At 41.2% G+C, this 72,089-nt stretch overlaps 3 protein-coding genes across 3 annotated transcripts in view; 2 read left to right on the top strand and 1 right to left on the bottom strand.

Annotated features, from left to right (window-relative positions):
• Positions 1 to 33,847: 33,847 nt before the first annotated feature.
• Positions 33,848 to 62,005, top strand: Gclc (glutamate--cysteine ligase). Its single transcript, XM_080274786.1, has 11 exons — positions 33,848 to 34,021; positions 50,683 to 50,792; positions 52,922 to 53,107; positions 54,329 to 54,501; positions 55,644 to 55,861; positions 56,929 to 57,125; positions 57,611 to 57,782; positions 58,987 to 59,184; positions 59,502 to 59,645; positions 59,983 to 60,164; positions 60,842 to 62,005. The coding sequence occupies exons 1-11, from the start codon at positions 33,872 to 33,874 to the stop codon at positions 61,029 to 61,031; spliced, it is 1,920 nt and encodes a 639-aa protein (XP_080130912.1). The 5' UTR covers positions 33,848 to 33,871; the 3' UTR covers positions 61,032 to 62,005.
• Positions 62,006 to 67,424: 5,419 nt separating this feature from the next.
• RpL21 (ribosomal protein L21) lies at positions 67,425 to 71,282 on the bottom strand. The gene is made up of 4 exons (XM_080274785.1): positions 71,259 to 71,282; positions 70,497 to 70,635; positions 69,621 to 69,754; positions 67,425 to 67,670 (listed from the first exon to the last, which is right to left on the bottom strand). Exons 2-4 carry the CDS (start codon positions 70,623 to 70,625, stop codon positions 67,451 to 67,453), a joined length of 483 nt encoding a protein of 160 aa, XP_080130911.1. The 5' UTR covers positions 70,626 to 70,635; positions 71,259 to 71,282; the 3' UTR covers positions 67,425 to 67,450.
• Positions 71,283 to 71,731: 449 nt separating this feature from the next.
• Positions 71,732 to 72,089, top strand: part of Usp12-46 (Ubiquitin-specific protease 12/46) — an 11,481-nt gene continuing 11,123 nt past the window's right edge. Inside the window, exon 1 of the mRNA XM_080274725.1 lies at positions 71,732 to 71,852. Within this exon, the coding sequence (XP_080130851.1) occupies positions 71,850 to 71,852 (3 nt within the window). The 5' untranslated portion in view covers positions 71,732 to 71,849. The remainder of the gene's footprint in view (positions 71,853 to 72,089) is intronic.

The following is a 72,089-nucleotide window of genomic DNA, read 5'->3' as shown; positions in this document are numbered from 1 at the left end:
AAAGATAAACACTTCTTCGTGACTAGCAAACCATCAAATTGCAGTGTTGATATCTTGCTACAGCTCAAGATGAGACGTCAATTTTACGCCTAGTGAAGGGGAACAGCATGAAGCTCAGGCGTTTGTATTAATCTTTCATTTTTCTTTATTTTATTCATTCATTTATTTATTTATTCATTCATTCATTTATCCACGCCTAGTTCAGGTAAACACAACAAAGTCAAGGCGTTTGCATTAGTATTTCTTCTTGATTTTATTCATTATTTATTTATTTACTGGTTTATTTACTGACTGGGGCATGTGGTTTACTTATACGGTGATGCTCAGCTGCTGTCGCCATGTTTGTGTACTGTTAAAAATGTGTATATTTTAAAACATAAATGGTATTTCTCTGGGTAATACCAAAACCATATATTTTTTAAACATAAGTGGTATTTTTATGGGTAATATTAAGACTCTAATATTCAAACATAATGGTATTTCTCTGGGTAATATTAACACTATTTAAACAAAAGTAGTATTTCTCAGGGTAATATTAAGGCTATATTTGTAAACATAATTGTATTTTTCTGGGTAATGTTATGCCTACTTGTAAACATAATGATATTCTCTGGGTAGTATTAAGAATATATTTATTTTTTAAACATGAATGGTATTTCTCTGGGTAATATTAAGAATCTATATATTTTGAAAACATTAGTGGTATTTTTCCATATCGTGCCATAGTGTGAGCACAAAAATGTTAATTCTCTTATTTAAACATTGTATAAATAAACTTTCCAAAATATATAAGCTATTGTTTTAGTTCTGATTTCCTCATGATTCAAGATGGAGAATGACCCTACTACAGCTCTACATCCTCCCAGCAGCACTTCTTCGTGACTAGCATCGTGCTCTAGTGAAGATACACCTTTACCTGTGTTCCTAGTCTCATTAACACCTTTACCTGTTTCTTAATAAATTTACACAGTTGATTTATTCCACAGGTAAAATAAATTCCTCTATCAGGTGGCCTGCATTGTCTAGTAATTTATTTATCTGGAATGGTTTTGCAATTCCATTCTCACTCGTTTTCTTTCTTATTGTGTGTGTGTGTGTGTTATCGCAAGTGACACCTAACGGGGGGGGGGGTATAAACAGGTAGATGAGCCTCCTGGTTATATCAGTGCCACCACGTGAAGTGAAGGCGTCCCTCTCTATCACCATAACACTTGATTATAACAACAACAACAATAATAATAATAATAATAACAATAATAATAACAACATCACTCAGATATCGTAAAAAATCAGGTGAGATCAATTAAATCTCTCTCTCTCTCACACTCTCTCTCTCTCTCTCTCTCTCTCTCTCTCTCTCTCTCTCTCTCTCTCTCTCAGCAGCATCCAGTGAAAGCAGGCGTCAGCAGGAAGTGGTCAGCAGATGAGTTATGTAGGTTAACCCTTTGACTCCCACACCCATATTTATAAAGCATTTGTAAAGCGAACTTCTAGATAAAGGTAGTCATAGAGCAAAGTATGGCGATATTGGAAGGATTTATTTAGCAGAATAGGACAGTAAGGTGCAATACGCCAAATAAATCACTTAGGAAAAGGTGTTACGGAGTTTAATAAACGAAATAAATCTCTTAGGAAAAGGTGTTATGGAGTACAGTAAGCAAAATAAATCGCTTAGGATAAGGTGTTATGGAGTTTAATAAGCAAAGTAAATCGCTTAGGAATAGGTGTTATGGAGTGTACTAAGCAAAATAAATCCCATAGGAAAAGGTCATGGAGTGCAACAAGCGAAATAAATCATTTAGGAAAAGGTGTTATGGAGCTTCCTTAACCGACGAGAATGCAGGGGCTATTGGAAGGATTTAGGATTTATATACCACAGAACAGGACAGTAAGGTGTAAAAGCAAAATAAATAGCTTAGGAAAATGTGTTACGGAGCTTTCTTAACCGACGGGAATACAAGTCCTTAACGATGACGTATTCCAGGCCAAATAAATCGCTTAGGAAAAGGTGTTATGGAGATTTACAGAGTAAGAGAGTAAGGTGTAACAGGCTAAGCAAGATAAATCGCTTAGGAAAAGGTGTTATGGAGCTTTCTTAACCGACGGGAATACGGGTCCTAAACGATGACGTATTCCAAGCCTAATGGCGGCATGAATCACGGCTGGAATCTCAGGACTATGGTTAAGGACGGAGGCATTGTGGGTAAATTAGTGGCGACCGCAACGCCATATGTTGTCTTCCCGCCCAGCACCGTGACGTCACAACCAGCGTTCAAATCCGCTCACGAAATCAACATAAATAACCAACAACAACATCAAAACATCACCCCAGCACCCCATACAGAAAAATAGGTATTATTATTAACTCTATTTTCAAAAGTTCAGGCTCCAAAAACGATAGGTATCACTGAAATTTTTAAAAACAAAGATCCGCTCAGAAAAGGAGGCCAATGCTGTGACGCGGAATCGGACGCGGGAGGCAGTCTATGGCACTCGTATGGCCATGCAAAGTCCAGTGAATGGCCAGACATTATGAGGTGAGGATGTGGGATCTTTTGTGGTGCTAGCAAAGAGAGAAAAAATAAAGGGAAAAGTACCTGAAAAAAAAAGTGGGGGGGCGGAAGTCGATTTAATGTTGCGTTTTGAAAAGTTACTGAGACGATCGAGTTATATTTCATGTTGTGTTGGGAAAAGGTAATATGATGATTTAAATTTTTGTTGCATCAGAAAAAGAAAAAAAAATATGGATTTCATGCTGTCAGCGCGAAGTATATGCGAATCAGAAACAAAAAAAAATAGTGGTGCGAGCTGCGAAGGAAAATTAATTAGAGGTACACAGGCCATAAATAAATAAATAAATAAAATAAAATAAAACTGCTAGACTATCCCCTACCATGAGGGAGTAATGATCATGAGCCGAAAAACACCAATCACTGTACATATAAAGTGCAGACTGGAGAAAAGGATTACTGCGCTATAAGTGATGGAAAAACGCATGTGTGGTTGTTTTATGAGTGTGGTGGAATGTATATAAGTATGGTGGAGGGCGTATAAGTGTGGTGGAGGGTGTACAAGTGTGGTGGAGGGTGTACAAGTGTGGTGGAGGGTGTACAAGTGTGGTGGAGGGTGTACAAGTGTGGTAGAGGGTGTACAAGTGTGGTGGAGGGTGTACAAGTGTGGTGGAGGGTGTACAAGTGTGGTGGAGGGTGTACAAGTGTGGTAGAGGGTGTATAAGTGTGGTGGAGGGTGTACAAGTGTGGTAGAGGGTGTATAAGTGTGGTGGAGGGTGTACAAGTGTGGTGGAGGGTGTATAAGTGAGGAGGAGCGTGTATAAGTGTGGAAAAAGTGTGGTGGAGTGCACAAGTATGGTACAGCGTGCGTACGGTAAGTGTGGTGGAGAGTATATGAGTGTGGTGGAGTGTGCATAAGTACGGTGGAGTGTGCTTATGTGTGGTTTGTATGAAGAAGTGTTGTGCGATTGTTGTGTAAAAAGAATTCCCAAGTGTGGTGGGGTGTGCAGGAGTGTGGTAAAAGTGTGATGCAGGATGTATAAGTGTGGTAAAGTGTGAAGGAAGGTGTATAAGTGGGGTGGAGAATGTATAACTTATTTTTTTTTTTTTTATGCAAGAAAGAAAGAACCAAAGGCCAGAAGCTGTGGTGGAAGCAGTGTCTGGTACGGAAGTGTGGTTGAGATAATAAGTGGCATGACTGTGGTGAAGCGGGCGTTAAGTGTGGTGCGGAAGTGAGAGAGAACAATAACATATGCTTCCCACGCGTACAGAACGATGGGACAGTACACACACACACACACACACACACACACAAGGAATCACCGTAACTTACTTATTACAGTGTTTAATGTGTCAGTACTTACGGGGGCTAAGGTAGTCGAGTGTGTTGACAGGAAGATGGGTGGATGATGCTGATGCAGTCGATGTCCTCACTAAAAAACAAAACAACAACATTACTTACTATATAGGCATCGATAAAAATAAGCAACGGAAAACAGATTCAGTCTATAAATAACGTAATAACTATATCAAATAAATCACAGCATTTCTATACTAAAATTACCGTATTTTTAAAACATAAGATAATCCATTTTTATACGTTATACATAAATCACTACATATCCATACGTCAATTACTGCATGTGGAAATAATGGGCGTAAATACAAGTAGTGAAAATGGATATATCTAAGTGAACCTGAAGGTGAGAGGACAGGTAGGCCATGAAGGTGAATAAATATGGAAAATGAGTGTATGACAATGGGAGGTAGAGGACTGAACGAGGCTAGGGAACTGACAAGAGATCGAGCTGGCTGGATGGATTTTGTACAGAGTGTATGACCAGAGACAGGCTCCCTTTTTTTACCTGACTGAATATAAAGCTAGGTAAGGAATACATTTTGGTCTATTACGTGAAGCCAGGAATCCGTGGGCTTGGATGGTGAGTGAATGGAAGTGTGGCTCATTCGACTGGGTAAACTTTGGTTAGTATCTCAATTCTATCAAGTTGTTTCAGGCTCTCCGGATCCTATCTCACCCTACCCGAGCGCGGAAGATGATGATGATGATGATGATGATGATGATGATGATGATGGTGATGATAACGATGATGATGATGATGATGATGATGGTGGTGGTGGTGATTATGATAGTGGTGATGGTGGTCATTATTATTATTATTATTATTACTGTTATTGTTGTTATTATTATTATTATTATTATTATTATTATTATACTGCATCTAACCTCCTCCCAACAGACAGACAAAGGAGGTGACAAAGATGCCACAGACAAAGAGGTCAGGGCTGAGAGATGGAGGGGTCAAATGCCTAATCTATATCATCCTAATCGGTTCACCTCCACTAGTTACCTGCAGACCAATCACAGGTGAGCAAATTAACGTTACCTTTACCTGTAGTCCTTATTAACCCCTTCAATACGATGACATGCAGAGTGGTACACACATAACGCTTCCCTTTTACTCTGCCAAGCGATTTTCTTTTCTATTCCTACTCCCACTGACACACCCACGCCCACACCGGCAGACTGAGCCGACTCCAAAGCACGTAAGATACTTTTAACTTTATTTTCTTTACTTATCTTTACCCTGGCCACACTCCTTTATTATTCTTATGACTATTCCTACTCCCTCTGACACACACCCACGCCCACACCCGCAGACTGAGCCGTACCCACAACACGTCACTTTTAATCAACTTTATTTTATATTATTTTTTCCAAGGTCATGCTCCTTTATTACTCCTATGGCTTTATTTCTGCGTCTTTTTCTTCTTCATTCTTGCTGTTGTTTTTTTTTTCCTTTATATTCTTGACAAGCCTTTCTTTATTGTTTTATTTTATTAATTTTTTCCACGTGTAATATATTTCGTTTCTGCAGATTTTTTGTTACTCTTAGTTTTTCATCTTGAGAGAGAGAGAGAGAGAGAGAGAGAGAGAGAGAGAGAGCTATCAGTGGTCAGTATAATGAGTGGCCTTAATTACCTCACACCTGGAGTATTGTACACACACACACACACACACACACACACACACACACACACACACACAAAACCACAACATTCTTAAGTGTCTTGGAAGATTTAATTGTGGAGAAAACTGCTGTGTGTGTGTGTGTGTGTGTGTGTGTGTGTGTGTGTGTGTGTGTGTGTGTGTGTGTGTGTGTGTGTGTGTGTGTGTGTGTGTGTGTGTTGCGATGGAAGCTGTGATTGGATAAGGACAGGTGTGCAGGTGAGGTTATTGATGAACGAGAGGAAGAACACAGGTGAAAAAACACAAGCTTAAAGAACATCAGAATTTTTAGGTGGAGAAGAACAGCTCTGTACTCAGCCTTTGTTTTCTTCTTTTTTTAAGCACTAATCATCATAGGGATGGGATGGTGTAAGTTTGGGGGGAGGGCAGCGAAATGGTAGGGGACAGGGGGACATGGAGGCGATATGTATGTGGCGACCCCTTACGGGATTAAGGCGTCTGGGTATAGATAGATAGACAGACAGATAGATAGATAGATAGACAGACAGACAGATTGATAGACAGATACAGTAGATGGGCAGACAGACAGACAGATAAATAGATATAGACAGATAGCACCATTAATGACACGTCTATCACCTTTTCTCTTTACCTACTAAATTACCCTCACCACAAAAACCTCCCATATGGTGTAATTAAGCTCACAAGAGGGTCATTAGGGCGCCTTGTGGTGGTATACAGTCTTGATTGTAGCCCCATTAGCACATTGACATCCACTCTCTAATATCTGTCTATCTATCTGTCTGTCTGTCTATCTATCTATCTATCTATCAGTCTGTCTGTCTCTCTCATCATTATTATTATTATCATCATCATCATTATCATCATCATCAGCCATTGCACGTCCACTGCTGAACAAAGGCCTCCATAACCTATCTAACTATGTCTATCTATCTATCTATCCATCCACACGTCTATCTATCGACCTAAACGTTAATTTTCTCCATTATCCCGACTTCAGGTGAGACCGACAGAGACTTACCGACACCGACAAATCTCCTGGGCTCCCCGACTTCCCTCCACTCCATCCCTACATCTTACCCACCTCCCCGACAGCTCCCGACCGCCCCCGACAAGCCGACATCAGCCCAACCCAACCGACACACGACGACCTTCATCTCAACAGAATCAAGACCTGTGACGAGTGACAGCCGACCAATCCCGACAAACACCGACAAACCGACTCTGACACGACTATACCGACACCCAACCACACCCGACGCAACCACCACCATCTCCCCACGACCAACCCGACAACCAACCACTCCCAATACAACCACCACCATCTCCCCACGACCAACCCGACAACCAACCACTCTCAATACAACCACCACCATCTCTGCACTACCAAACCAACACTCTACCACACCCGACACCATCTCCCCGCTACCACAACCACACCCAACCACACCTTACATGAGAACCAATACACACAGGCTCCACAAACGCTCATTTTACTCACACCAACGTCACCTTCCACGCACCTCACCCAAAACACACAACAACCCACCTGAAGGGAGGATTGACGCATCTTTTTCAACGCTTTTCTCAACATCACATTCATCTACAGACCCACAAACATCACAACCCTTCACCACATCCCACATCTTACCCTCTACCACAAGCACAGAATCCAAAAACATCCACACTACACACACTCATCTACCCCAACAAGAAACTGATTTTCAAGATGGCTTCCTTGATACACAGTCACTATCCACTCTCTTCAAAGCCTCCAGCAGTTACTTGATGGAATTTAGGGATATTATCAATGACCTCCGAGAAAGAGAAGGATTTAAAGAAGACGTGAAGATGGAAATTGACCCCGGGGGCTTTGAGAGGAACAGCGTTTTGGTGAGGAAGCTGTACGCATTTACAAGGAAGGTGTCTCAAGCTTCACTAACAGAGGGGGATTTATTACACCTACTTACGGTAGTCAAAGAAGCCCTAAACCAAGACGATTCTCAGTCATTATACCCATTAAATAATAATTCCGATACACTAGGGAAGAGCCAGAGTGAAAATATCAGTGGTGGTGATTTTGAAATGGGAAAATTCGGTGAAAATACAAGTGGCGGTGAATTTGAAAAGGGGAACTTCGGTGAAAATATCAGTGGCGGTGAACTTGAAAAGCAGAAATTCGGTGAAAATATTAGTGGAGGTGAATTTGAAAAAGAGAAATTCGGTGAACATACCAGTGGCGGTGAATTTGAAAAGGGAAAGTTCGGTGAAACTATCAGTGGCGGTGAATATGAAAGGGAAAAATTTACACATTCTCCTGACACACATTCAATCAGAAACAAATTAATGTTTTTTGAGAACAGGAATTTACACCACAGTACATCAACCCTGAATTCTGAAACTCCTCTCACTAAAGATACAGATAATACCAAGACTCCCAGCTCAGGTAAACCATCCTTTATTACTACCAGACACACTACCAAGAGACCCGTGATAACCAGCGGTCCTTTTAAGTACAGAAATGGTACAGTCGTGTTCTATAATGGCGTTCCTGACTTTGGGATCCGTACCGCCTTGCAGAAACTCCACGACGTACTCATGGAAAAGCTGGACAAACTCAGACGGAAAACCACAACACCTGAACCCACATCGACAGCCACACAGCACCCTACACTTCAAGCCCCCTCCACATCACCCATGACTTTGGTGTTAGGAGCTTCACTGAACGTTTCCAGTGAAGACACAATACTAGACTATAAAAATCACACAAATATACAGGGAAACGAGTCCATTCTCAGAGACGACTTGAATATATCTTCCGTGAACACAAATTCATTCCCGTACAATCCACTACTGCTTCCATTTCCTGCTAGTTTTGATCCCTACCAAACAGGTACATCTATGAACATCACACCTGCAGCCCCAATCGGCACGTATAATTCCTTTCAATTTAACTTAGAGTCAGATTCAAACAACACAACCTTACCCTCACTACATACAGTTTTGCCTCCACCTTCAACTCCACACAACATACCTCTGAACACCCACCACACAACTCTAGAGAACCACACACTAAGGCCCTCAAACCACACAATTTTAAACCAACCTTACACGCCTTCATCTCTAAATCAGATAACTCCACACCTGCTCCTCACACCCTTACCTTTCAATCAAGCAGCCTCATACCAGGATCACACTTTACTTCCATACCAGGCAGATTCACACCAACATCACACACCCACACTTCTGAACCAGACAACTCCACACCAACTTCACACACCCTCGCCTATGAATCGGACAGTCTTATACCAACATCACACATCCTCACCTCCAAACCAAACAACTTCACACCATCACACACCCTCATTTTTTAATCATACAGCTTCATATCAATACCACACATCCTCACCTTCAAACCACACAACCTCTTCATATCAATACCACACATCCTCACCTTCAAACCACACAACCTCTTCATATCAATACCACACATCCTCACCTTCAAATCACACAACCTCACACTATCACACATCCCCATCTTTGCACCAGACAACCTCTCACCATCACCAGATACCATCCTCTTTGTATACCAGCTCGAGTAAGACGGTGACCACTCCTGCCACCCCGGTCATGACGTCTCCAGTGTTACCTACATTCTGGCAGGTGGCACTGGCAGACTTGCACCTGACACAGTACCAGCTATCCTCCATTCTGAAGTACCTCAATAGGCATTTCTCCGAGGAGGTTGATGGTGGCCAGCTGTCGACACTGGCTCCTACAGATGACACTCAAACACCATCAGTTCCTAACCTCCATTATAATCCAAGTCTACTGGTTTTACCCTACCAAACAAGAGCAGATGAAGAAAACACAGGGAATGATACAGACCAACTGGAAAGTAATATCAACGCTGACATAAATGCAGATGAAAGAAATACAAGCGGTGATACTGAAGCACAGGTGGAAAGTAGAATCACCAATTCCACACTCAGCCCAGTACAGGAATCCACCGACCACTCGCCTTTCCCCGATGATTCTGCGTCTGATCGTGAAGCGGCTGACCCCAACGTTTCCATTATGGTCTCCCAAACGCAAAACCAGAATCAGAACCAAGGCCTCGTTCCCTGGCTTCCCATCAGACCAGGAGAAGCAGGTTCTTTTGTCCAAGCGTCTGTTGGGGGTCTGCTACAGTCGCTTTTATCTCTGAACCCACCAAGACCAACAAGTGTGGGTTTAGTGGGTGGACAGTTGGGTTCTGGAATAAGTTTTGGACCACATTATCCATTCTTGGTACCGGTTATTCCAGGTTCTGCTGGAATGATAAATAATGGACAAAGCACACCTAATGGCATCAGTTACGGTGGATATCACTTCCTCGTTGTGCCAAATACAGGGGATACTGGGAGTGGTTTAAGCGGGTATCCTTTCTCGATCATTGGGTACCAGGGAAGTGCCAGCTCAAACGGATACCCTTTCGCCGTCATACCCAATCCAAACGCAGCAAGTATACACCCATTCACAGTCTTACCAAACCCAGATAACTTGGAAGCGGGAACTAGTGGCTTTCCTTTCACCGTAATTCAGAATCCAACTGGTATTATTCACGGTTCTGGATGGTACCCTTTCCTGATTGCAAGCTCTGGTGTCATTTCTTCAGGTTCAGGTTTATATCCTTATTATGTGGTGCCCAATCCAGCAGGAGGGGCCTCTCAATCAGGTGGTCTTCCCTTCTCTCTTGTTCCAAATGTTGACAGTTCGGGATCGGGTGAATGTAAATACCCGTACCAAATAGTTCCGAACCCAGGCAGCTCATCCACATCTTCAGGGATCTATTCGTTCAAAGTGATTCCAGACTCGAGTGGTTCGAAGCACTGCATGGCCAATTATCCCTTCTTTGTGGAGCAGAATAATGCAAAGAGGACAGGACCTAACAGTGTAAAGTATCCATTTTATGTTGTGCCTAATCCTGACGGTTCTGTGACAAGTTCAGGAGGATTTCAGTTTCAGGTTCAACCCAATCCGGATGAATCGACGGGCCATCCCTTCTCGATTGCGCCAAATGAGGGTGCTTCAGGATCCGGATCTGTTCATTACCCATTCACAATAATCCCCGATCCTAATCACGTCGGATCAAATTCCACTGGTTTTTCCTACCTGATCATCCCCACCACTTCAACTGAAAACACCAACACTGATGCTTCGGGTAGTTCAAACACAGACTCAAACACAAGCGGGTCAACCAGCAGCACCAATCCAAACACCCAATACCCATTCCTAGTGGTCCCCAGTGAATCCGGAAGTGCCAGCAGCGGAACCGTCATCTCCAGCAATCCGAGCGGGTCATCATTGGGTCAGTCCTCATCTTTCCTGGCCATCGACAAGAATCCTCCGACGTCAGGCACACGGCCCCCTATCCTGGTGTACCCGAACAGGCCCGGTGAAGGGAATGCAACCGAACCGTCCCATATCTTCATCCCAGACCCCACAGCCCCGGCCACGAGCACTGGTCTGGTCCCTGGCATACTGATAGCACTACCACAACTTAAAGTCAACTCAACTACTGCAACTACACCCACCACAACTACTGCAACTGCATCTACTACAACTGCAACTACATTTACTACAACTACTGCAGCTACGTCGACTACAGCCACATTGACACATACACCTAGTACAGCTGCACCTACAACACCAGCACCTGCGACTATGACAACAACTTCATCAACAACACAATCAACAGCTACATCTGAATCTACAACCGCAACACCTGAAATTATAACAACTCTCCCACCTACAAACAAAGATGAACCTACAACTACCCTTGAACCTACAACTACACCTGAACCTACAATTACCCCTGAACCTACAACTACAGCTGAACCTACAACTACCCTTGAACCTACAACTAAAGCTGAACCTACAACTACCCTTGATCCTACAACTACACCTGAACCTACAACTACACCTGAACCTACAACTACACCTGAACCTACAACTACACCTGAACCTACAACTACACCTGAACCTACAACTACTGCTGAACCTACAACTACACCTGAACCTACAACTACCCTTGAACTTACAACTACACCTGAACCTACAACTACTCTTGAACCTACAACTACACCTGAACCTACAACTACACCTGAACCTACAACTACACCTGAACCTACAACTACTCTTGAACCTACAACTACACCTGAACCTACAACTACAACAGAACCAAAAACTACCCTTGAAACTACAACTACAGCTGAACCTACAACTACACCTGAACCTACAACTACACCTGAACCTACAACTACAACAGAACCAAAAACTACCCTTGAACCTACTACTACACCTGAACCTACAACTACACCTGAACCTACAACTACACCTGAACCTACAACTACACCTGAACCTACAACTACCCTTGAACCTACAACTACACCTGAACCTACAACTACACCTGAACCTACAACTACCCTTGAACCTACAACTACACCTGAACCTATAACTACACCTGAACCTACAACTACAACAGAACCTACAACTACACCTGAACCTACAACTACAACAGAACCTACAAGTACACCTGAACCTACAACTACAGCTGAACCTACAACTACAGCTGAACCTACAACTACACCTGAACCTACAACTACTGCTGAAGCTACAACTACACCTGAAGCTACAACTACACCTGAACCTACAACTACTCTTGAACCTACAACTACACCTGAACCTATAACTACCATTGAACCTACAACTACACCTGAACCTACAACTACCCTTGAACCTACAACTAACCTTGAACCTACAATTACACCTGAACCTACAACTACACCTGAACCTACAACTACACCTGAACCTACAACTACCCTTGAACCTACAACTACCCTTGAACCTACAACTACCCTTGAACCTACAACTACACCTGAACCTACAACTACTGCTGAACCTACAACTACACCTGAACCTACAACTACCCTTGAACCTACAACTACCCTTGAACCTACAATTACACCTGAACCTACAACTACACCTGAACCTACAACTACACCTGAACCTACAACTACACCTGAACCTACAACTACTGCTGAACCTACAACTACACCTGAACCTACAACTACTGCTGAACCTACAACTACACCTGAACCTACAACTACTGCTGAACCTACAACTACACCTGAACCTACAACTACTGCTGAACCTACAACTACACCTGAACCTACAACTACTGCTGAACCTACAACTACACCTGAACCTACAACTACTGCTGAACCTACAACTACACCTGAACCTACAACTACTGCTGAACCTACAACTACACCTGAACTTACAACTACTGCTGAACCTACAACGACACCTGAACCTACAACTACTGCTGAACCTACAACTACAGCTGAACCTACAACTACATCTGAACCTACAACTACTGCTGAACCTACAACGACACCTGAACCTACAACTACTGCTGAACCTACAACTACACCTGAACCTACAACTACTGCTGAACCTACAACTACACCTGAACCTACAACTACTGCTGAACCTACAACTACACCTGAACCTACAACTACACCTGAACCTACAACTACACCTGAACCTACAACTACTGCTGAACCTACAACGACACCTGAACCTACAACTACATCTGAACCTACAACTACCATTGAACCTACAACTACCCTTGAACCTACAATTACACCTGAACCTATAACTACACCTGAACCTACAACTACACCTGAACCTACAACTACTGCTGAACCTACAACTACACCTGAACTTACAACTACTGCTGAACCTACAACGACACCTGAACCTACAACTACCCTTGAACCCACAACTACACCTGAACCTACAACTACACCTGAACCTACAACTACACCTGAACCTACAACTACACCTGAACCTACAACGACACCTGAACCTACAACTACTGCTGAACCTACAACTACACCTCAACCTACAACTACCCTTGAACCTACAACTACACTTGACCCTACAACCACAGCAGAACCTACAACTATACCTGAACCTACAACTACAGCTGAACCTACAACTACAGTTGAACCTACAACTACAACTGAACCTACAACTACCCTTGAACCTACAACTACAACTGAACATACAACTACCCTTGAACCTACTACAGCTGAACCAACGACTACAACTGAACCTACAACTACAGCAGAACCTACAACTACAGCTGAACCTACAACTATACCTGAACCTACAACTACCCTTGAACCTACAACTACAGCAGAACCTACAACTACCCTTGAACCTACAATTACAGCAGAACCTACGACTACCCTTGAACCTACAACTACAGTAGAACCTACAACTACAGCTGAACCTACAACTACACTTGAACCTACAACTACAACTGAACCTACAACTACAGCTGAACCTACAACTACACTTGAACCTACAACTACAGCTGAACCTACAACTACACCTGAACCTACAACTACACCTGAACCTACAACTACCCTTGAACCTACAACTACAGCTGAATCTACAACTACAACAGAACCTACAACTACAGTTGAACCTACAACTACCCTTGAACCTACAACTAGAGCTGAACCTACAACTACAGCTGAACCTACAACTACCCTTGAACCTACAACTACAGCTGAACCTACAACTACAATAGAACCTACAACTACAGCTGAACCTACAACTACAATAGAACCTACAACTACAGCTGAACCTACAACTACCCTTAAACCTACAACTACAACAGAACCTACAACTACAGCTGAACCTACAACTACAACAGAGCCTACAACTACCCTTGAACCTACAACTACAACAGAACCTACAACTACATCTGAACCTACAACTACAGCAGAACCTACAACTACTGCTAAACCTACAACTACAGCTGAACCTACAACTACAGCTGAACCTTCTACAACTACCATCCCCACCACCACGACTACAACAACAACCACAACCACCACGACTACTACAACCACCACAACGAAACCCACCACCACCACCAAGCGACGTCCACTCATTCCCATCAATCCCCACAGAGCGGATTCCAGTGACGTCATAGAATTTGATTACGTCACAGGCTTTCTCGGTGACGTCACGGGGCAGGATGTAAACAGAGAGGCTGACACAAATATTCAAAAATCGTCAAATACCAAAGAAAAAGAGACTCCCAGTGAACCTAATAGCGAAATTACAGACAAAATACAAAACGGAGCGACTCCCAACGAATATATCAACGAAATTCAAAATACAGACGCGAAATTTGAAGGAAACAGTGCACCTACCACACATATGCAAATGTTCCCGCCAACCCCAAGAGTCGCCGAGAATCCACGAACGCGTAGCAACGATCGCTTCAGCAACTGGGGAACTAACTTTTGGGGTTAAAGGAAATTTATTTATTTATTTACTTATTCATATTTGTCAGAGAAGATAATTTTTGAAGCGAATATGGAATGGTGCGTCTTAATATACAACATAGGGTGATAAGGAGAAAGAACTGAGAAGAGACGATAAGTAATAAATGGAGAGAGATATGGGAGGACGCAAAATAAAGGGGTGATAATAAAAATGATAATAAACGAAAGCTAAGAGGAGAAGGACTAAAAGAAAAAAAATACGGGAAGACGGCAAAAAATGGAGAAAAATATGAGGAAAGATAATAAAAATGAAAGAGATATGGAAGAAATATGAGGCAAAATATGGTAAAATAAGTAGAAAATAAAAAAAAGGGTTAGAAAATGGTAAAAACTGGAGAACTGGCGAGAAAAGATGGAAAAATGAAAAAAAAAAATGATAGAAATAAAAAAAATATTAAGAAAGACGATATAAAATAAAATATGAGGAAAGACGATAAAATGGAAAGAAGGATGAGAAAAGAAAAAAAAAGATGAGGAAGGACAATAAAAATGGAAAAAAACAAAGATAAAAAATAAAGATGAAAGATAAAAAATGTAAAGAAAAAAAAAAGATGAGAGATAACATAAATTTAAAGAAGCTGAGGAAAAATAGTAAGAAAATAAAGATGATGGTGAAATGAGGATGGTAAAAAAATGAGTAAAAATCCTAAAAACGAAAAAAAGATGAGGAAAGATGACAATAAATGAAAATACAAGATAGGCATTATACGAAAATAATCAATATAAATGGGCATACATATATACAACACACAGAAATCACATTATACTGTTTATTTATAAGAGCAACCCTGTATAACCTAACTCTGTATTTTCCTTTGTATTTGTATATATAAAATGTCTCCTAATATACTGTATACCTTCTACTGATAAATATAAAGAAACCACAAGATTATATGTTTTTGTTTACTTGTGATGATGATGATGATGATGATGATAAAGAGGAGGAGGAGGAGGAGGAGGATGCGAGAGAGTATTAATATTTTTCCTTGATGATGATGATGATGATAATGATGATGATGGAAGAGGCATTACCAAAAATTGTTCTTGATATTATTATGATGATGATGCTTCTACTGAGAGAACCACAAATGTTATTATACTTTTTTACCCTTTGAAAAATCCTTCATCTCTCTATCAAGGTATTTTACTAACCCTGCATCCTGTGAGGGGGAGACCTGGACAGAAAGACCCCCAAGACGTTACCATCACTACTCAGTAACGAACACCTCTTCCCACGAGAGAGAGAGAGAGAGAGAGACAGACAGACAGACAGACAGACAGAGAGGGGGGGTATGACGGGGCTCGGAACTAATCTCACGCCGGAAATAATGCACCCTAACTGATAACCAATAGTTGAAAAAAAAAAAAGTTATATCATTTTTCAGTTCATACCATACTGTACTTGGATATAATTATTTGCCATCCCTGCACTAAAAAAATAAATAAATAAATAAATAAATAATAAAAGTCCCTACACAGAAAGGGTTAACTGGACAGTCGTGGAATATTTTCTATCCCAATAAGTTTCTGTATAATATAATAATAATAATAATAATGATAATAATAATAATAATAATAATAATGATAATGATAACAGTAGTAGTAGCAGTAGTAGTAGTAGTTGCAGCAGTAACAATAATAAATATAGCCTAATAATAATAATAATAATAATAATAATAATAATAATAATTTCAGATAGCCTCGAACAGGGACAAAGAATCCATGCCACCACACTGCCGATTCCAACTACCATGATTCTCACCCAAACTACCACAACCTACCAGGAGAATCAGAATCACACGGGCACAGAGAATCACCAAAATTTCAAGAATCACCAGAATCACCGGGATAATAATAAGAATCTAAGAATTTACCACGCACAGAATCACCAAAATTTTAAGAATCACCAGAATCACCAGGATAAGAATCGCCAATTTTATCAGGTATATAAGAATCAGCATCAAAATTATCACAGTCAGAATCATCAGAATAATAATGAGAATCACCAGAATTATAAGACATTTATGGATTACCCTCAGAATCACCATATTCAGAATCACCATGGACATCAGAATCGCCGTCAACATTACCAGTCACATAAGAATCGCCATCAGAATCACCAGGACAGTCAGAATTTCCGTCATCAGAATCACCACAAGAATCAGCACCACAAGGCCATCCATCTCAGTCAGAATCACTTTGCCGATCAGAACATCCGTAGGCACAACAATGGTCTTCAGAATCATCACAGTCACACTGAGAATCACCATGCCAATCAGTATCAAGAGGCCGGCAATGATCTCACTCAGAATCACTTTGCCAATCAGATTCTCATAGATCACCATCAGAATCAGCATCAGAACGAGAATCACACTGAGAATCACCAAGCCACTCAGCCCCGTGTCCGCCTGGTGAAGCTTAGAATCCTCCGGCGTGCTACTCAGGGGCGAGGGATCAGTATTCAGGTCACGCAGAATCAGAATCAGAATCAGAATCAATGGGTGAGAATCATGCCCAATGCACCTATTACCTGGGTTATTCCTCTCATTGCTACCACATCTACCACTATTCCTACCACAACTACCATCATTTCTAACCTGACTACCACTATCCCTACCACAGCTACCACCACCACACCAACTACCACACCTACCACCACCACACTGACAACCACAACTACCGCCACCACACCAACTACCACAATTATCACCACCACACCAACTACCACAACTACCATCACCACACTGACAACCACAACTACCACCACCACAGCAACTACCACTCCTACCACCACCACACCAACAACCACACCACCTACCACAATACCTTCAACCACCACTACCACTCCTAACACTACACCCAGTACTACTACACCACATAACACAACCACTAACACCACCCCCACAACTACCACACCAACAACCACACCACCCACCCCAACCACCACACCTATCACCACCACAACCACTAACACTACACCTACCACTACTACCACAACCACTAACACCACACCCACAACACCCACAACACCCACCTCAACCACCACACCTACCACCACCACAACCACTAACACTACACCTACCACCACTACCACAACCACTAACACTACACCTACCACCACTACCACAACCACTAACACCACACCCACAACCACCACACCAACAACCACACCACCCACCACAACCACCACACCTACCACCACTACCACACCCAGTACTACACCTACCACAATTACCACCACCACTACCACACCCAGTACAACTACAACCACTACCACCACAACCACACCAACAACCACCACAACAGCTACCACCACACCCAGTACCACATCATCTACCACCACAACCACACCACCTACAACTACAACCACTACCACCACAACCACCACACCTACCACAACTACCAGAATCACGGTGCCTATCAATCCTCTTACCAGTACCCCAGGAGAAGAAATTCCTGTTGCTCTCTACCCTCAAATCTATCGCGCTTTTTTTCGGCAATATTTTCCCTAAACTCTAAAGGGAGCAATTATTCTCTCTCTCTCTCTCTCTCTCTCTCTCTCTCTCTCTCTCTCTCTCTCTCTCTCTCTCTCTTGTTTGCACTGAGTTTGTTATATTTACCGATGTTGTTATTTGTGTTGCACTTTTGTTATTTATTATTTATTATTGTTAGTTATTCTTTCTTTAATGTTATATATATTTATTTTCGTCACTGATATTGTTGTTTTTCTTGTTTGTGCTAATGTTGTTGTTGTTGTTCTATTTATTGTTATTGTTGGTAGTCTCTGTTTATATCCGTAGTTATCAATTTATCGTTGTTATTGTTGCTGCTCTTGTAACTTTTATTTTGTATTGCTGTTATTGTTTTTATTGTACTTAATTGTTGTTACTGTTGTAGTTGCTCTCACTGTTGCTTTCACTGTTGTTTTTGTTATTGTGTTTGTTGGCACTGTCGCTGCTTTATATCCTGTTTTTGTTGTTGACTTCCCTATGTTTATATTAGCATTAATATTGCTTTTAACTCTTTATGTACAATTCGTAAGAACCCTGAAGTATGGACCTGTGAGTTTTCCGACTATAAGCCAGTAGGCGAAAGACGGTAAACAAAGTAACATGCCTGCAAAATTCCACGTAACGTAAAATGTTAAATCGTACGTGTAAAATGAGTTGGATTTTTTCTTCTTCTTTCTCTCTATTTCTTTATTTCTTCCTTTTTCTATCTTTTTCTTTCTTTCTTTATTATCTTTCTTTTTTCTTTTTATTTCTCTTTTTTTCCTTTCGTTCTCTATTTTCAGCAGAGCTTTCATATCCCACTGTACTTTCTGCTCGACTAGAGAGAAACACATCAAGCCTCTCTCACCTCACAAACTTTTGCTTGTCGAAAAAAGGTGATGATGAGAAAAGGTAAAAAGTTAGGAGAATTTTTGTACCCCACTGTACTTCCTGCGTGGGTTAGGGTACAAAGAAATTCATAATGTACAAGCGTATGGTACAAAATAAAAGTAGGTTACAAAGGTTGGGTGGTGTCTGTGTGGTCCTGGTGTGTGTGTGTGTGTGTGTGTGTGTGTGTGTGTGTGTGTGTGTGTGTGTGTGTGTGTGTGTGTGTGGAAAGAGAGAGAGAGAGTCTACCATCACCAGCTGGTTTTCTGTGGCATATAACAGCCTCACAGAAAAATGTATGCCATGGCCAACGAGTGTATATGATTGAGAGAGAGAGAGAGAGAGAGAGAGAGAGAGCATCCCTTGCAAAAATACTAGCTGTAGTCCTTTTATCTTAACTTGGCTCAGAGTTTTGTCCTGTTACAGCTTATTTCACGTGGCTCTACATCCTTTCCACGGCACTTCTTCGTGACTAGCATCATATTCTGGTGTTAATGCCTCGATCGGCTCCGTACTTAAGATGGAGAGATGGCAATTTTAGGTCAGGTTGGAGTGAAAAGGTTGTAGGATTCAAGAAGGGGGGGAGGGGGAAAGGGAGACCGGGGATGAGATGGAGTGGAGAGGTATGTGAGAGAGGGGGGGGTGTAAGTTGGGGGGAGGACAACGAAATGGCAGAGGACAGGGCGACATGGAGGCGATCTGTTTGTGGCCACCCCTTACGGGATTTAAACGTCTGGATATAGATAGATGTAGATGGACTGATAAAGAGAGAGAGAGAGAGAGAGAGTAAAACAAGGTACATAATACACTGCAGTCATTATAAATCCTTCCATGGGTGGCAAAAGCTCCCAAGCAACGAATCGAAACCACTAACTACGCTGGGTGGTAACCATAACACCAAATGATACCTGGTGGTCAAGTGGGCTAAGGCGCTCCAACCAATAAGGCCATTCAGGGATGAGCGAGGCTGGTCACACTCGCCTTAGAGAGAGAGAGAGAGAGAGAGAGAGAGAGAGAGAGAGAGAGAGAGAGAGAGAGAGAGAGAGAGAAGAGTTATATAAGTGATGATGTAACTAGAGACATCGATCTTCGTTACTGTGTGTGTGTGTGTGTGTGTGTGTGTGTGTGAGAGAGAGAGAGAGAGAGAGGAGAGGGGAACGGCTCGAGACAGATTGGCACAATGAGAGAGAGAGAGAGAGAGGTGGGTGGGTCTAAAAAGCCGCGAGTCATCTTGAATATTGATTGCGCGATTGTGTAAGACTACGTACACATAAGTGCACACATGTACACACAGACGTTCCAACACATGCAAATGGAACGTACATACACACACACATACATACATACACACACACACACACACACACACACACACACACACACACACAGACAAAAGTAAACACTTAGATACAGACGCACACACACAGTATACGTACACACGCACACTAATACATACACACACACGATAGCCCCCTTACCCCATTCACACTCAGATATTAAGACACACACACACACACACACACACACACACACACACAAATTGCTTGAGGTAGTGCAAGAGTGACTGCGCCACACACACACACACACACACACACACACACACACACACAAATTGCTTGAGGTAGTGCCAGAGTGATTGCGCCACACACACACACACACACACACACACACACACACACACACACACACACACAAAGACACACACACACACACACACACACACACACACAATTCTTCACCTCGGCCCAACCCAGCCTAACCCAACATGGCACAAGTTAACCCCTTCAGAACGATGAGCTAATTTTATATCTCGGATGGATCGTAAATAGCGCTGCAGACAGAAATTCGCTCAGTCTGCTGGTGTGGGCGTGGGAGATGGACACTGATAACGCTGAGCCGTCCCTGCAAGACACGAGAGGGGAGCGTTATGGATGGACCTCACTGTTATTTTACCCGTACTAGAAGGAGGAGGAGGAGGAGGAGAAGGAGAAGAAGAAGACAATGCTACACTTAACATTCTTTTCTGGGAACTTCTTCGTGACCAGCACTAGACTGTAATTCTTCTATTAATCTGTTGCTACATGGAGAGATGGCAATTTTAGGCCAAGTTAAAACAAAAGGAGTATAGTTCCTGGATTACAATTTCTTTTATTTATTTTTTATTTTAACTTTTGAATTGCTAGTTACACACGCTCCCTAACACCTCTTCCTAGGCGATTTATTTTTTGATATGGCTGGTTAATATCCCTTTGTACGTCATTTAGGCGGAGTATGGCGATATTGGAAGGATTTATGTAACACGGAAGAGGACGGGAAGGTGAAATAAATTAAATCAATCGCTAAGGAAAAGGTGTTTGAGAGCTTCCTCAGCCGACGAGATGGCGAACATTAAAATCGCCTGATAAATTAAGCTTGATTTGTTACTTTACAACGGGGTAATAAAATAAGAATAAATCACTACAACACAATAAACTATATGGATAAAATAATGAGAGAGAGAGAGAGAGAGAGAGAGAGAGAGCATTACATAACCCACGTTCCAACATGGTTTCCAAAAAGAGTGTCCTTTGAGAGAGTGCGATGACCTTAAGAGAGAAAGAGCGAGTTACACAGATGACACAGACCTTACGATCCCTACCGGGTGATTAGGACTACCAAGCATAAAATAAATAATAATAATAATAAATTCGATAAAAACTTTCTTCCCTACCTTCCAAACCCAGCGTCAATGTGTCGTACAGGGAAACAGTGAGAAGCAGTGCCTTGTTGGACTTAATATTTGATGGAAACTTTAAAGGAACGACTGAAAGCGTTGTTAAGAATGAAACAACGCGATCTTATAGTCTCAAATTAGTGGCATTCTCTTATTGACAATTATTTTAAAGCAATTTTGTTTACATGACTTTATCTTTTTTCTCGCCTTTACCACAAGGAACAATCCATTTACCGATATAATCTCACTGCAATAAAGTCTCTTGGCACATGCTTAATTATGTATATATTTCTATGTAAAGTATTCACACAATTTCCACATATCCATTTAGACACCACATATACTGTATAGATAGACAGATAGATAGATAGATACATGTGTGTGTGTGTGTGTGTGTGTGTGTGTGTGTGTGTGTGTGTGTGTGTGTGTGTGTGTGTGTGTGTGTGTGTGTGTGTGTGTGTGTGTGTGTGTGCTTTGAGAATAAACATGATTTTCACAGAAGGAGGGAAACTAAATCGTGATGCATGTCTTAGAGGAGGTCCTGGAGGGGGACTAAGAGGGGAAACCTGGAGGGTGACCTGGAGGGGGATTGGAGGGGGGACTGGACTGGGACTGGAGGGTGACCTGGAGGGGGATTGGAGGGGGGACTGGACTGGGACTGGAGGGTGACCTGGAGGGGGAGCTGAAGAAGAACCTTGAATGCCTGTTTACAAAGGAAATACCCAAGTCACTCTTGTGTGTGTGTGTGTGTGTGTGTGTGTGTGTGTGTGTGTGTGTGTGTGTGTGTGTGTGTGTGAGAGAGAGAGAGAGAGAGAGAGAGATGCGGAACGTTCTTCAAGTGGCATGAGTATCTGCTCTCTCTCTCTCTCTCTCTCTCTCTCTCTCTCTCTCTCTCTCTCTCTCTCTCTCTCTCTCTCTCCCAAACTATAATTAACCTTATACCTTCCGCATCCCCACCCTTACCCACCCCGCCCTCCTCTTCCTGTCTCCCTCCCTCCTTCCTTCTCTTCCTCCCTCCCTCCCTCCATCTCTTCCTCTCTCCCTACCTCCCACTCTCCCTTCCGTACCTACCTCACTCACCTTTTGCACCTCTCACCGTGACTTGCTCTCTCTCTCTCTCTCTCTCTCTCTCCCCAGCACTTCTTCGTGACTAGCATTATATTCCTGTGTTAATCTCCTGCAACTCAGCAATGACGATAGAGATTGCAATTTTACGCCTGGTTAGGGTAACAACTACATCCTTTCCATGGCACTTCTTCGTGACTAGTATGATGCAGAGAATATAGAGATTGAAAAGAAATATAAACAAAGACACGTACTCTCGTCGGCTGAGGATCTCCCTAACAGATTTTCCTAAGCGATTTATTTTGCTTACTACACCTTACTGATCTCTTCCGTGCTACATAAATCCTTCCAATGCACCCATACACTGCATATATAACGTCCACAAGGAAGCTCACTAACACCTTTTCCTAAGCGATTTATTTTGTTTATTACATCTTCCTGCCCTCTTCCGTGCTACATAAATTCTTCCAATATAGCCATCCTCTTCATAAATAAGGTACAATAGGATATTAACAAGCCATTACCAAAAAATAAATCGCTGAGGAAGGGTGTTTGGGAAAAGGATAGTGGTGTTGGTGGGAGAAGAGATGCATGACTTAGGGGTATGGCAAGGACGCACACACCACTGCTACCACAACTATCATTACTATCACTACTAATACCACCACCACTACCACCAACACCACTACTACCACTATCACCACCACTACCACTGCCACCACCACTACCACTGCCACCACCACTACCACTGCCACCACCACTACCACTGCCACCACCACTACCATTACCACCACCACTACCATTGCTACCACTGCTACCACTACTACCAACAATAGCACTACTATAAGTTCCTATACTCCTTTTGCTTTAACTTGGCCTAAATTTCCCCCTCACCATCATCAATAATAAGTTGTAACAGCAGATTAATTTAGCATATGAAAAGTAAGGATTGGATATTAATAAAAAAATAAAAAAAAACTAAAAAAAACAGTACTAATTCATTCTTTTTCCTCTTTTCTCCTTTCGCACTTTCCTATAAAATTTTCACGTCAGTTTTCCTATACTGTGTGGTGTTCCTTCTGATTTTTTCCTGCCGGTTTTCGCTGGAGGGTTTGGTGGGTGGGGGAGAGCCTTCTACTTTGCTATCCTTGCCTTATTCCAGTAGTTTAATCACTCTCGTAGCGGCTGCCTCACATGGGTCAACTGGCCTAATGCAATTATCCTTTCTTCTTATGTTTTCATGTAATCAGCCTCGAGTTTGCTTTCCTTTGTCACTCTTCATAGGCCCCTTTCGTTCTCTCTCTCTCTCTCTCTCTCTCTCCACTCTAACCCCCTCCCCCTTCCACCTTCTCTCGCCCCTTCCCCCTCTCCGTCAACACCTTTTTGCTTTCTCGCTCTCCCCCCCCCCTCTCTCTCTTTCTCTCTCTCTCTCTCTCTCTCTTCTGCTGTGCTATCCTTTTCTCCTGCTCCTATGCACTATATTAGGATTAAGGCCGGACCATCTCGTAGGGACCGTAAGGTCTGTGTGGTCTGTGTATCTATGTAACTATGTAACTCTCCTTCCTTCCCTCTCTCTCTCTCTCTCTCTCTCTCTCTCTCTCTCTCTCTCTCGCAGGTGTCATGACTTGCAAAAGATATCGCTGACGCAATCTTTACTAGCAACTTACTTTCAGCCACAAAAATTATGATAAAGATTTTTTTGTTAAGGGACGAGCTGTACAACGCATTTCGGCCTTCGTGACGCATCATTCTAAGCGATTTATTCCGCACACGCCACCTCTATGCCCTGTTGAATGTTATTGATGTTAAATATGTCGATGTTACGCTTTGCCTCAGGGAAAGGAATATTGAGTCTGTGTGTGTGTGTGTGTGTGTGTGTGTGTGTGTGTGTGTGTGTGTGTGTGTGTGTGTGTGTGTGTGAGAGAGAGAGAGAGAGAGAGAGAGAGAGAGAGATTTACCTGTCTAACTCTATCTCCAGTAGCTTAAATGCAGTTGTCCTCTCTTCATACTCCCTCTCTCTCTCTCTCTCTCTCTCTCTCTCTCTCACTCTAATTGACACAGGTGCGACACAGTAAGCATAGGTGGCACACGGTTGCGTCACCTTTCTTAATCACTCTCTTGACACTCACAAATGTTCCTCTTCAAACCGCATATATACTGTATATAATATATATATATATATATATATATATGCATATATATATATATATATATATATATATATATATATATACTGTATATATATATTTTGTATACTCCTTTCACCTTAACTTGGCTTAACACTGACCCCTTCTATAATTCTGTCTATTTCTATACTCTGTTCACTCTATCTTGGCCTAAAATTGACTCCTTTCCTCCATTTTCTTTTTTTTTTTCTTTTTTTACATTTTTCTTCCTATTTCTTTTTTTTTCTTAACTCTAACTTGGCCTAAAATTGCTGTCAGCTGGTAATGATTCTCTCTCTCTCTCTCTCTCTCTCTCTCTCTCTCTCTCTCTCACTTATCTAAGCCTTATCAGAAGACCCAGTGACACTGCATTTCAGCAACAGATTAATATCAGAATATGATGCTAGTCACGAAGAAGTGCTAAGAAAGGGATGTAGAGCCACAGCAGTCCTTCCTGCCGAAAAGCTTCATAAAATAAGCTGCAAAGGGACAAAAACCTAGGCTAAATTAAGCTGCAAAGAGTACAGTAGAGAGAATAAATCGCCAAGGGAGAGGAGCTAAGTGGCCCCTGAGGAATGACCCTACTCGACCTGCCCTCTCCTCAATTATCTTCTTATCTTCTCCTCCTCTTCCTCTTCTCCTCTTCCCATTCTTCCTCCTCCTCCTCCTCTTCCTCCCCCTCCTCTTCCCAGTCTTCATCCTCTTGATCTTCCTCCTCCTTCTTCTACTCCTCTTCCTTCTCCTCCTACTCTTCCTCTTCCATCATCATCATCATCTTCCTTTTTTCGGGACAACTGCACCGCCCAGCTATGTCGGTGCCACCACACACACACACACACACACACACACACACACACACACACACACACACACACAGAATGACCTAACTCACAAGCATGACTGTGTACATACGCAGGTGACACTCTCGCTGTATAGTAGAGATAATGTGTTGATTATCATGTCCACTCTCAGCATGATACTAACCCATACTAATTCCTCTCTCTCTCTCTCTCTCTCTCTCTCTCTCTCTCTCTCTCTCACACACACACACACACACACACACACACACACACATGGTATTCTTTTATGATCTCTTGGTCCAATTACTTTTCTTCCCCTTCTAATTTTTCACTTACTCTCCCCCCCCTTCTCTCTCTCTCTCTCTCTCTCTCTCTCTCTCTCTCTCTCTCTCTCTCTCACACACACACACACACACACACACACACACACACACACACACACAATCGTTACGCTTGCTATTATCTTGATTTATTCACAAACACTCTGCGAAACATCAATATTGCTGTTGCTGTTGGTAGTAGTAGTAGTAGTAGTAGTAATGATAATAATAACATAATTTATCCACCCATCGATATCTATCTATTTATCTACTTATCTACCTATCCATCTAACTCTATACCTGTCTATCTATATACCTATCTATCTGTCCATCTATCTATCTATCCATCTATCTATCTATCTATCTATCTACTTACCTACCTCCCTACTATATCAATCACTCACACACTCTACCATCCATCCCTCCATCCTACATCCACAACTACCTTCAGCAAATCATTAACAACCCAATTACTCACCTCATTCCTAATTACCCTCACACGTAAATCACCAGCGTACATAACTGCCACAGAATATTAACTAATTGCCTGGTAATTAGGCTAATGGTTTTGGGGGTATCATATATCATTAGGTAGATTTTATGCATTTTTTGGGGTTGGGCTGTTTTCCTGCTTCGCCATGCAACTGGTGATGATGATGATGATGATGATGATGATGATGACGATGATGATGTCGATGATTATGATGATGATTATGATGATGACGATAACAATAATACTGGCAAAAATAACATGAACAATAACAACAATAATGATAATGTAAATGATAATAATAATCACAATAATAATAATAATAATAAACAAAATAATAGTAACAAGTGTCTTCAGTACCGTCATGCAAAACAAATTCCTCTACTTTTCCTCCCCCTTTCCTTCCTCCCTCCCTTCCCTCCTTTCCCCCCTCCCCACCCTTCCTCCCTCTACCTTGGCAGTAGATGGCTGGCTGTTCCGCGCGACACACCGTTATGATATGGGGAAACACTGTGTGAAGTTACATCAAAATCTGTCCATGCATGTGAAAGTTACTGGGCGGACACGAACGTAGGTATTACAAGTATGACACCACCCGACCTTGTTTGAGCCCCAAGTGTGACCTTGACCTTGGGAGCAGGTGGCTGGTTGTTGCGCGCGACACACCGTCATGGTATGGGGAACAATTGTGTGAAGTTATATCAAAGTCGGTCCATGCATGTGGAAGTTACAGAGCGGACACGAAACTGCAGACGGACTGGCGTACTGACGGAACCACGCAGACCTAATAATCATGGCAGGGAGGAAGAGAATAATGAAGGGCAAAGGAGAAGAAAGGAAAGGAGGGAAAGGGAAGAGGAATGGGAGAGAGAGAAGGAAGGAAGGACAGGGATTACGGAAGAGGGAAGGGATTAAGGAAAGAAGGAATGTAGGAAAGAAAAGAAGAAAGGATGAAGCCATGGAGGAGGAAAGGGAGGAGGGAAGGGATGGGTAGGAAAAGACGAAGGAAGAAGGGAGGAAGAGAAGGACGTAAGGGTGAGGGAGGAAACAGAGTAGGAAGGAAGAATATAAGGAGAAAGAGAGGAAGGAGGGGGAAAGGGAGGAAGGAAAGGGGGAGGAGGGAAGCAAAGATGGAAGAGAAATAAGGTACGATGAAAGGAAGGAAGGGGTAGAGGGAGGAAGGATGGGGAGGGGGGAAAGGAAGGAAGGGGTAGAGGGAGGAAGGAAAGGGAGAGGAAAAACGGAGGGACGGAAGGGAGGAAGGAAGGGGGAGGCAGGAAGATATAGAGGAAAGGGGGGAGGAAGAAAGGGAGGGGAGGGGACGGTATACAGCTTTATCATTATAAACACACACACACACACACACACACACACACACACACACACACACACACACACACACACACACACCACTCATCGTTGCAGTATCCATTAGCGACCCTCAAACACACACACACACACACACACACACACACACACACACACACACACACACACACACACACACAAAAGAAAAATACTAATGAACTAATGACAGAATCAAGATAACAAGTAGGAAAAACAAAAAAATCTCCAGCTTATCAACAAACAAACAAATCTTAAGAGAGGAAATGTGTGATGACTTGATAGAATAGCACTTGCACTTCTTCGTGACTAGTAAAAAATCTACATGTCGCACTAATTTCCCCTTCTATGTTTCCTACGCAATGTGGAAAATACCCAGACAAGACCTACAGGAAAATAGTGAGGAGTAGGCTATTTAGAAGTGAAAAATAAATCGGTGAGGAAGGGGTGGCAGGGAAGGGAATACTGAGAGAGAGAGAGAGAGAGAGAGAGAGAGAGAGAGAGAGAGAGAGAGAATAATTCGCTGAGGAGCATGTGCAACGAAGCTTTCTATACCGGTTCGTTATGCAGCCTCTCCTTGTATTTCCTTTATCTGGAAGTGCAGTGTCACCGGGTCGTCTGATAAGGCTTAGATGTGAGAGAGAGAGAGAGAGAGAGAGAGAGAGAGAGAGAGAGAGAGAGAGAGAGAGAGAGAATCATGACAAGTTGACGGCAAAACTGAGCAAAGATAAAGCCTACAATGAAAGGCTTTTATGGTGACAGAATTTCAATATTAATATTATCATAAGTAGTAGTAGTCGCAGTAGTAGTAGTAGTAGTAGTAGTAGTAATAGTAGAAGCAGAAGCAGTATTGTCTTTATTATTATTATTATTATTATTATTTATTATTATTATTATTTCCAGACTATATTTTTATCGATAACTCTAACTCATCCGCGAAACTATAAATCACTCCCTAATATTTCACTAATTCGCTAAATCCTACGCACGTCTTGTCACTCTCCCATCCTGCCCTAGAAAAAAATAATAACAATAACAACAAAAAGGATGATAATAATAATAATAATAATAAAAATAATAATAATACAAGAAAATATATAAAAAAAATCTAAGGTCGCTGTCACTCCTATCTTATCAGCCTAAAGTAGATGAGCGAAGATAACAGTGCCCAGCCAGATAGCAGAGAGAAGGCAGAAACGCTTCATCTCTTCTCCCTTGCCTCTTCTCCTTTACCTACTTTTGCATCTATTCCAAGTGGCGTTCGGATATTTCGTAGTTCCTGTTTCTTACTGATTTATTTTCCACATAATTATTTTATATTTTAGATATTTATTTACAAAAGGATACAATTCTGGGCCAAGTTAAGGTCTGTAAACGTCAAGGAGAGAGAGAGAGAGAGAGAGAGAGAGAGAGAGAGAGAGAGAGAGAGAGAGAGAATGTCCTTTGGCTGAAGGGATCAATGTTCTAATATTTTAACACCACAATATGATGCCAGTCACGAAGAAGTGCTATGGCGAGGATACAGAACTGTAGCACCGTCTTATCCAGCCACTGAGCTACGTGAAACAAGCCGCAAAAGGACGAAAACCTGGGCCAAGTTAAAGTGAAATGATTATAGTTTTAAAAGTCTGTCCTAAAGTTTGATAAAATCGGAAAGGGGAGCAAAAATAAACAAACAAATAAATATATATAAACACACGTAATCGGGGTGAAGACGGTATGCATTCTTGGTAGTCCTCATTACACCATTTCCTCAGCTGTACACACACACACACACACACACACACACACACACACACAGAGGCAACTTTTTCCCAACGTCACAATAAAAGGAAAATGGCCTTCATACTTCCTAAACTTTGGATTCAGGTAGCGTATTGGATCTCCAACTCTTGCTGTCTTCAAACGCTTGCTTTCCGACTAGCGAGGAGGTCGAAAAAGGCTATATTAAACTGCAGTCGCCCCTCTAAAATAATATCGTGTGAGCTGGGAGCAGGACAATGAAATGGCGGGGGACAGGGCGACATGGAGGCGATTTGTTTGTGGCCACCCCTTACGGAATGAAGGTGTCTGGCAATAGATAGATAGAAAATGCAGTCAAATACAGCTCGGTGTAGTGACGCTGTTTATCTATTCACTGTACGACTTTCTGGTGGGTAAACATTGCAAGCTTTTCTTTGGTGTCGTGGTGTAATAATTCACTGGTCATTAACACCAACCCTAGGACTGGTGAGACAGTGGATTGTTTTGTTAGCCGTGTGTGTGTGTGTGTGTGTGTGTGTGTGTGTGTGTATTCCGTTTGAATGAATGTATGTATGTATGTATACGTATGTGTGTGTTTCGTTTGTATGTACAGTATGTATGTATATGTGTGTGTGTGTGTGTGTGTGTGTGTGTGTGTGTGTGTGTGTGTGTATGTGTGTATGTGTGTGTGTGTGTGTTTCGTTTGTATGAATGTATGTATGTATGTATATGTATGTGTGTGTGTGTTTCGTTTGTATGTACAGTATGTGTGTGTGTGTGTGTGTGTGGCTTATAAATGCTCCAACATGATTCCACGCATCGCCATGGTGACATAGCCTGCTCGACTTGTGTGTGTGTGTGTGTGTGTGTGGCTTATAAATGCTCCAACATGATTCCACGCGTCGGCCATGGTGACATAGCCTGCTCGACTTCTGGCTGCCTCCCTTTTGTCCCTTATTCCTGAGGTCACATTCTGACTCATAAACTTCTCATCCGATTTTAACCAAACTCGGTGTACGGGTTGAGGGTTAGCCAAGAGGTCAACCTAGTATTTTAAGAACAAAGTAGGTAGAAAATCAAGGTTATAGGCGTAGGTCAAAATTTAGCCTCGCAAACTCAGCAAAAACAGTCACCTCAGCCCAATGAACCACCAGGCGTCGGGTACACACGAGCCCCATTAAATTAATTACGATTTACGAGAATCATAATGACGTATAATGGGGGGTTAACTGCTTGTGGATTTCCCGAGTTTCATCCATTTATCAGAGAACATTATTTTTTCTCTTCATACTCAGGACGGATTTTGGTGTTATGTGCAATACTCATACCAGGCCAGTTAAGGGTGAGAGAGGGGGAGGAGAGGGAAGGGAAGGGAAGGGAAGGGAAGGGAAGGGTAGGGTAGGGTAGGGTTGGGTAGGGTAGGGTAGGGTAGGGTAAGGTAGGGTAGGGTAGGGTAGGGTAGGGTAGGGTAGGGTAAGGTAGGGTAGGGTAGGGTAGGGTAGGGTAGGGTAGGGTGGGGTAGGGTAGAGTTGGGTAGGCTACGTTAGGTTAGGTTGTATTAGATTTGGTTAAGAAATGAAGGATTGGCACTGAACTGTAAACTGCTTGGGAGGAGAAGGAGGAGGAGGAGGAGGAGGAAAGAAAGAAAGAAAGGAAAATAAACTAAGCAAATCCAGCAGGTCTGCAATCTAGTTCTTTCATCTTAACTTGGCCCAGATTTTCGTCCTTTTGCGGCTTATTTCCCGTAGATTAGTGGCTCCACACACCACAGCACTTCTTCGTGACTAGCACCAAAGAGGTCTACTAAAAAGTTTAATCAATTACACCAGGATTTATGATATTCTCTCTCTCTCTCTCTCTCTCTCTCTGGAGCTTTTCGTCTCAGTTTGAATACATTACACAGCTTCTTCTCCAAGTTATGGTGTATTGATGAGTAACCCTTATATTACTGACAAGATTAAGTAAACAGAGACTGGATGTGTCTGTGCTTCCCTCTCTGTGTACTCCTTAGTCTTTCTCTTCCTTCTTATTCTTCCTCTTGCATCTTAGTTCTGTACAACCAATACACCTGATCATTACTGTACATTTCCTTTACTGTAGTCTTTGGTCGGTCTCGCACCTTTACTTTCTTGAAAATTCTTAGCATTTCCTTCAGAGATATAACGTGTTGCGCCTGAGTCAGTCTGAAATTTAACCTTTTTCTTGTTCACTTTCATCACAACAATCCGTTTCTTGCCTCGGTTACTATTTATACTTCCTGTTACTTCAACTGCAGTGTTCAGTTCTTCAGAATCATCCTCACTTTCAGTCTGACGTGTGTGTGGGCCAATTGCGTCACGGAAGGCACACTGGCACTAGATCCCTCCATTGCACCAAACCCTTAATTATAATCTCGTTCAAGCCACATTATTTTATTCAGGTTAACCCCTTGAATCAGGTGATGTACTGTTCGCTAAAGTCTTGACATCCCCGTGTAATTAATTCTGGAGGAAGCATATGCAAGGATGGCCACGGGTACCATACAGTGTCTAATAACCCCGCGGCAGCCTGATCCCCCCTCCCCAGGCTCAATAATCAGAAGGTGTTGTTAAGAGCTATCAAACGCAGAGAAGCAACCGCCCCTGCATTGCCGTCCCGTGCAGAGAATTAATACTTCCTTGTGATGGACAGCGCCTCACCACACCTAAGCGCAGGGAAAAGTGTGGAGGTTTAGTTCCCGGATGGACGTCGCATTTGCATCTCTCCATCCACTTAACAGGGGCACCATAATAGCCTCCACATCACACATATGAATCATAAACAAACATACTTGGGATGAAAGGGTTAGAGAAGGTCCTTGGACTACATGACTCATTTCTCTCCCCAAGTTGACTGATATCGTGTGAAGGAGGAAACACACACACACACACACACACACAGGGTCCGAAAAGGTGGAGAGACAAGCCATGGAGCCTCAACGACCTCGATTATAATAGTTAAGGAGAGAGGCAAAAGTTTTCTATGGCGGTAGATGGCTAAAAATCAATGCAAGATGCGGAACCGACGACAACACTCCCCCATGCACGTGCGTTGGCATTTTTACCCACCCTGTATCCTTTATTTCACCCGTCATTTATCACGTGAGGGGACGGGGGTCGATAACGGAGTCAGCGTTATTGGTGGACTCATTTACTCTCCTAACAACGCAACGTGGAATAAATTACAGCGAGATTAATTTCGAGCGATCTGCTGTTGTTGGCAAATCAGCAGACAACCAATGATTTTTTCCTACTATCCCTGCCAATGTTTTCCTCAATATCTTCCTTATTTACCTGAGGATGATTATAGAACTGCAGGTAAAAATTATAGTATTAGTTAGCATAAGGCAGTAATTGGGATAAATGCGGTTTAAAGTGAGGATTTGGGTGTCTTCATAGCGACTTGAGGCAGCTGGCACCTCCCCGGCACCCAAAGATATACACTACTACAGGGGTGCCAATTGAACTATCTTCGTTACATCCTGAGGTCTTGAGAAGCCATTTTTAGTGCTCGGCGAAGTAATATTATTGAGAGTTTGACAATTTTTAGTGATACCCTAGATGTTTTAGGACTATATCATGACAATTCTGAATTTTTAGACCTTAGCAACATTCTCATCGCTTCTGAGCAAGTCTGAATCTGGATGAGGAAGGAAACTATTTAAGACATATTTCGAAGTAACAGCGTTAGTCTAGAAATGCTGTCACCTTGTCTTGGAAAATTCAGTATGATTGAGTACTTAGCGGCACTCTAGCAATTTCTTTAGAGCGAGGATCGCTATATTTACATATCTGCACATGGCAACACTACTCGGCTCCCATCTCATACACTCAGTCGGGCAGTCCGTAGCCGCGTAGCGCAGTGTGTGTTGTTCCCGAGTCAGGTGTGGACATTTCGCGGAATGGGGCTGCTCTCCGAAGGCACACCGCTCACCTGGCCACAGACCAAACAGTACGCAGACCATGTACGGCACCACGGCGTCGAACAGTTCATAAACCAGTACCACCAGCTGAAGGGCAGGCAAGGGGACTGTCTCAAGTGGGGAGACGAGGTAGGTAAAGCTTACACTGCAACACATACGCGCACACACATACACATACACACTCAGCTGCATGTACGTACACACGACCCTGAAATTCTTACACATGTATGACCTAACGTTATCTAGCCTCGTTGAGTAATATCTCACACCCGTACATGCGCGCCTACAGATGTGCACTTCACACACATACGTACATACACAGTATTGCATATTCTCTCAGGTCTGAAATACTGAAGTTACATCATACCACGCCTACCTTTAAACAAACTGTATTGTCCTTGGCATCATTAATGCATGCGCGTACGCATGTGCACTTACGCACTACAAACGCACACCTTACAAGGCTTCCTACACACACACACACACACACACACACTGAAGATGTCTTAAAATACAGTCGAAAGTTTGTTGGTCATCTACACTTATTTTCCTGCGAGTTACACAACACTGAAATATGCCGGTATATACAATGTACACTGTACTGGAAATAAAGGAACCTATAACACTGTGCTTATTGGTAAAACTGCACTTTATTAGTCACACACACACACACACACACACACACACACACAATATATATATATATATATATATATATATATATATATATATATATATATATATATATATATATATATATATCGTGAAACTCGCAGGGAAATAAAAGGCAGAGGGGCACCAAGCTTTGGTCTGTATTTCAAGACATCTTTATCTTGAGGGTGAATATGTGTAAAGAGGCAAGAAGGCAGTATATAATATACAGTGGAACCGACGTCCTCAAGAGAGTTGCCAAGCGACTAATTCCTGGGTGGAGTACCTAACCTGACCACGTGGGTCAGATTAACCCTCACCTGGGTGGGACTTTACACCTGACCTGGTGTTTCCGGCTAACCTTAAAACATTTGTCGAGTTTTGCGAGTTTTCACAACATATTTATCATCACGTGTTCATATGATGTTGCTTTCACACACACACACACACACACACACACACACACACACACACACACACACACACATATTTCAGCACAAGGTCGCAGTGTTTTATTCTCCACACCTGCCGTCCACTGTATCTTCTCTTTCCTGCTATACCTTTTTCCCTGTAACTTGGCATAAAATTGCCCTTAGATGAAAACAAAGCGAGTAATATTATCCCGGTATGTTCTTATATGACCGGTAATTACGTGGCTTTAAAACCTCACCTCGTTTCACCTTACCTAGCCTAATCTCTTCATATTTAACCTCATCTCACCTCGTCTCACTTCAAATCTCACTTTACCTTAGCTTCTACATCCTCTAGCTACATCCTATCCATAGCACTTCCTCGTGACTAGCATCATATTCTAGTGTTCATATGCTGTTGTAAATCAGCATTGGATACAGAAAGATGGCAGCTTTAGATCAAGTTAAAATGAACACAGAACGTGAATGAGAGAGAGGGGGGGGGGGCTCAATCTAAAGCGCCTAAATCCGTGTGTGTGTCCTGTTTGCCTGTTTCATTCGCTTTTCTCTTACCTTGATTTGACGCCATGTGCCATAGCATGTTTTATCTACACACACACACACACACACACACACACACACACACACACACACACCTATCCTGATATAATTCAACCCACTTTTCATAACCTAACCTAACCTACCCTGGTCTACCATACCGAAAAAAACAAAAAAAAAACTATAACAGCAGCATACCGTACACTAACACACACCAGTGCACCTTACAAAATAACACAGGTGCCGTACCGTAACCTAAATGCATTACGATACGTTATTTGGGTTAAGGTAGCATCAGAGGTGAAAAAATAATACAAGCTAGCCTAATATAGCATCTCTTAGCCCAGCATCCATCCGCTAACATACTTTATCATAGCGTAACCTACATGTTTTACGTAATTTGGGTTAAGGTAGCAACAGAGGTACACAAAATATATCCCAGCCTAATATAGCCTATCTCAGCCCAGCATCTATCCGCTAACCTACATAGCCTTCTCGCTGGGGCATTGCATTTGGAGTATGTTATTTAGGCCAACATTATAGAAGTATTAGAAAACACTCAGAGAACGCATACCTCAGCCTACTACAACTAAGTTTATTATTTACTACTGCAAAGTGGAGGACAGGGCAAAGTGGCAGGGGACAGGGTAACATGGATGCTATTTGTTTGTGGCCACCCTTTACGGGATTATGGCGTCTAGCTACAGATAAATATAGAGGGAATTTCGTTCTTAAGAGACAGATACTTTTACCGTCTCCTTTAGCCCATTCTACGATCGTCGTCTGCCCTGTTACACAATCTCAGAGACCACATACCTCCGCCATCGCCAATATAATATACGATTTATTCCTGCATCCGGAATTTGATCCACCTCATAATCTAATCATCTCATCCTTGACCCACAGCCAACCTAACCACCAGATATCATTGAAATCCGATAAGTTTTTGAGATACCCTGTACACAAACACAGGTAAACACACAACCTCCTTCAAACGTCTCTGGCGGAGGTAATTAGGAGGCTTCGTAGCACCTCTTCCTAAGCGATTTAATTTACTTATTACACCTTAACTTTACCTTATAGCGTATGTTATTAATATCGGTATACTGCACTATGGATGCGGTTTACATCTATAACCTGCAAGAGTATACGGTAAGCCATATACTCCACTTCCAATAGATCGGACGCTTAAATGTGTTGCGGGAACGGTTCAGTCAAGTTATCAGTGTCAAGCCTGCATCATTTATTTCCTGCTCTCACTGCCACACCTTCGCCCACACCAGCAGACTGAGCCATCCTTGCAACACAAAATACCGCCAGGTGAGATTTTAGTAGATCGCTGTTTTATGGACCCTTTATATTTCGGTGTAATGAGCAAAATAAATCGCTAAGGAAGAAGAGTTAAGATATTTCGAAGACTGCATTATAGTAACCGATCTGTCTGGACATGAAAATCTGGGTCAATTTAAGGAGAATGAGCTATATTTGAGGGTAATTACACATGATTCACTTAATAGAGGTGCTGAAAGTGAAGGTTTTAATGTGTGTGTGTGTGTGTGTGTGTGTGTGTGTGTGTGTGTGTGTGTGTGTGTGTGTGTGTGGTGGACTGCATAATAAAAACCGATCTGTCTGCGAAACAACGATAATCTGGGCAAGTTAAGATGAACGAACTAGAGGGTCACTCAGTACAGCGAATCTCTCCGACAAGGGCAATGTAATTTCCAAACCACTCTTCATAATGGGTTAGGTTTTCTCACCAGTGATTAGCGTTTCGCAAAATGTGTTTTCCGGATCCAGAATCTGTAATACGATCCGGAGCGGCCCCAAAAGTTAATCGATTGTGCCCTGGGACATGGGCTATGTACCCACCAAATTTGATCCAAATCTCTCTTTTAGTTTTTGAGTAATCCAGAGGTGAAAACGTACTCATCTTGGAGAGAATAAATAAAGATGTTTGTTAGTTAAAGTGCTATGGGGTACAGGTGTGTGTGCTGGACTATGTAATGAATAAAAAAAAGGTTTGTAAAGGGAAAATTGGGCCAAGTTATGGTGCACGAATAAGAGTATAGATATAAATGATAAATAATGGTGCTGGTAGCGAAACATGTTATGGGGTACAGGTGCGTGTGGTAGACTGCATTATACCCTCACTGAGAACCGGTCTACCTGGCTGTATTATGCAGTAATCCTGCCTTATATATCGCATTTTTTCTTTTTTCTTTATTTTTCTTATTCTTTGCTTTCAGCCACTAACACCTTCAATCCCATGACATTTTTAACAATTGTTGTTATTAATGATGTTATTACTATTATTATAATGATGATGGTGATGATTATAATAATAATAATTATTATTAATATTATTACCAGTTTGTGGTAGGTGGGGGTGCTCACCACCACTCACTCCATGTAGTGCTGCTTTGGGTGTCTGCTGTTTATTCTTTTCCTTCCTGCCTCTTCTCTCTTTCTTTCCTTCATTCTTTCCTCTTCCTTCTGCCAGCGGGTAACTTAACACTCCCTCTTGTCTTTCCTTATTCATTCCTCTTCCTTTTGCCTATGTGTGAGTCTACACTGAGTGACATGCCAAATGGTTTCCTGTACACCAAGAAACCATTTACGACGCAGGATGGTAACCATATATATAACCAAATTATGACGCTTGGTGGTTTAGTGAGTAATTAAGGCGTTCCAATCGGACTGAGCCGGTGCAGGTTTATATCCAAGGGGTGGTTGGGGTTTATTGCTCACGTATTGCCACTCAGAGATGAGTCAGGCTGGTCACTCTCATCTTAAATGTCAGGACCAATTTTCCTAGCCCCGGGCTCCTACGCTTCTCATGGGGTGGCGTGGGATTGGATGATGGATTATTATTATTACTAATATTCTTCTACTACTGCTACTACAGGAATGGTGTATTACCGAAGTGATTTAATATATTCCATTTAAGACAGCTTAGTAGTGAGTCACTGAACACGTGCATCCAAGCTATTCTTAGAGCGGATGGGAATATCTAAGACCCTACGAGATTATTATTCTTATATATTAGTAGTAGTAGTAGTAGTTGCAGTAGTAGTAGATTAATAGTAGTAGTAGTAGTAGTAGTTGTTGTTGTTGTTGCTGCTGTTTTTGTTTAGTGGTGGTGATAGTGGTGCCATTACTGTTGTGGATGGTCGTGTTATTGTTAGTAGTAGTATTACTGTTGCTGCTACTACTACTACTACCACCACCACCACCACCACCACCACCAATACTACCACCATCACTACTACTACTATAGAACAAACGTCCCATCCTTTAACATTGCCCTGAACACCATCAAAGAATTATATACATTGTAGGTCAATAATTTTAACTAGGCACAGATTCTCCATATTTCCCCGTATATTTCCCGTTGCTTGGTGGCAGAAGACGATAATACAACACAACATGCCCTCCACACTTCCTCGTGACTAGCACCACACTCGAAGTATCTCTCCATCCCATCCCTCCACCTCATACTCGGTCTCCCCCTCCCTCCCCTCACCCGTCCACCTCATTCACCTACTCTCCTGGTCAGTCTCTTATTCTGCATTCTTTCCACGACACAAAGTTCCCTCACTTTCCTCATTCGTCTGTCTGTCTCGTCATATAAATATCATGCACTAATTATAAAGTGTGTGTGTGTGTGTGTGTGTGTGTGTGTGTGTGTTTTGAGGGTTGCTAATGGATACTGCAACGATCTGCGTGTGTGTGTGTATGTGTGTGTGTGTTTAAGGGTCGCACATGGATACTGCAACAATTTGCGCGCGGGCGCTCGTGTGTGTGTGGGGGGGGGTCGCACATGGATACTGCAACGATCAGTGGTTGTGTGTGTGTGTGTGTGTGTGTGTGTGTGTGTGTGTGTGTGTGTGTGTGTGTGTGTGTGTGTAATAATCCACGATGAACCCAGCACACATCATTATAATCCAGTTAGTAATTACGCATTTTCCACCACACTTTCGAACCATGCACGCAATATACAAACAAATAATAACAGTAGTAGTAGTAGTAGTAGTAGTAGTAGTAGCATCTGTTAATGGACCAATATCATGTAAACTTAACTCATTCCTTTAAGATCAATTTCCTTTCGTAACTTAGTTATTTCTTACAAGATGAACAAGAGGGAGGAATATCCTGCATTTTTCCTATCCGTGTCTATCCTGCAGCCCAATATAAGAAGACAGTCATTTCTCTCACTAGTAAGATCATTTTTCTCACTACCAAGATCATTTTTCTCACTACCAAGATCATTTTTCTCACTACCAAGATCATTTTTCTCACTACCAAGATCATTTTTCTCACTACCAAGATCATTTTTCTCACTACCAAGATCATTTCTCTCAGTAACATTATTTTTTTTTTTCCTAACGTGGTCATAATCTTCTCATATTTAAAGATTTGTTTTTCCAGGACGAAAGACGATGGAAGGCTTTTATACTTTCCTTTTTGTTTACTTTCCTTGTCTATCCTGTAAACCAAAACATAGTTATACCTTTATTACCCTGAACTAAAATCGGTCTCTATCTGCAGTACGAACACTCGAATATGATGCTAGTCACGAAGAAGTGCTATGGTGCATACACACACACACACACACACACACACACACACACCGAGAGAGAGAGAGAGAGAGAGAGAGAGAGAGAGAGAGAGAGAGAGAGAGAGAGAGATTATGCATTATAGTATCAGAACGGTATAGTATCGAAACCAGTTCGTACTAATCTTACGCAACCAATCATTCTTTTTTACGTAACCGTGTGTGTGTGTGTGTGTGTGTGTGTGTGTGTGTGTGTGTGTGTGTGTGCAAGTATGTCTATGTATGTAAGTATATATGTATGTGTGTGTGTGTGTGTGTGTGTGTGTGTGTGTATGCAAGTATGTCTATGTATGTAAGTATATGTGTGTGTGTGTGTGTGTGTGTGTGTGTGTGTGTGTGTGTGTGTGTGTGTGTGTGTGTGTTATATAAGCGATCCCCTGTGATAATGATAAATCATCCGCGGGCTGTGACATAAGCAGAGCCCATTTAATCACATCAGCGAAGAGAAGAGCCTTATGATCGTAATATCAAAGGCAAATTCACAAAGACGCACGTAAATATTGCAAGTAATCCATGAAGTACAAGTAATTAATAAATGTACTTAGCCTGCATCCCACATTACAACGTGCACTCAGCAAATGCAAAAAAGATAAATGTATTTCTGTCTCTGTTAAATCCCTAAATCTGTCGTCCAAAAATGGGGTCTTCTCATGACCTTCCCTTTTGAAAACTTTACCTCCCCTTTTGAAAACTGGCGCGGCTCTCTGTTATCTTGTTTTCGTTTTTTTTTCTTGGGGGGAACAATCTAGTGGGCTTCTGGTCTTAGGTTCCTCCTTTCTTGCATACAAAAAAAAATAAAAAAGAAAGAAAGCTGGCTGATTGAGTGCATTCATTAGCAACGACGTATTTTAAATCCCTGTTATTATAAGGGATGCAGTAAGTCTCTGGCGATAAGACTGCTCAATTATATGTATCGTTATTTACCTAGCTTAATTTAATATGAGGGAGGGGGGGGTGAGTTGGGGGGAGGGGAGTCAAATGGTGGGTGACAGAGTGACTTGGAGGCGTTTTGTCTGCGGCCACCCTTTGCGGGATTAGGGCGTCGGGCTATAGATAGATAGATAGAATTTAAAAACGAGGCCTTACAAAGCATATCAGACGACCTAGATCGCCCGTGTGTAAAACTGTCCTTCTCCTGCCACATCAGCATTTCCGGACAAGGGTGTATTTCTTTGATTTTTCCCAATGTTAAGGCAAATTCAGGTCAACTGTGCGTCACTGCTGAGACACTGTGTTCATTTGGCAGCAGAGAAAATTTCACACGTATCTATGGCCACCGGAAAACTGTCTACTCGTATCTACCTATCTATTTACCGGTATCTATTTATCTGCCTATCTATTCATGTCTTTATCTGTCAATTTATCTATCTATTTAGCTACGTCTATTTATTTATCTATCTGTTTATATATTTATCTATGCTTATTTATCTACCTCTATCTGTCTCTCCTAACTGTACTAACACTCAGGCTCCCACGACCCACTCCCAGCTGAATAAAATTGTCTGGCCTCAGCTGGAATAAGATACTAGAGTTGTCCCGACCATCAAAGGGTTAAGGGGGCCATTTTTTTTTTTTTTACACTCGGGCTCCTATGACTCAAAAATAGCAAGGTAAAAATCATCAATTGTTAACCCGAATAGGGAACCAGAGTGAGAGAGAGAGAGAGAGAGAGAGAGAGAGAGAGAGAGAGAGAGAGAGAGAGAGAGAGTTAAAATTCATATCTATCTTCCACCTAAAAAATATATCTATCCCAATTTTCGTATAAGAAATTTGTCCAACCAAGAAATTAGGGTAATTTTGACTTTGTATTTAATTATCCTATACTCCTTTTACTCTAACCTGGCCTAAAATTGCCATCCCTCCATCTTGAACGCTGAGCTGTTGCCAGGTATTAACACTAGAATGTGGTGCCAGTCACGAAGAAGTGCAGTGGAGAGGATGAAGAGTCGTAGTATTGGTTTATTCGACAGGAAGAAAATCTGGGACATGTTAAGGTGAAAAAACTCGAGTCAGCATTCTCTCTATCTCTCTTTCTCTCTCTCTCTCTCTCTCTCTCTCTCTCTCTCTCTCATAGTCAAGTATGTCAACCCTGTATCTGACGTCTGATAAATCCATTGGCCCTTGAGATCACACACACACACACACACACACACACACACACACACACACACACACACACACACACACACACAGCTCTCTCTACATAGGGTGCAACGCAATCAAAGCCTTCCTAGAACATATAATTTTTTTCTTCCCGGAAAATATAATAGTTTAGTTCACGACTACTTTTGAGACGACAGAAAACGGAGGCACGGGAAATTAGAATCAGTCTTTTCTTTATATTTTTTATTTATTTATTTTTTAATTTTTTTTTAGGAAGACAAGAGTATGAAAAGTAGAGAGAGAGAGAGAGAGAGAGTCCATTGATTTTGACCTTGCCATAAGGCTTAAAAAATGATGGTACACGTACTGTGAAGGAATGCCATTGATCCGAGTGTGGCACAGAAACCTTACTATTATGTGTGAATTATTGAGAGAGAGAGAGAGAGAGAGAGAGAGAGAGAAAGAGAAAGAGAGAGGGGGGGGATGATGAGAAAGAAGAGGTTGAAGGATTCTCTCTCTCTCTCTCTCTCTCTGTCACGAGGCTCACTCTTCCCTCAACACTTCATAGTTCACTTAATCAATACTTAGTAATCCTACACACACACACACACACACACACACACACACACACACACACACACACACACACACACACAGGTGGGCTTGTCAGTAGCATGGTGATCATAAATTCGTGTGTTCGAACCTAACCGTGGCAGGGAATATCTTTAGTTAGATTACCTGAATGTCGATAACCAGGTGACCCATTTATTACTACTACTACTACTACTGCTACTACTACTACTACTGCTACTACTACTACTACTACTACTACTACTTTAAAAAATTATGATGGGATGGAAAAAGTGTAGAAGTGATGAAAAAGCACAGAAACAAAGACAGCATGTGGGAGGTTATAACTCTCTCTCTCTCTCTCTCACACACACACACACACACACACACACACACACAAAGACAGCATGTGGGAGGTTAGTTTTCTCTCTCTCTCTCTCTCTCTCTCTCACACACACACACACACACACACACACACAAAGACAGCATGTGGGAGGTTAGTTTTCTCTCTCTCTCTCTCTCACACACACACACACACACACACACACACACACACACACACACACACACACACACACACAGTCACCTAGTTACTCATGAAACACTGATAAGCTGATATCCACAGGGGAAAAAAACACGCACACGAAAGCACTTGGGACGTGTGTGTGTGTGTGTGTGTGTGTGTGTGTTTGTAAGCTGTCATACGTAATAAACATAACATTCTAAATAACGTTAAGATAATCAGCAAAGTAAATCGCCAAAGAAGAGGCGTTTAGAACCCTGTACTACCTAGAAAACACTCTATAAATATCAGTTATGTAGGATGAAGGAAAACATTTGAGGAAGATGCTGCCATGAGGAATAAACATGTCCGTCTGGGCCAAGGTTTGTTTTTTGCAAGATGAACAGAAAACATGGGAGATCTGTCTGGCCCAAGGCTTGTTTTATTATTATTATTATTATTATTATTGGAGGAAGAACATAACACATGGGAGACACTACATTTATCTTGGATCCCCCTGTGGTATCAGTTACAGTCATGCGGAAAAACTGAACATGAGAAGTACAATATTACATGAATTATTACAAGTGGTAGTAGTATAAAGCACACTATAAAGGGTATATGGGATGGAATGATAGTACTCTGTTTGGCGATCTCATTGGCATACATGAAAATGCTAAGATGTAAAGAAGCAAATAAATCGCTAAGGAAGATGGGTTACGAAGCGTCCTATGGCACTTGTAATACGATCGTGAGTGAGTGTTATTTTTATGATGCAACACTGCGGCGGGTGTGTGTGTGTGTGTGTGTGTGTGTGTGTGTGTGTGTGTGTGTGTGTGTGTGTGTGTGTAGGAGAATTTGTAGTAGGGGTAACTTGTTTGATAGCGAGAGAGAGAGAGAGAGAGAGAGAGAGAGAGAGAGAGAGAGAGAGAGAGAGAGAGAGCAGTTGTAACCAGTTTAGGGCAACTTGCAATTATTATCACTTGTGCCAACATTTGCTTCACGGAAACAGAGAGAGAGAGAGAGAAGGGGGGAGGAGCTTAGGAGAGGGGAGATGGAGGAAAAGGGGGGTAAGGAGAGGGGAAAGAAGGGGAAACTGAGGGTAGGAAAGAAAAGCAAGGGAGGGGAAGAGAGGAGAGGAGACTGAGAGAAGACAGAAGGGGAAGGGGAAGGGAGAAGACTGAAGCTGGGAGAGGGAATTAAGTGAGGGGGAAAAATTAAAGTTAATAGAGGGAGGGCTTTTTATGTAATAATAATAATAATAATAGCTGAAACTCTCTCTCTCTCTCTCTCTCTCTCTCGTCTCAGGTATCGACTCACTGCCCACTTGACTACAAACACATGCACACAAAGACGCACCCACACAACGTAGACCTACATATTTTACAGGGAACTTGTGTAACCAGTGATTTCATGTAATTCCTCGGGAATTCGTAAAATGAGTTTAAATTAGGATTGGTTAATTAAGATTAGGTTAAATTAGGATGCCGTTGGGTTAGCCTGGGATAATCTAATTTGAGGTTAGGTTAGGCTAGGTTAGTTAGGTTAGGTAAGGGTAGGTTAATTTAGATGAATCCTTAACATAATTTAGCATTCATCTAAATTAACTTAACCTAACCGAACCTAACTAACCTAACTTAACCCAACTAACCTTAACCTAGATTAGCCCGGTCTTACATAACCGCAGCCTAAATTAACCTAACTTTAATTAACTCATCCTAATGTAAACTCATTTCACGAATTCCCAAGGGATTTCATGAAATCACTGATTACACAAATTCCCTGTGACATATAGCCTACATAAGGTATATACAGTACATACGGTACTTAGGGTACATACTGCACACACACAGACAGACATACAGTAATTATACGGTATGCATATGAGTACACCGGTCAGTACATACATACATACAGGTACGGTACGTAGCCTACATAGTCTCGGTCAATAATTCCTTTACACATACCTACGTGACACCAATAAGTTCAAGGTTAACCCTTCAATCCGGCGAGATATTTACCGGAATTTATTCTTGCTTCCAGACCATGTTATTCGTCTTCGGGGAGAACTTTTGTGGTGAGTGAATAAAAATTAATAATAATAATAATAATAATAATAACAACAATAATGATAAAAATAATAATAAATCGTCTGAACATCACTAGCACGAAGAAGAGGTAAACCCCTTCAATCCTATGACGTATATATATATATTTTTTAATTCTCCATCTCTACATGATTTTCTTCAGGTGAGGAATTTGGGGGGTTAATCCCAGGGTGGTCCAAATCATATCTGTCGTGCGTCATTTACTCCCTACTCCCAATCCCACCCACGCCCATACCAGCAGACTGAGCCGTTCCCGGAGCACAAGACCGCCAGTTGAATTTCTAGTAAGCCCTATTTACGAACAACCTTGTATACCTTCAGTTAACCCGTAATAAGAAATAAATTAATGAATAAAATCGTCGGTTATGAATACTACTGAATTAAAAATGCATTCTTGATTGAACGTGTTAAAAGATATTAAAATTAGCATATTTCTTACTAATGAGCGTGTACTTAATTCTGAATACTAGCTATTTACTGAATGTTGATTGCATTCTTTGGTGTGTGTGTGTGTGTGTGTGTGTGTGTGTGTGTGTGTGTGTGTGTGTGTGTGTGTGTGTGTGTGTGTGCGTGTGTGTGTGAGATTCACTTGGTCGGTCAGGATCATGTGATGGTTTTGTGTGTGTGTGTGTGTGTGTGTGTGTGTGTGTGTGTGTGTGTGTGTGTGTGTGTGTGTGTGTTTAAAGTCGCTAATGGAAACGACATCGATTTTGTGTGTGTGTGTGTGTGTGTGTGTGTGTGTGTGTGTGTGTTTAAAGTCGCTCATGGAAACTACAACGATTTGTGTGTGTGTGTGTGTGTGTGTGTGTGTGTGTGTGTATGGAGGGAGGGGGGTGTATGTATCCTACATTAGTATAGCCTATGCGTGCGTGCTCTAGGGCCTCTAATAGATAGCTACCGCAACGATGTGTGTAATTCACCGGGTCGGTCAGGATCACTTGCTGGTCGTGATCGTCAGCTTTTACCCTCCCGGAAGGGAGCTGAGAGCTCATATAGTCCGATCTAAGGGCAAGGCTGTGACCTTCACACACGCACACACCCGTCCCCTTGCTCAAGGGGGACAGTAACCACCCACTTCGTCAGTGAAACTTTTCGCAACCTGAGCGAGGCGCGAACTCCCGTCCACCAGTTGGCAAGCGAGTGTGTGTGTGTGTGTGTGTGTGTGTGTGTGTGTGTGTGTGTGTGTGTGTGTGTGTGTGTGTGTGCCCCACATATTTTTATTAATTTATTCATTTAGCTGTTCAAAAGTACATGTTTATATCGCCATCGTCACTCACAGCCACTAAACACTTCACAAACAAGCTTGAATGAAAGTTAACATGAAAAATACACTCAACCGAAATTATTCATGATTAGCCAATAAGTGACAGCTGTGATGAATCAGTAAAGCCACCAGACACCTTACTACCAAGCTTATGTAGTCTATACAGTAACGTGAAAAATACACACACACACACACACACACACACACACACACACACACACACACACACACACACAATTATTTCATATTTTGTGGCGTAAAGGCCTTCGCAACACTTTCTCCCTAGCGATTTATTTTCCTTATCACACACACACACACACACACACACACACACACACACACACACACACACACACACAAAATTATTACAGTTTTTGTGGCGTAAAAGCTGATCCTCCTTATGTATATTCCTAACTACATCTTAAAATTTCCAAGTATGCTATTCCTATTTCAATATCGACAGTTTGCATCAATAACACACACAAGCGGATACTGAGTTGCAATATCCAGAATACACCACCAAGGAAGAGATATTACTAAATCTGGAAAACCACAAAGAATATGACCTTGTAAGTATTAGCTGTGGGGCCATTAAAAAGAAAATGCTTGAGATTCTTTATAATTCGACCCAAATTTTGGTTAGTGCCGTGCGGTATGCTTTAAATTTATTGTGACGAAAGTGAAAATTTTGGAAGACCCTCCCACCTATACCAGTTTTGTGCTTCTTACTCAAACTACCTAAAACTGAATACAGAGCAAAAGCAATAGATAATACTAACATATGATTCTAGTCACGAAGCAGTGCTCTGAAAGTATGTAGAGTAGCCTAGTTGCAGTCTTTTTTTATGGCATCAGACTAGGCTTACATGGAATTTTAAGGAGCAGAGAGAGGAAAAATCTGCGCCAAGTAAAGCTGAACGCACAATAGTTCTATGTATTGTACCATAACGTATTGAGAAGTAAACAAAAGCTAATCACATCATTTTTTTTTTCTCTCTCTTCATTGGCTATAGTCATTTTGTTTTCATCCAATGGAACTGAGCCACTCCCATACCAGTAGGCCTATCTTGAACATTAAGTCGTGATTACAAGAAATTCACCAAGTACTGTGAAGCAGGAATGCTGCCTTGGTTACTATATGCTTTTAACTCTAATTTGGCCTAAACTGCCACCTCTCCATCTTGAATAATGAGTTGTAACAGTGGGTTAACACGAAACTATGATGCCAGTCAAGAGGAAGTGTTATGGAAAGGAATTAGATCCACTGTATTGCCTTACTTTGTCAATGAGCTACATGAAATACGTGCAAAGGAACGATATAAAAATCAGGGCCAAGCTAAGGTGAAAAAGCATACTCTGATCCACCCTCCAGTTTGACTTCGCTACGCCATCGACTGAGCTCAAAATGGTTGGGGACCTTTGCCAAACAAAATCAAACCGACTGTAGTACATGCATGTATAATGAAACTTGATATAAAATACACCATTTCACAACTCTCCCAATAATTTACTTACGGTACCTTACCTGCAGTGCTGTAAGGAACCCAGTAAATCCATGAAACAGATGTTTTCTTTAGACTAATGGAAGGTCTCAGCAGGTTCCATGTCGTCTTGGTTGGTGATGATCACTGAAGGACGGCCATTGTTTATGCACACAATGAAGTCTCGACACCAACTTAATTCGTGGCACTGGTTTTATGTACATTTACACCTCCATGCAACACTCCTTTAAGTCTTAAAAATGTCACTTCTCTTTAAAATGTAGTCATGTTCTCAAGAAGCCTTATGTAAAAATGGTGTTGTATGTGAAGCAAGGTGGTAGGTGGGGGAGGCCATCATCCACTCACTTGATATACTCTCGCCTACTTCTTTCTTCACCTTTATCATTCTCTCTGTGTCTGCCCTCCTCTCTTCCTATTTCGTCCATCTTTCCTGTCACTTTTTATTGCTCCTCTGTCCGTTTGAGGTGGCTTTACGTTGAGTGACAAGCCTAGTGGTTTCCTGTAAGCCAGCAGGGTGGCAACCATATAACCAACCCATATGTGTTCCTTACGTGTCAACAAGTGGGTTGGTGGAGGGTTAGTGCCCCTCCCCTTCAAACAACTAACTCAAACGGTCACCCGGGATTATGGCGTCCGGGTATAGATAGATGGATAGTAAGTTAATGTAGCAATCCACTGCAGTGTTATCAGAAGCAAGACACTCGGCGGACACACGTAAATCGCCTCCACAAGAAACGTGGAAGCGCACAAGTTACTGTTTACGAAACTTCTCACCACACGAGTTGTGTTTATTTTACGATAGTCGAAGGTTCTTTTTTCTTACCGTAACATTGAATCATCAGAGTGAATTACTTCGTATTTCATGCTTATTCAGATTATTTATTTATTTATTTGTCCACATCCCATTTAAAAAAAATGAAAAATTAATATATTTTAACTTTTAAGAATCGACAACCTTTCCTGCATCAGTACCTCCTTGGCCTCACAGGGTTGTCTGTATGACGAGGACCTGTTCAGCCGAATAAAACAACATAGTCACTAAAATAAAGTACAGAAAACATCACATGCAAGCTGTTAATGGAGGGAGTCCTTGGTTCCTAACCCCTTCAGGCTTTCAAGAGGCAAAATAGAATGCGCTTCATCCTGGTTAAGGGCTGTACTTCACTATGGGCTTTATGAAGAATTTTGTTTCGCGTTTTGGGCAAGCAAATGACTAATTAATAAATGGACTAGATTAATAATATCCGTAAATTGCAAGTGCATAGAAATAATGGTCTTTATATATAAACTTTAAGTAAAGGGATAATGGGCCTAATGCATAAGGGGTAATGGACAAAGTACTGTACATGAAGGGATAGTGACCCAGATGCATCAAGCAATAATGATCTAAGTATGTACACACAGGGATGTCAAAAAAAAAAAAAAAAAAAGTATAGGGTAATGAAACAATTGCACAAAAAATTGTATTTATTGTTTATATGATGGTAATCATAAATAGTTAACTTTTTTTTCCTTTTATTTACCAAGGGCATTAATCAAAGACTGTGCTACCATGAAAGAAAAAAAATGAGATACCTGACTGAGAGATATATGTCACTAAGGCTGTATATTATAAATTTATAAGCTAAGGAGTTAGTATACTGTAGTTGGAAGACTCTTTAAGCTCATATACTGTATTTTCTATTCAAGGGAAATAGTGGTGCTTTTTTTTTAGTACAAACCCATAACCATAGACCTATCACTGCTCCCCATGAACACCGTGCCTCCAATGATGCAGCTGAATAAAATAATTTGCCTGTAGCTGTAATAGAACACTAGAGTTGCCCTGACCTTGAGAGGGTTACTTGGTTACAGTATTAACAGTCAGGGTCATATAAATTACTCTCAGCAGAATGAAATCGTGTGGCATTCATTAGATTATAAAACCAGAGCTGTCCCAACCATGATGAGGTTACACTGAAGGATAGTCATGGATGCAGTACAGTATTCTGCAATGTAAATTCATTTTTTTTTTTTTTTTAATAGCTTAGAAGAGTGTGACGGGGCAAAATGGACTTGGCTTTACCATAGAAGAATGTGGCATGAGAGAGACATCTCCAATATCTGCATTAAATTCAGGCTGTTTGCTTCACTGTTAACATACCCAGATTTAATTATATGACTTGAAATGCATGACATGAATGATGGAAAGTCAGAATATCAGGAGGTCAAGTGTATAAAAGCGAGATAAGAGGAGTGAGGAGCAGGGGGAGGCAGAGGATGAGATGGGGGGATGATGTGGAGAGGTACAGTATATGAAAGAAGGGACATAAGTTGGAAGGAGGGCACCCTGATAGTGGAAGACATGGAAACAGTTTGTTCATGGCCACTGTTTACAGGATTAAGGCAACTGGCTATAGAACAGAAGAGAATAGAGGATTTATACCCGACTGATGTATTTTTTCCGTTTATTGTTTTCCTCCAATGCTGTCATATAAATATCTAACTCCAGATTTTCTCCTCTTCAGATTGAGTATATGATCATCAAACTCGACCATAAAAACCGCAAAGCCCGGCTCAGTCTTCGAGGGTCTGAGTTAATGGAGGTGCTACGAGAGGCTGAGGAGACCAACCCTAAGTGAGTTGCCAGGTTGCTTTAAGGGTTGTATTCATTTTAATCCCAACACACTGATGAGGAACTGTTCTGATCCTGGGGAGGTGCTTTCTACTACAAGATGCTGGATTCCTATACAGTGTATGTAGTGTACTATACCTCTAGGATGGCACCACAAAAGAAGTTGCCTGCCAGTGGTTTGCTGGTCTGTTTGGCCAGGCAGACTGGGCCTATGCAAGAACAACAATAACAATGGACATATTTTGTTTTATTCTTCTTACCACAAGATAATTTTGTTCACTTAGAAATGACCTCTAATAGTGATGGAGTTGCAAAAAGTAGATCAGTATGTAACCCCTCTGGTTAATTGTCTCTCTAAAGCTGAATAAAATTATCTAAAGGTACCAAGAATAAAATGAAATAATCCATCATGGGAGTTCAGTGGTTAATGATCTTGATTTTCAGTTGAACATGCATCCATATGGGTCGTGCTTTCACACCAGCATAGAGTAAGTCCTTGTTAGAAAGTCATCCTTTTTGACAGACTTTCTTGGTTTTATGACACAGGAAATTTACAGGAGAATTCCTTGTTGAGCTTCAGTTGTTGTGTGTAGAGTCGATTTGCCAGTTTCTGCAGTTAACTATACAGTAGAAATTATAATCGCAAATTCTGACATTTTGGAACACATCCCAGACATGAGCTTTGACTGTACTGTGTTGTTTTACAGGTTACAAATAACCAGTACTGTATCGTAGGGTATTTCTTGTGTGTGTATAAAAAGAAATAGAAACAGCCAATCTCACTTCAAAGTATACGGGCCTGAGGTAAGGCTGCCATAGTTCAGTACAGTTAAGGGTAAATAACCAGTCTACTCCTCTTGGTGATATTAAATGATCAAAAAACCTCCAATCATCTCTCAGGGATCAAACCTGAGGCATTTTAACCAGTAGACTGTCGGGTACCGATGCTTATGTATCCACTGTTTTCACAGTAAAATGCATTTGTTATGGAAGTTGTTTTCTGTTTCTAATAAAATAACAGTAGCAAATCCCATACAAGTATTCCTTTTCTGGCATACTCATACTGACTATTTCACAGAGAGTTACATTCTCTCAAAAAAGTATTGGCACTCTTACAGCACGTATCATTCTGAAACATGGATGAAGCATTGTGATAAATGGGGCATCCTGTAATTATCAGTCCATCCATCCATCATCCAATTCTATGTTGCCCCATGAGGAGCGTAGAAGCCTGGTGCTAGGCAATTCGGTCCTGACATTTAAGATGAGAGTGACCAGCCTCACTCATCCTTGAGTGGCATTACATGAACGATAACCCCAACCACCCCTTGGATGTAAACCTTCACTGGCTCAATCCGATTGGAGCACTGTAATCACCCACTATACCACCAGGCGCCATAATTTGGTTATATGGTTACCACCCAGCGTAGTAAATGGTTTTCTGGTGTACAGGAAACCATTAGCGTCACACAGTGTAGAGTCACCCATAGGCAGAATGAAGAGGAAAGAATGAAGGAAAGAAAGACAAAAGAGGGAATGTAAAGTCACCCATAGGCAGAAGGACGAGGAAAGAATGAACGAAGAGGAAGGCACAAATGGAGAGAGGAGAGGAAAGGGCAGACACCCGAGAGCAGCACTACATCCAGTGAGTGGATGGTGAGCGCCCTCACCTACCACAATCCTGTAAATATAAGTGCAAATATTATCTTTGGTAATTATTAGAACTCAAAACTGCAAAAAGATTCACTTATTGGGTGGTATATGTTTTGAGGAACCACACTGATAGACTCATGTGTGTCTGTGGAGGTTGCTTATTTTCACAACCATCATACCCAAAGGTGCCAATAGGCTACTTTTTTGAGAGAGTGTACATTCACTGTCGAGGCTGGAGTATGCCAAGTTTTAGGTGGAGATGTATTGGTTTTTGTGTCTGATAAAATCCTGTACCAGTATCCAGAGTCCCATATATTTATCTTTTTCTGGTGTACCCACATCAATTCATTCATGGGAAGGGACATTCACTATGGAGGCCAGAGTATGCCATACTGTTTTTTATCTCCAATAAAATACTAATATCCGGAGTCCCGTACAACTATTCTTTTTCTGTTGTACTCATGCTGAATATATTACAGGGAGGTACGTTCACTCTGGAGGCCAGAGTACGCAGAGTATATGGTGGAGGGAACCCCAGGCCAGCCATATGGATCACTGGTGCAACACTTCAACATTGTAGAGCACAACATGAGCTTCAGGCGCAGTGAAGTTCAGAGCCTCTTGCAGCCTGATGAAGTTGTACTCTCACTTACTTGCTTCCCCAGGTGTGTTGAGAGAGAGAGAGAGAGAACTGACACCTAATAGTTTGTTTAGTGACAAGGGTGTAATATTAAATCCAGTTTCCTAGCCAATGTTGCAAATTACAATATACAGTAATATACTGTATACAGTACTTTTACATAGCACCTATAGAATAGGATGGCACAGTATTGCATGATTAATGGAACACTGCACAGCACATGACACACAGAGATGCAGACACAACATTAATGTTGTAGGGAACCTCTAGGATAACTTCATAGGGGCTGTTGCTTACCTGCAGTCAACAGGTCAGCCTAGTCAGATGGACTGGGGTTGAGCAACAACAATGACTTTCATATAGCACATGTACAAGCCAGTGGCTCTGGTGCAATTATAAATAATCACCTCGCTTATTATGGATCATTACCAGTCAGTTTTGAGCTAAAACATCAATTAGATGAATTTGTGTGAGGATTCATTAAGGTATCTTCAGTAATATAGAGTATAATGATATGCTTCAAGTAGACAGGCAAGTGTGGATCATCATCATATTTTTTCCATCCCTGTGGATTGGGTATGGCATGATTCTAAAATATTGTAAGGAGGGAAAAAATACAAAAGTGGGACAACTGTAATGTGTTTGTTCTTATATGAGGACAGGAAAAAGGTGTATAAATATACAGTAGTAAGTGAATGTGTGCATAAACAAGGGACGGAAGTTGTCGAAGCAAAAGTTTGGTGGATAATAAATATGGATGGATAAGGTATGTTTTGAGATGCACCTGGCAATGGCTGCACTTCTTTTTTGAACTTGAGTGTCAACAGAATGAACTCAATCCCACGAAGGTACTATTATTAGGTCTCTTACTTCTCTCCTTTCTTATTCAAATTCCTGGATCATACCCACACCCACATGCAGTATTAGTGGGAAGAATGGTTAGGATTATGGTTAAGTTATACTGCAATACTGTTTTTACTTTAATTTGGCCCAGATTTCCTCCTTTTGTAGCTCATTTCACATACACCAGTGGCTGAAAAAGACAATGCTATGGCTCATCATCTTTTCCATTGCACTTCTTTGCGACCAGCATCATATTATTGTGTTTTATCTGTTGTTACAACTCAGTATTTAAGGTGGAGAGATGGCAATTTTAGGCCAAATTAAAATTGGTATTGTGTGTAAGTAACAAACTTTGACTTAAAATCACACTGCATGAAGCTTCTAATCCTCATTCACTTTTCAGATTGGGGTGCCCTGAATTTTCATACCCAGTCACCTACCCAACCCCAAAGTCTGGAGTTACACAATCTCTCTTTTTCCCTGATGATGCAATCACCCAGAGCCACCCTCGCTTCAAGACACTCACACGCAATGTACGGGAGAGGCGGAAGGAAAAAGTTGCTATTCACATTCCTAGTAAGTTCTTGTGGGTGTCAGCTCTATTCTCCCCTTTTGAAATTTGGCTTAGTTCAAGCAGGACATCGTGAATTGTACTGTATGATCAAGTAGAAAAACTGTGCTCTACATTATTTGTATTGATTTATAACAGGCCCCAGGATTGTGTATCATGCAGGAGATTTCCCTGTGGTAAGATCACCTGACATTAGCCAGAGTAATATACGTAAGCCATTGCTGAAGGGTTAATACCTGTACTGGTAAAGTAAGTTTTTCTCATTAACTTAAAATAGGTTTACTAATAAATGTAGATAACACTAGCAATGCTTACATCATAACCTGAACTTAGTGTATTAACTGGCAATAATCGATCAGACTTTCTGACCACATAGACAGTACAGGTATTACTTTTTTTTTTCCAAACTTACTTGACACTGTAAAGTAACAAGGGTAATGGGAGAAAGAACAGAAATGAAATGGAAAGCAGCAGAGGCTAGTAGTGACTAGTGGTAGTAGAGATACTTTGAACATTTTTTCCCCCCCAATTTACCAATCTTGGTATAACAGATCTGATGGTGTATCGCGGGAGGTACCATTGGGGTTTAATTTCTTCTGTAATTGGTTTTATTGCTTATCCATAAATCCATTGATATGCTATAAAAGCACCTTTAATGTTGTCAGAACACCATGCTGTATAAATTTCTTGATCTCATGCAGTGCACTAGATAAATATTTTCCAAGCTGATAGTAGGAATGATTGAGGCATCAATGCACTAAAACTTTCTCCATCAGTTGGTGTGCAGAGAAAGAACAGATTTCTGGACATCAGACCAGGCAGTCCAATCATAGGCAATCATGGGACTCTTGCCCAGAATTCAAGATGCATTTTCACCATCATCATCATCTATCTATCTATCTACTGCCAGACGCCATAATCCCGTAAGGGGTGGCCACTTGACTTTGAGTTACCTATTTTACAGGGAGGGGCACTAACCCTCCACCAACCCACTTGTTGACATGTAGGGAGCACATCATCATTATTATTGTCATCCCAACCTGCTTCCCAGCCACAGATGGGGTAGGGATGATGCATTTTAAAAATAACTAAACCAGTGAAACTGAGACAAAGATGAGTGATAATATCTTGTCTCATTGGTTTCCAGTTTTTGTCGATCTCAAAACCCCTCGACCATTCCTGGAGGACCTCTCGCAGTACGGAGATGATGGAACCTCTGCAGCAGAGGTGAAGGAGGACCACATCTACATGGATGCAATGGGGTTTGGGATGGGGTGTTCCTGCCTCCAGATGACATTCCAGGCTTGTAACATGAATGAGGCTCGCATCCTTTATGACCATTTAACCCCTCTCTGTCCCATCATGGTGAGCATGATAGGTTTTTCAATGGCTCAGTCCTTCATTCACTTCTCTGTATTTGTTGTGTATGCTGTACTCAGTTTGTTTCCTGACAACTGGGCCACTTCCAGAACTTGATTACTTGATCATGCCTGCATGAAATTTAGTGAGCCTAGGTTAAGAGACAGGAATGAGTCTCCTTGGTTACTAGGCTTATCAGCCCTCCAGTGTGACTGCATTTGGCTGTCAACAAAGCTGAAAGGGGTTAGAGATCTCTGTCAGGTTAAAACAGGCATGTTTTAGTTAGTTTACCATCAGATTACAAAACAGTTGTATATATAACATTATCTTCTTGGCACTGGTACTGGGAAGAGTGGGACACGAGTGTAAATTAGCTTTTAATTTTCACTGATGTAGTCTGGACTTTTTTTTTTTTTTTTTTATGTTGTTACAATCAGGGACAAAAGTTTACCTACACTGCTGATTTCAAAATAACTTAATAATGAATCATAAACAGTTTGAAGTGAAGGAAGTGTTATCAGCATGTTAATAATGAAACCTTAAATGAGAACCAACTACTGTACTGTATATTGATAATGACCATGAAGTTTTCATTATATAGCTCTTGTGTCCCAATTCATCACAAATTTTTCCATACAGCTGATACTGTAAATTTAGTGAAACTGGTAAAACAAATTTTTAGGTAGCAATGAAACTCTAGTCCATGGTTTTTCTGAAAATTATTGTGAACTTAACAAAAATAAATATCAAAACAAAAGCAAGCATATAGTGAGGAATTAATGTAGTTGATTCTCTGTGAGAGAAATACTGAACTCAGCCTCACATCTATTCAACTTACGCCACATCCAAAAAATAAAAAGTAAAAAAATTAAAAAAAATATAAAGCCAGCATATAATGAGGAATTAATGTAGTTTTCATGGTGAGAGACATTTTGCACAGTTTCTTACGTGTGCAACTTGCCCTTATAAAAAAAAGGGGGGGGGAGGGGGGGTACCACACTTTAGAGCAAAGATATAATGTAGTTGATTTCTGTGTGAGAGACAAAGTTGAACTCAGCTTCTTATCCGTGCAGCTTGCCCTCACTGCAGCATCGCCGATCTACCGTGGATACCTGGCTGACGTGGACTGCCGGTGGGATGTGGTGGCTGCCTCTGTGGACGATCGCACCAGGGAGGAGCGCGGACTGGAGCCCCTCAGGAATGATAAGTTTGTCATTCCCAAGTCCCGCTTTGGTTCAGTGGATTGCTACCTGTCTGCGTGTGGAGCCAGGTGAGGGCAGTAAACATGGGCTGGGGATCATACTCATCATCATCGTTTTTAAGAATACATCTTTATATCCATCATCATCTTCATCTTTATTGCATTAATATATCCATCATCATCATCATCTTTATTGCATTAATATATCCATCATCATCATCATTGTTATTACTTGACTGTAATCATCACCATTATTGCTATCACAGTCATATTCATTGTCACCATCATTGCTGTCACATGTTAATCATCTTCACTGTTTTCATCATCGTCATCATGATCAATCATCACATCATCATATCCATCATCATCCATCACATCATCATATCCATCATCATCTTACCTCACCCTATCCTTATGTGGAAAAAAGTCACGATGATGATGATGATTTACATGACTCTATAGATATTGAATCTGTACAGTTTTACCTCACCTCATCCTTACATGGGGAAGAAAAGATTATGATCATAATAGCAACGTCAATTTGTTCTTGTTAGGTACAATGACATTCCACTGAACTATGAAGACAAGATTTACCAGAGGCTGGTAGACAGTAAGGTTGATGAACAGATGGCTCAGCACATCTCACACCTCTTCATCCGGGATACACTCTCGCTCTTTTCCGAGAGGCTTCATCAGGACGACACCCGAGAGATGGACCACTTTGAGGTGAGGTGTTCGTACCTACAGTATGTACAATGTTTTTTCTTTCTTTCTCTCATGGTATTCAGTGTACAGTAGTTGATTTGCTTTCACCTGACAGCCTTTGGTATGAGGTAGGAATGAGTCTCCTGAGTTATAATGTATTTCAAATGAACCCACTGGTATGACTACACTTGGCCATCAGCTGAGCTGATAGTGGTAGGGGGTAAACTTTTGTCAGGTGACAACAAACATGTTATAATGTGCCAAACCTCAAGCTGTAACTACTGTATTTAACCTCTTCAACAAGAGGACATGTTTTATTGGCTTTTTCTTACTGCATCAAGATTTTATTGAACTTATGAAGGATCTCTAGTAGTTGTACTTGTTTTTGCAACATTAGACTCAAGATGTGAACCCAGTGGACTGCAGGAAGCTTCCCACTTAAATTGGTTGCTTCCAGAGTGTGATGTGTTCTGCATGAGGCAAGTGTGTTGTGGTGTGGGGGGCTGCCTTGCAGTGTGGGGGCATCATGGATTGTTTGTGAGTTGTATTTTGTGTTGGTATAGTTGCTGGAAAGGGTGGTGACTGCATCACAGTCTAGCAAGGTGTATTAGTGTATCTGGGTAGGGTACTTTCTGAGTGGTGTATGTCTGATGATGGTTCATGAAGGATGCAGTTTGGATGAAGATTTTGATGGCTATGGGAGCTCTGTGTTTATGTATGTGAAATGCTTATGTACCCATGTGAAGTATAGTGCTGGGTAGAAGAGGGGAGATGTAGTGGTAGGCAACATAGTCTTGACAATGAGGGTCAAAGTGACCAGTTCCTTTCTCTTAACATCATGTGTGCAATAAATCCTAAGCACCTAACAGACCCTTTTGGTCCATATCAGATTGGATTGCTTCAACACACCATGCTACCACAAAACTGTAAGAGGACTATAGATCTAATGCACTAAAACAGTAGACAGCATGAAAGTCCACCCAGGATCTCCCTGCATGCATGAGAGAACTGTTCTATAAAGGGGAAAGTACCCAAGATCAGTGGTGGAAAGAATGATAGCTATACCCTTTTTACTCTAACCTGGCCTAAAACTGGCATCTATCTGTCTTGCATACTGATTACTGTCTTATTCTGCTACTCAGTTAGGCGAAGTAAGTTGCCAAAGAACAAAAATGTGGACTAAGTTAAAGTAAAATGACTTTAATAATTTTTATCTCCCTCACAGAATATCCAGAGTACAAACTGGCAGTCAATGCGTTTCAAGATCCCACCAGTCAACAGCAACATCGGGTGGCGGGTGGAGTTCCGACCGTGTGACGTCCAGCTCACTGACTTTGAAAATGCTGCTTTTGGAGTGTTTATTGTGCTTATGACTCGGGCAATTCTATCCTTCAAGCTCAACATGCTCATCCCTATCTCTAAGGTAACTGAAAATGCAACCGTAATATGGTATTAGGTAAATGGATTAAGCAATTTTGTTGTTGAAGCTTAACATCCTTATCTCCTGTCTGTGGTGATTTTTAAAACCATATAATGCTAAAGTGAGCATCAGTATGACATTACTCCTTAACCCTTTCATTGTAGTTGGTGCACTTAAATATATTACAGTATTCAGGCTTATTTTGCTCACCCTTTCTCTGATTTTGGTACACTGAGGAGTTTTATTTAGATCAACACTGGACAAAACAGAGAAATATAGAAGCCAGAGGGTTGAGAAAGTATTTAAATACCCCCTTACAGGTAGATGAGAACATGAAGAACTGTCAGAAGCGTAATGCTATAAGAGAACAAAAGTTCTGGTTCCGACGAGACCTGTTTTCCCGAGACTGTGACAAGGGGGACGACGCCCAGTTGATGACAGTTAACGAGATCATCAATGGAAAGGTAAACAGTTGTGTGAAAAAAGTGCAGCCTCATCTACAGGATATGTTGGGGTGTTTTCAAAAATATTACAATTTTTCCACAAATTAGTACTGCAAATTGTAGGAAACTGGCAGATCAGCCAAATTCAAAATAATGATGTCATTGTCTAATCAAGAATAATTATATGAACAAATCTTATCCAAAATACTGATGGTCTGATCCAAATAATGATGTCAGAATGTGATCAGATATACCCTTAGTGATGTCTGACAGTCTGATTCAAATTCATAATGTCTAAAAGTCTAATCCAAAATACTTTTGTCAGAAAGTCTAATCTAAAAACACTGGTTCATTCTAGGGTGAGGAGTTTGTAGGTCTGATAGCCATTGCACGTCAGTACCTGGGTGCCCTGGACATGGATGCCGACACTGCATGCACTATTGGCCAGTACCTCAACTTCATCAGTGCCCGTGCTGCTGGTACGGCCATCACCACCGCAGCTTGGATTCGGAATTTTGTCATGTCTCATCCAGAGTACAAGTGAGCCACAGATGTCTTATGTTCTTGAATTTGGCTTAGCTCCCTCCCTACTCCCACAGAGGATGGTGGACTGCAGGAGTAACTTCAACTTGCAGTCCTGGGAGTTCACATCCAGCCTGGGGCCACAACATTAAAACATTATTCCAATGACATATTTTTTAATTTTTTAGTTTACTCTCACCACTGCTATATGATTTTATTTAGCTTGCAGACTTTTGAGCTGGAGGAGTTAGACATAGCATTAATAACCCTTTTACAATGAGAGGCCTTTTGTAAGTGAAATATAATAAAATAAACAAAATTAATCTAATGGTTATCAGAAGAATAAACTAAATAGGCTATCACTTAGGGCCGTATGTTTCAACTCATCACAGTGTGGAGTCCAACCCAAAATTCTTTTATCATCATTTTTGGAGCAGCTGTGGTTATTAGGTTTCACACATTCCAGAATGCATCCAGCAAAGTTACAGAAAAGCTTAACACATCTTACTCATTTGCTTTGGAAATTATCGTCAAATATAGGGAGCCTGCATTCCACTTAACAGTTTAATATTTAAGCATAGTTAGTATATATCTCACTCACTCCACATGCTCAAACCATCTCGGGCACTCCTCATGACACTTAATTGCGCATGCACATCAGTCATCCCTAATGTCACATTGTGTTGGGTCCACAGGCAAGACTCTGTTGTGAGTGACGGGATAACGTATGACCTCATTGTGGCTCTTAGCGCCATCAGTCAGGGAAAACAGGACTGCAAGGAGCTGCTCGGAGGGATACCCAAAACAAAAACTTCAGAGGACATACCCAAGGCCATGAAGAAGATTATCCAGATGACGTGCATGGCTCCAAGAAATGCGGAGTGAACAGGCTGCCTTGTGAACACATCAAGGTTGCTGCACAGCACAACACTACACCAGTATAGTTGTGCCTTATGGTTCCCTTCCACACCTTGTACTTAAAAGCCACTGCAGGTGTCCCTGTCTTGACAGTGGGGTTCTGCTGACTAAAACCTTAAACTGATTTAACATTAACTGAAGATATTACTCCTCACCCACCCTTGGGCGGGAAAGGAGGTCCAGATGATGATGATGATGAATGAAGATATTATCACATGGGTTCAGCAGGATACATTGTGGAGGTCCTAAAGTTGGCCTTCTGAGGGGTTCTATCATCTAATCCAAGTCTACAGCCAACCAAAATAAAGTTTATGACTACCCAAAACACATTTTTCCATTATCGACCATTATTGATAAATATTAATTATACAAAACGGTATAAAAAAAAGACATCAGGTATTGTAAAAGTAAAGACTTGCCAAACCTAGCTGTGCCCACATTTCCTACCAGCAGCACCTCTGTTTTATGCACATATCACCCACTTATTCTTACTCCACAGCTCTAAAAATATTAATTACCATATTTCTGCCTCTCCAGGGCATCAGTGAAATGAAATTGAGCATTGTTGACATGGAAAAGATAAAAGAAATCGTAACAATAATAACATCATTGAGCGAGGAGCACTAATCAGAACATAGTTGAGCAAGAAGTACCTGTAAACAGCAAAAGGGTGGCATGTTGGGAGTGGTGTGCAAGGGAACCATTTTCCATGAATTATATTATCCAGTTCAGGAGCAGTGGAGTCATCAGGTCACATAACATGCATGACAGGTGCAGCTGCTACACTTGTTTACTGCACCTTTATTAACTGAAGCATTGTGAGGCTGGTCACACATACCCAGACCACATTCACAGCACCCACTATACACTGGGCGAGATAATTTAGAAAACCAATGCCTTAATAATGCAACAGCCACTCAGATTTTTTTTTTTTTTTTTTTTTTTAACTCTTAACGACCTAAAACTGCTATCTCTCCAGCTTGAATACTGAGTTGTATCTAGAGCCTAACACTAGAATATGATCCTAGTTACAAAGAAGCACTATGGAGAGGATGTAAGGCAAGTTTTGCCTTATTCCACTGTTCTGCAAAGTGAAATAAGCTGCAAATAGACAAAAATCTGGGTCAAGTTAAGGTAGAAAGACTATAGTTAAAATTTGGGTGTACAGACAATAACCTTTTCACTTTTAATATTTCAGGTCTGTGCTACCATTAAGTTTTTAAAAGGCATTTAGATATTATGGATGAAGCAGAAGAATTACAGATTAGGTAAAGAATCAAAAGAATCTGCATTTAATAAAACAGGCTATATGTAAGTATAGGAATAAGTAGAGTAATTGGTGCCTGATGGGTGTATTGGGTAACAATATACCTAGTGTATTGGATATCTGCAATTCAGTGCTTTAACTCCTTTAATCCAGTTATGTCTTGTCTGTCTTATTCTTGCTACTGTCAGACAGTGTTACTCAGTCTGGCAGGCACTCATCAAACTTATCAGGTACAGTACTGCCATCACTATGAGAATTCTCCCTAAAGTGAAAATAATTGGCTGGAAGTAGCAAGAATAAATGTGCAAAGGATGTCACTGGACTGAATGGGTTAATCAAGGTGAATAGTGCCATACAAAACACTCCTGAGTGCCTAAAGGGGTAGCATTCCAGGACAATGATCATGATAGGGTAGCCCCTACTAGTACAGCCATATTTGAGAATTATTTATTGAACCCCTCTTGAAGAAGTCTTATGGTGACATATGGTACTTTGTTTTATTGTCCCGTCATGTAGGTCTAGACTGTATGCTTTATAACAACTTATTCTGTATCATATTTCTTTTGAAATATCTTTGATGTCTTTTCAGATCTGCAGTGAACTGTGGACACATTATCACCCATATAACACTTAATGTACAGTAATGTACTGTATACGAATGTGAACGAGATAAAGCTGTGATGGTCAGACTAGGCTTTGTCTGTCTAGAATGGGGTATTACATTCCAAAGATATGCACAGTATAAACAATGCTTATGCACATGGCAACCACAACACCACAGACCACAGTGTAGAGACTGTACACTCTGCCACAAACAGTGCCTCCACACTTTAAGTTTGGGTTTCAGGACTTATACCTGTGATGAGTACTTTATGAACATCACACTGCAACAACTATGTTGCCACAAATGAAACAATTAACCTAAAGTACTAGAGTAACTTATTTATCCATTCCATTATTTTAACCATAGGACCTCTTTAAGATACTGAATACAATCTTTCCTGCTATCCAGAGCTCATATACGTAAAGCATCAGTTGTAAGTTCTAATAAGGTGTGAGTAGTTAACCTCAGCTAGTCTTTGGGTAGGGAAAATGAGTTAGGATGATGATGATGAATATTCGTTAGCTATGGAAATCAGAGAGAAATGGCATAGGGAGGCTGACAGACTAAAGTATAAAATTTCAGGTGTTGCAGGGCACTGTCGAGTGAAATGAAAAAAAATATGATACTAAAGAAAAGTAAGGTGGATGAGAGGATATGGCAAGTAAGATGCACAGCATAAGGAAGTACAGTAGTCAAATAATGTCCAGCTAATAATTAATAGACACATAGTAGAGGTATGCTTATTCTTATTTTATGATAGGTATCCATACTTACAACAAAGAAAAGAATAGTTTGTTGTTACTCTTGGTCTGATATCTGTATTAAGTTTACCGCATATTTTATACAAGTAGAGCAGTTAGTCCACCCATCCATCCATCATCCAATCCTGTGTTGCCCCATGAACAGCGTAGGAGCCTGGGGGTGGGCAAGTTGGTCCTGACATTTAAGATGAGAATGACTAGCCTCACTCATCCCCGAGTGGTATTATGTGAGCAATAAACCACTCAGAGATGAGTGAGGCTGGTCACTCTCATCTTACATGTCAGGACCAACTTGCCTGGCTCCAGGTAAAATAATGACATGAGGGATGCAGCTGACACAAACTCACAAGACCTCCAGTTATTCATACAGAACCATCCAACCTACTGCATTTATCCTCCTTTCCTCTACTGTTATGGACAACAGTGTAATAACTAGACATATACACAAATAAATCAATAGTGTTGTTAAAAAGCTTCCTTAACTGACAAAAATATAAATCTAAGACTCGTACGTGTACAAGCTTGTGATTCTTTGGCTCTGGGTAATTGGAGTCTACTGTGATTCCACTGTGGTGACAGGTGGACAGCTGCCAATGCCTACAAACCCTAGTTAACGATATATTTACCCACAAAAAATAGTTAATGAAATTTTTGTCTACAGACAATGTTTGCATAATTTTTACATACGTTTAGGAGGATCAGAGATGATAATAATCCTGGTTTGTGTATTATCATCCTTGGTGAGGAGTACCATAACAGAAATGCAGTTAAGTGTATTTCCTGTGATTAAAAATGATAGTGAAGGAGACTGCTGGTTCACCCCGTTCACCCTACATTTTTTCTTTTCCTTACTGGAGCTAAGATATAGCCTTACTTGGGGAGATGCCAAGCTAAATAAAATCACCAGGCAGTAGCAAAAATAAAATAAATACAGCCTTCGGTAAAGGCAGTGGTGTTGAATAGGTAACTGGTGCAGCCATCATTACCTGTATCGGTATAAACTACAGTATATTTCTATACCTAGGTTAAAGTATTTATGTATTATTACTACCAGTCAGTCTCCTTCATTATTGTCTGTTAAATGGTTGCACGGCTGGGTATGGTTAGATAGGACAGTGGATGTAAAGCAAGTTGATGGTTGTGCTTAAAATCAAAGTAAATGTAGAAGACTTTAAAATATGGTATGTAGTTTGCAGTATAGTGTTCATGGTAGGTTAGATCATTTAAGGTATTGAAAAATTGCTGCAGAAACACAAATATATCACAACACTAGATGAGGGAACGGGGGAATTGGCGGTACTGTATAGTATGTCTAGGAGTCATGGTTGTCAAATAAATGGATGTGGGACATTCCTCTATTAACCACTTCTATCCTTTTTTTTTTTTTTTTCTTGCTACCTTTAGATTTGTTTTTTCCAGCTTATGTAGACATTGGATTGTGGAGGGGTGAATGCACACTTTTAAACCCCATCATTCTAAACATTCTTTTCTCTTTTACAGATATACTTAAAAAAAAAATTAATAATGAAAAATAAAAACATGAAAATGACAATCCTCTGACTGTGTGAGTTAACAAAATCATCCAGAGGTAGCAAGAAGTAAATAAATATATAAATAATTAGAAGACACTGAAGGGGTTATATATTATGCCCAAAGCTAAATGCTGTTGCCTTGCTGTGCTGGTGTTGGCTAGTGGGACCAGAAACTATAGCAGCAAATTACCAGGAGCAAGACAGAAGATACACAAACTTACTGTTGCCTGTTTGTTTTCATCTGACAACTATACTACTTTTGCAACTTGAATACTAAGTCTGGTTACATGAAATTCAATAGGCCTTAGTTATGAGGGTAGGAATGAGTCTCCTGAGTTACTAGTCAAAATTATCCTCCAATCTGACCACACTTAGCCACCAACTAAGCTGAGACAGGGTTGCGGATCTTCGTCAGATAAAAACAAACCGACTATATTAACTCCCAGTCACGAGTACCATTTGTTTTTGCACAGAGAAGCTGAGACCTCATGTTCCTCAAAAAAAAAACTTTTTTCTTTATACACGAACAAGGAAAAGTTCAGCATCTTGTTTTTTTGTTCTCCCTGAAAAAACAAATACTGCATAAAATAATTAAAAATTTTCACTGCTACAAAGAAAATATACCCTCTTGCCATGTCTTTTCTTCTTCCTGCAAATTCAAGTGCTAGTTACAACCAGGTGGTAACTGCAAATTTGTTGAGAGTCCCGAGCCCAACTGACTGTTGATGACATCACTTTGATACCAGTATTTGTATATTTGCACATAAGTGAAACTATCAAATAAACTTATTGTCACCAATTTGGATTTTTGTATCCTCAGCCTTGCATCTTACAGACCCAAAATAAAAATCTGAATTTTCATACTCACACCCTACCTATCTCAAACCTACAGTATATACAACTGGGAGACATTCAGGGAACAACAATTGGATAATGGTTGATCATATACAGAAGGTTGGTACTGCAACAATCATATATTGAAAAATGGTGCTTCACAGGGGGATCAGAGGTACCTAATAAGAGAAAATGGCAATTGCGTAATGAAAAAAAGGTGATAAAGTTATAAGCACATTACTGAATGATCGTACAGTCACTTGCCCAAAGATTAGCCTGTAATGCAGGCATGATCATCATCATCATCATCATCCAGACCTCCTTTCCCATCCTAGGGCAGGGTGAGGAGTAGTAACGTCCATATAGCCCAAGTTTGTCCAATTCGGTGGGCCATGCTTCCATTCGTTCATCAAGCCCTCAAAATCCTGGCTCCATCAGATAGGTAAAAAAAATTTCACCATGTTTGGTAGCTTCACATATACCTATCTGATAGAGCCAACCCAAACACTGCCAAGTTAAAAAAGGGTGCCAAATCCCTGGTTATGCACTTCCCTGCACAAAATTCATCCATGTAGCTCAGTCTCTTGTCAGTCCCTTAGTCTCACCAACATGACTAACACTATCTATCTATCAACTGCCAGACTCCACAATCCCATAAGGGGTGGCCATTTGACTCTGAGTTATATGTTTTACGGGGAGGGGCACTAACCCTCCACCAACTCACTCGTTGACATGTAGGGAGAACGTATGGTTTGGTTACATGGTTACCACCCAGCATTGTAAATGGTTTCTTGGCTTCCAGGAAACCATTTGGCTTGTCACTCAATGTAAAGCCACCTGTAATGGAAAGAAAAGCAATAAGAAGTGACAGGAAAGATGGGAGAAATAGGAAGAAAGGAGGGCAGGCACAGAAAAAGAATGATAAAAGCTAAGGAAGTAGGCAGCACTACATCAAGTGAATGGATGACGATTAACACACCTTCACAAAACCCTATTCTGTTTTTCTAAGTGTGCAGACAATAACTGTGAACATTGTGGATAGGGTTATAAGCGAGACTTCAAACAACCTAGGATGAGGACACCGAGCACAACCTCAGGGATAAGGGACTGAACAGGGAGGCTGCCAGAGATTGAACAGTGTGGAGAGCTACCATTAGGGGGAAAAAAAAAAAAAAAAAAAAAAATCCAAACCACCTTTCCCACCCTAGGGCAGGGTGAGTAGCAGCAATGTCCAGACAGCCCAAGTTTGCCCCCCCCCCTACACCCCCACCAAAAAAAGCTAACTGAAGGCATGATAAGAAATTACAGTACCTGTACTATCAATTACAGACCCACATGAAGGAACTCAGTAAAACCCTCATAAAAATCCCTATACCTCTTTATTCCAATTAAGCAATGAACTCGTAGGGTAGAGGGGTCAGGAATTCTGGAGGATTTTTAGAGATGTTGACCTTATGTGCTGGTCTAGGTTCCGCTGGTTTCCTCTTCAAGACAACCTTAACCCCCTTTGACTTGGCTTCCTGCCGAAGCCGGTTGTTCTCCTTAACACGCTGCTTGAAGTCATCACGGCACCTAGAATGTCTCAGATGCTCGACACGCACATTCAACCTGGAAATAAATGGTCCTTGAAATTTTTTTCTTATCAAAAATGAAGAAAATCCCATAACAAACTACACGACAGATGTAGCAAACTCTTCAGGCTCAGAATTTACTTAGCCAACAAGTGCTTGTTGTCAGCTGGCAGAGTATCCAAGACAACAGAAGACTGTGACAAATATAAAAGGTCATACTGTAATGATTACCTATGCACCTGGAAGATGAAAAACCAGGCAGTCAGGGATACCTTCTATAGTGAGATGAGTGGTGTGGACTCCCGTGTGAGATGTTGTATGCTGATGATTTCGTGTTGACTGCAGAAAATGAAAAAGAGGTGGAGGAAAGAATTAGGAAGTGGACAGATAGTATGGGGCACAAAGGCTTCAGAGTAAATGCAGATAAACGTGGTGGTATCTAGGGCTGGGGGTGGTACCGTCAAAGAAAAAGGGGAGTGGCCAAGTGCGATTTGCCACATGGGCATGGGAAATGATTCCATCTTGTGCAGTGTTTGTGATAAGTGGGTGCATAAGAGATGAAGTGGTATTAGAGGCAGACTGCAAGACAATGCTGATTTCATGTGAGTGGTCTATCAGGGAGAGCATGTTGAGACTGCCAGGCATGAAAGGACTGAACTTGCTGGTGAGTCTCGTGTGTGTGGAAGTTTTATTTGGGAGACGTGTTAAGTGCCGGAGGTGGAGCTGGAGCTAGCTTTGTGGTTTGAGTGAGGAGTGGTTGGAAGAAGTTTGGGGAGCAATTGCCTCTCCTGACACTGAGAGGGCTCCCCCTCCATGCTATGGGATTTTTGTATGCGGCATGTGCTATATGGTTTTGAGACTTGGGCAGTACAGGAAGAGGATATTTGCAGGCTCAAAAAATGTACAGAAATTACAATGATTAGGTGGATGTGCAGTGCATCCCTCAGTGCGATGCCTGGGGGGCTTGGTTAGCAATGGAAGAGTTGCAAGGTACGGCGGAACTGTAGTGTATTGGCGTTGTGATGTGGAGACGGACTGAGATGGTTTGGACGTGTGGAGAGGATGGGGGATGATAACTCGGGGCAGAAAGTGAGAAGTGTTAATGTCAGAGGTAGGGCTGCGAGAGGCAGACCGAAAAAGACCTGGGATGAGGTCACTGAGTGTGACCTCAGGAATAAGGGACTAAATAGGGAAGCTGTCAAGAGATCGAGCAGCGTGGAGAGCCGCCATCAGGTGACCAAGACTGATGCATGCAGGCAAGTTGGAGCTTTCAAAAATGAAACAAGTGCTGTATTCTTGTACACTGTATTGATTTTCTTGCAGGTATGCAGTTACTGTGCTGCTTTTGGTGCATACTTTGTGACTTCTGTTGCTGCTTTAGATTTTTACTGTTGTAGTTTACTGACTACATTAAGATAATATGAATAGCTTGGCAAAAGTCACCTAACTGTATATGTCCATGGCCTCGACATAACCCCACAGAATTCACTTATAAAATTACAATTACCTAAAAAATCAGTATATGAAAGGAATACAGTATTTTTTATATAACTATCAGATAAAAGGGGTCTTTATTTGAAACCCCATAAGACTGAAATGTCTCACTGATCTCCATTACAAAGGTATAGTAGGAATAAGGCTTGGTTAGGCCTGAAATGCATGGGTCTAAGATAAGTCAAATACTGCAGTCACAGTAGGTTAATGTTTAAAAAGGCATTTTTTTTTTTCTTTTTTCTTTTTTACAAAACCTAGGTTAGGCTGGCAATTTATGTTCTTTTTCATGGTTTTCTGATGTAAGTTCATAGAAGTTCTTGCTGCACTTTGCAAGAAATTACAGATTTTCCACTTTCCCCCCCTCTGGTTGTGCAAAATGTTAAACTGATGATGGGAAAAACAAACTGAACATAGGTCATAATCTAATGGTACAAGGAAGACCAAACAAAATTACTCCCACTGGATGGACTGGGATATGGCGAGTCTATCTTACCTCTTGGCCAGGATTTTGCCCTTGACCCTCTTGTTGACGATGACACCAACGGCGTGCTGGGTCACGTTGAAGACACGGCCAGTCTTGCCGTGGTAACACTTGTGGATCAGACCCTTCTGGAAAGCGCCATTACCCTGCAAATAAAATGAATCAATTACAAAGCCTGTTGACAGGTGGCCAAATGTTGTCATAAACAGTGACCACTGGCAAATAATCTGCAAAAGGCTTGACAAACACAGTGGAAATGGGGAATACACCAGAATAATATAATGGAAAAGGAAAGATGTAGGAATATACAAGTACTGTACGTTACATTTGAGGAAACAGAGAGGAAAATATTTACTGAAGCAGTAAAAAAAAAAAAAAAAAAAAAAAAATATATACATATGAATCTGAGACAAATAAGGAGTCACCAGGGAAGCTGAGGATGATATCAGACGTTATCAATGAAACTACAGTAATTACATCATAAAAAAATTTAGGAAAATTATAGAGGGTCCTTGATATAATCTTATACCAGTCTGCTAGTCTGATACAGACGTGAAATATATTTAACGCCAGTTGGTAAATACTAACTACATATAGCTACTTAAATAAACACCCAACAACTCCCGCCCTTTGTGTTACCAGGACATAGACTCATTGTACAGGTGAGAATGACATGAATCAGTAACATACTGCATTTGCAACTACATATGAGGAGGAGGAGGAAGCTAGACAGAATCAATCACAAGGGAAGAGAAAGTATAAAAGAAAATTTAAACTATCAACCATGGCAGTGGATGAATACAATAACTACCTTCATTTTACATGCACATTTCTCAGGACCAATTCTAATTACAGGTAATTCTCAGAACCAACAACTCTAAAGCTCACCTTCAGGTCAACAATGTCTCCAACCTTGTAGACACGAAGGAAGGTTGAGAGATGTTCCGTACCGTTCTTCTTGAAGGGACGCGCAAACATATTGCGCGTCCCACGACGCAAACCCTTGGAGTTTGTCATTTTGCCTCAGCTGCAAGAGAAAAATGAACTTAGTACATAATGCTGGCTATCACCATGTGTTATGTCACTACTGTGGACCAAGAGAATGAATTACCTGGTATGCAACTGTGCAAACTATGGTTGGGTACCATAGTTGTCCAATTGGGTGAAGTATAGCACAAATATTCTTTGAAAAATTTTATCTCAGAATTTAAAGAATATAGTAACAGACCAAGTTCGAGAAAACAATTTAGAGGAAACCATGTGGTGAAAAAGGTTGATCCGTGCAAGCACAGCAGTATTCAAAACAGCAGGCTATACATCGCTACAAATGTATGTATGCATGCATCCAGGTGTTATCCTGAGTAAATATCAATACTTCTTAAGGCAACCGCAAACCTCTTCGTTACATCGTTAAAGTGATAGGTCATAATACGGGCTATGATGATACCACAACACCACATAAACAAACCACACGTCTTAGTCAAACTCAACACAACACACCCTGCCTCATTCACATGCAGTAAATTTTCAACAAAAAAATAGGTGACAACCATGGACTTCCTATTTGGAACCCTTTAAAAGTCAACTACCCTAAAAAAAATACAGGCAACGCATAAACTACAAAATTCTTATCCTTCCCCGCGAACTCACATGCGGCTGGAAGGAGAAAGACCGAGAGTCCGTACAAGCCGCACGAAAAACCACAATTTTGGATGGCAGGATTTTTTTTTCCAAAATGTAATGTTTTAAGTATTCTTTTTGGAACAAAAAAATAGCACGGCAACACATGCAGTAGATGACCTAATTCTCTCCATGAATTTTACGTTTTATCAGCAGTGCATTTTCTTTCTTTGTTCTTCATCGTAATACTCTGCTTACTTTTTATTCAGAATATTAATGGAAGAATTATATCATCAGATATACCACAACATCCCATTATTAAGGTAATATTCATTTTCTTCATTAAAATTCCGTGGCTGTTGATAACATAATGCAAATTTTGGATATTGAATGCATTGCTGATTATTTTATTAGTGATCTTGCCAACGTGGCTCTGTATTTTTCTCCGAGTTTTCCATTTATTTATATATTTTGATATGCCGGTGGATTCTCAGCTGGCTGACGCTGCCCCGAAGTAAACCAGCTGAGGGAGAATAAAGTTGAGCCATTTTAATTAAACCAATTTCCCCGCTTCTATTATACACCAATCAATACAATCTGGATCTCCTGGGCTACTGTAAGATGGTACGTGTTTGCTGGTTAACTGACCTGCTAAGGCTGGCGTGGTGAAGACGGAATGGCTTAGCGGGTCAATCGTTTACCAAGGCCCAGTTTTACCAATTCAGTCCACTCAGTACTTTGGAAACCTAATTCATAGACCTCTGATAGGGACATTAATATTGCCTTACCGCAGTTTTATTTCTTTTAGCACAAGACGTGCGGTTCACTAACTCAAGTAAATGGTAGGTCTGTCTGCATGGT

Source organism: Coenobita brevimanus, chromosome 59, assembly GCF_032717465.1.
Source record: "Coenobita brevimanus isolate Jiangsu-jjx chromosome 59, ASM3271746v2, whole genome shotgun sequence".
Classification (NCBI taxonomy): Eukaryota; Metazoa; Arthropoda; class Malacostraca; order Decapoda; family Coenobitidae; genus Coenobita; species Coenobita brevimanus.
Note: the sequence above shows the minus strand (reverse complement) of the source record. Positions and strands in the feature narration are given on the sequence as shown.

What these genes read in the sequence shown, in the direction of transcription:
- Gclc (XM_080274786.1), top strand. Translation starts at nt 33,872, where the DNA reads ATGGGGCTGCTCTCCGAAGGCACACCGCTCACCTGGCCACAGACCAAA. An exon ending in TCACTTACTTGCTTCCCCAG is followed by an intron (nt 53,108 to 54,328) that starts GTGTGTTGAGAG and finishes TTCACTTTTCAG; the next exon opens with ATTGGGGTGCCCTGAATTTT. An exon ending in AGTTGCTATTCACATTCCTA is followed by an intron (nt 54,502 to 55,643) that starts GTAAGTTCTTGT and finishes ATTGGTTTCCAG; the next exon opens with TTTTTGTCGATCTCAAAACC.
- RpL21 (XM_080274785.1), bottom strand. Translation starts at nt 70,625, where the DNA reads ATGACAAACTCCAAGGGTTTGCGTCGTGGGACGCGCAATATGTTTGCG. An exon ending in GAGACATTGTTGACCTGAAG is followed by an intron (nt 69,755 to 70,496) that starts GTGAGCTTTAGA and finishes TTTTATTTGCAG; the next exon opens with GGTAATGGCGCTTTCCAGAA. An exon ending in GGCAAAATCCTGGCCAAGAG is followed by an intron (nt 67,671 to 69,620) that starts GTAAGATAGACT and finishes ATTTATTTCCAG; the next exon opens with GTTGAATGTGCGTGTCGAGC.